We start from the raw sequence: 60,948 nt of genomic DNA, 5'->3' as shown, positions 1-60,948 counted from the left end.
AGGACGAACGTCCACTCGCCGGCTGCCACTTGGATCCCACTAATGTTTTAGAACGCTCCAAAGTGACACTTGTCAGCATGCATGCAGTGTGAGTGTGAGTGCGTTTTAAATGGAAGGGTGTGCGTGTCACGGTGCATTAATGAGAGCACAGTGGTGACTCAGCGGAGTAATTATTGGGGCGTGACAGTAAATAACGTATTTAATTCATATATAAACATATATTAAAGTTACAATGTACTTTGAATCAATATGAAATATATAATTTCAATTTTAAGTAAAATAAATATAAAAGTATTAGATTTTTATGTTTTCCTCGTTTCTAAAAATTAATTACGAGTTTGTTTATGGTATAGTTATTCGCAGAAGATATTTCTTATCTAGTTCTTTTATGGTTAAACTTTTCCTTTACTATTTTTTAGTTTTTTATCTATTTCAACGAGTTTTTATATTTATTTTTTTCTTTTTTTATTTAAGAGATATTATACGAGAGTTTACTAACATAAGGAAGAGGTGATCGTGGATTTGATGGTTTGAAATCCAATCCACACTTAATGAACTTATAATTCGTGTTTATTTTAGGTGCATTATTTTTATTTTGATTTAGTTTTTGAAATTTATTTTAAATTAGATAAAAGCTGTATTAAATTCACTTTGTCAATTAAGTTAAATTCAAGATGGAATCAACTTAATAGATCTAGTGTGAGATCAATTCTACCAAATTTAACATAATTTTAATTATATATCAATTTCAAGTAACTTGACTAGACTTGACTATATTATATTTAATTTAAGGTTCAATTTAATTTAATTTTAACTAAATTCTACTTTACCTTGGCTCAAATAACTCAAATACCTTTAGCTCTTAATAATTTAAGTTATTTTAAACTAGATCAACTCAACTCAACTTTTTACTCAAACTACACTTATTGCATGAAAGGTGTTGTTTTTTTGCCCACATATTCTAATGTGTCCAATTTTCTCGTTTCATTCTTAAGACATTTTAATTTGATATGTCTAAACTCTCACACTGTATCATGGTACATCATTTCACAAACACATAATACTTCAATGAAAGGGCTTAGTGTCATAATTACAATGTTTATGGTTTCAAGTATGTTTCTTCTATCAGGTTTCATGCTCTGCGGTTTATTGAAATTTTTTCTCTTGTGTTGTTTCATAAATTTATTTTAAATTGTGTACAACAATTTGTATGTATTGCAAAAAAATAAATTATTTCTTTATTATAATTTTCTTATTAAAACGAACATTACATTTTTTTTGTTGACATTTTATTTCTTCATTAAACATTAGAAGATTATATGTATAATCAAATAAATGCAAAATGGTATAAGCCATCAAAAAGTACAAATGGTGTCATTAAATACTTCTTGTTGTAGAATTTTATTGATACTATTTGAGAGAATCACTTGTCTTTTTGTAACACCCCGAATTAGGCGTTACAATCATATATAATTTTTTTTTTAACGTTCTTTATTACAATACAAGTCTTCTGAAAATAAAATTTCACAGAGTTCATAAACTTCTGAAATTTACTTGTTTGGTATCAGAGCCTAGCCTCTCCCAGTACGGTGTGGTTCGAGGACGAACCAAGCGGAAGTTGGTGGGCATGTGAGATTCGGACACTGACGAGGGCGGGGAGTGACGCCGGTGCAGGGAGCACGGACAATGAGCGGCTCCTGGCAGGCTTCCAGTGAAAGGGGCACATGGACGAATCGAGCATACACCGGGATGAGAGGGATCTGGAGACTGTATAGGCATAAGACTATACAGTTGAAGGATAACTTAAAGGGATTGATTTGGCTACTCATATCACCAAATGCATTTGCTTTTCCAGAAAATTAATCGAGTATTCAACGTGATAAAATATTAGTGTCTATGATCTTAAATACAGATCATATTACATAAATATAATAAACTATCACAAGATATTATTATGTTCTAATAATAATCAATTATCACAAAATATTATTTATATCTTCTACCTATATTAGATAATTAAGTATTATATAATATGATATCATCTAAATATTTCGACTATATAATATGATTTAATAATATATTACATATTATAATATATTATTTATAAACAAACATATTAAAGCTATAACAGAATCTAAAATTAATTATTAATAGATATCGTAAAAATATTTTATAATATCTTCTAGGTAGTACACTATTTGTGAATATTTTATAACAGAAGCTAAAGTGTATTTCTTTTGTGAATATTTGTTTTTTTTATAAGCCGAGTTGGTTTTTATTTGTTAGATTGCGCGTAGTCGCTGGCCCAGCAGTGTTTTTTTATCACCCTCGTCTCTGTTTCTTCCCCTTCTTCGACGAAACCCTAATCCTCCCATCTCGCCCTCTTTCTTTCAACAACCTACTTAAATCCCAAATCACATTGAATCTGATAATCTATTCTCTCAGATCCAATATCCGATTCCGTTCCTCGTCTTTCTCTCACAACCAAAAATGTCTGCTGCTCTGGATATGACGCTCGACGATATTATCAAGAACAACAAGAAGTCAGCCTCCGCCAACACCAGGGGCCGAGGCCGAGCTTCGGGACCCGGACCTGCTCGCCGTCTCCCCAACCGGGCCGCAAATCGCGCCGCGCCTTACGCCACCGCTAAGGTATTCGTTTTCATCCCATTAGGTTTTCTGTTTCGAAGATTCCCTTTCCGATCGTAGATTCGCGCTGTGCCCTAATTCGTCTCACCGTTACGGATCGCCTTGTGTAGGCGCCGGAGTCTGCGTGGCAGCACGATATGTACGCCGATCAGCCAGCCGCCGTGGCTTTCGCAGGTCAAGGTGGTCGGGCGTCTTCCATCGAAACAGGGACGAAGCTTTACATATCTAATCTGGATTATGGCGTTTCCAATGACGATATTAAGGTAAGATCTCTACTGTGTTGGTATTTGGCTACTTTATTGTTTCATATTTCGACTAATTGGATTTGTTTTAGCGTTGCTTGTACTATTTAACCTTATGAGAAAATTGATTTCTATGGAAGACTCTCGATCTCCTCTCCAAAAGTGGCCTCTTGCTCTGACATATCCGCATACGTGTCGTGCTGCCATGCTATCTCCAGGCATGCTAGGTTCCTGCTTCGATGGAGACGTCGTGGCAGCACTACATGTATGCAAATCGGCCAACAAAGTGTCTTTTACCGAAAAAAGGACCTAGCGTCTTCCAATCTATTTGTTTTTCATTAATAAATCTGTGTGCGTTTAGTTGTCAAGGTTTAATTGTTAATTTTGACCTTATACTTGTATTTTGCTGTTTGGTGCCTATATTTGCATGTAATTTTGCCGGTTGTCTTCTGTTTTAGTTAACTTTGACCACAATACTGCAACTATATTATCCGGGGATGTAGCAATCCGGGCCAAATATCATTAAATCAAAAGCAGCTTGTCCGTGGACTAAAAACAATTTTTAAAAATAGGACCTGTGCTATTTGAGCACACATGTTTAGAGACCAGTTTAATACTCAAGTGTTAAATCAATTAATTTCACATATTTTGTGTCTTTGTCTTCGTTTACTTTTTTGAATTATGCTTTGTTGTGCGGTGTGTGTAAAACATTTAGTTGTTACAAGGCATTTTCATGTGCGAGGTTGTTAATGTTGTATTTTGTTGTACTTGCAGGAGTTATTTCTTGAAGTTGGTGACCTGAAACGGCATACTGTTCATTACGATAGGAGTGGAAGATCCAAGGTATCTTGTCTATTCGACACAACCAGCACCCTGTGATCAATTCAATGTGTCCTTCTGTAGTTTATAAAAGTTGTTTTTCATATAGGGTACGGCAGAAGTAGTCTTCTCTCGACGTGCTGATGCTGTAGCTGCGGTGAAGAGGTACCACAATGTTCAGCTAGACGGGAAACCAATGAAGGTAGAGATTGTGGGGACAAATATCGCCACACATGCTGCAGCGCCCACTGTTAATGGGACTTTTGGAAATCCTGGTGGACCTCCCAGAAGGTATTGACTTCATAGATAAATTTGTGTGCATAGTTTACTTGATATGATTTTTTGTGGTCTAAACGGTGACCAATCTTGCTCTTAATATTTTTATGTTGGAATATTACTTTTGGGTATGCATATCATGCGTATGATTTGAGGTTTTGCCTTAATATTTTGTCTGTTTTGTGGTTTCTTTGTTGCAAATAATTATTAATTAGGTTTGAGATTAGTTTAAGGGAATTTCATTTTTTACATTAATCACTTTGAATTTGCTATTTCAAATTTCAAACACGCCAATATCTTGTATTTAAGCTGATTGTCTGTATCATGCATTTGACTTTTAAACAGTGGACAAGGGAGAAATGGGCCACTAGGAAGGCTGCGTGGTGCACCTAGAGGGCGAGGTGGCAGTCGGAGGGGTAGAGGACGTGGTAGAGGTCGTGATGAAAAGGTATCTGCTGAAGATCTCGATGCTGAGTTGGAGAAGTATCATGCTGAGGCTATGCAATTGAACTGAAGGAATCACTGATATTCTGTTTTATTGATATTACATTTGCGGTTGTCAAGGGCATGTCAGTGAAACACCGCCCAATTATGTATCTTTATCGAAGTCATGCTTTTACGGAAAGGAAAAGGATAACTTAGAGTGAAAACTTTTACAGTTGATATATGTAGTTTGGGATTCTGTTATCAAATATTTATTTTCCTTGGGTATGACTATGAAATGTGGCTGAAGAAACAGAACTCAGCTTGTATTATTCACTCTGGCTCCTTTCATTGGATTTAATCATTTCTTTATTCGACAAGTGAGTATGGAAGTGGGAATCCTGATCTCATCTATGCATGCACACAGCACAAAGAAAGCATTGGCTGGAATGTAGGAGGCTGCAGAATTCACTCATTGTGTTGCTTTGTGCTTTGGTTAAAACTATTGCAATGGAATCTTCAAATAAGGTAGATTCCTGCCCTAATCCCTCTCCTTCAGCCTTCCTCCCTGAAAGAAAATTGATAATTTAATCTGTTTTGTAGTGTTGTTTGTCTTGTGCTATAATTGTCTCATTTGATTTTGGTCTTTTTTTGATTAAACTTCTTTTCAAGTACTTATCGGAGAAAAGTAGAGAAAGGAAATGAAGTTTCTTTAATAAGCTAAAAGTGACTTGTGCATAAGTTTTTTTTACATTAACTTATGTAAGTTAAAAACCTATTTTTGGAAGAGCTAGAATGTGAGCTTTTTATATTAGCTTATGAAATGGCTAATTTTAACATGTAGAAGAAGTTTATGTATTTATTTATTTTATTTTTCAAGTTCTTGTGGAGATGTTTATCCAAATAGAATCTTAATTTAATGCAATCTTAAGATTTTCTTATCTGTTGTTTTAGGGGAGTAATTTTTCTCTCAACTATTTTGGTAATTTTGGCATATTAGCTAGTGAGATGGAATCTATCATCTTTTCTTCACTGGTTGAGTGCACTGGTCAAGCTAAGAACATTTCGACAGATGAAGAGCCTCCGGGATATGGATGCTGAAGGAGTTAGTATTTTTGGTATGCTCACTCTGGTTGCATTCAGATTAAGTTGTCCCTGTTGTGAATTGTTTTCTTTTGGCCTATTCTGTGATGTGCAATTTTCGGAATTGGCTGAAGTTAAAGTGTTAGTCTTTCTTACAACCCACATTTTCTCCTAGTGGAACTGAGTGGTAACTAGGGAAGGAGGAACTCGAAGTGCTTACTTTATTGGGGGTACTAATCTGAATAGCTTTTGCAGTTACAGTCGAACTTAATTTTCATTGTAGAGCCTGTTGCATATATACCACCTTACCCTGGGATGGTAGGGGATGGTAAAGTATGCTTTTTACAGTGCCTGTTTCTCCTCTGTACTGGAGGTTTTTCAACCGGTCAATATGATAGCAAAATAATGTGTTCAATTATACATGTTCTCACGCAAATAACATAGTTCAGTATAAATGTCGGTTGCTAAGATGATTTTTATAGTAAAACATCCAGTGTGGCGCCCCGCATGCTGAAGTTAGAAGTCGTGGAGTCGTAGTTTTGGAACTCGTTTATTTTTCTGTAACATGTTAGTTTCTATGCATTATAATACATATCTCTATTACGGCTAGTCACGCAGGTCCAAGTTTGAGTTGTCATGTAAATATAACATTTCAATATTATTTGCCTCCATTTTTTCATTACATAATTAACATGATCACATTGTCCTGTAAATATTTTCATTAAATGGTATAGGCGGATTCTTGTGCAAAATTATTTAACCTTTCTAACTATGACCTTTGTTTGACTTATTTTAAAAAAGTTCTTGTAAGATACGTTTTTGCATGCTAATGTGACGATTGGCTTTAAATTTGAGAACTTATTTTTGTAAATTGTCAATAGAACACCTTAATTTAAAGAACATGATAATCTATGTATAGACGTCTCTTGCTAAGAAGTTTACAACTTCAAAACATTCGTCGTTAAATTGTTCTAGTAAAGTAGTAGTCATCGAGAACGAGTCATCAGAAAAATAGATAAATAACCGATGCCTTTCCTTTCTTCCATAAGACAGTAGGGTTTGGATATTTCACAGTTGGTCCATTGACAATATTTTTGCCCCGCAATATACGTACAAGCCTTTTATGCATTTCACGAATAAAGTGTTTTACTCGAATCAATGCATATTTGGGTGATAAGAAAAGTACTTCAAAGTATGATTTCTCGTTAAGCTCAAAGTGTTATTTCTTAGTCTCGAAGGAAAAAAATATTTGTCACTCTCTCTCTAAAGCAATTTGTTGCTCCAACTTCCATATTGAAATTGTTGGGTAAAGATTTCCACACTTAAAAGGATAGTATAACAACTTTTTGAAATAATAGTGTAATAATTAAACTATCAACGAATATATTATTTATGACAAACACATAACAATTAGTAGGTCTAAGCAAAGAAGCGATAACCATCCAAATTCAAAAGATCCAAAAAGAAAAATAAATGCATTGTCAATTATGGAGATTGAATTAAAATTTTGTTAGTACTCAACCCAATTTAATAATAATATTTTAATATTGCATTTTTCTAAGTATAAAAATGAAAGTTTCACAGTTAACTCCGTTTCTATCGTCATATTTCTATTTTTCACAATTACAAACCTAATTTCTCTAGGTTTTTGTTGAAGATTCATGATACGAGATTCATGTATGACTAATATCCTTTATTATCTTTCTAGCTAGAGGTGAAGATGATTTCATCGAACCAACAATTAAAATAAACATCTTGGAGAATCCCTGTATTCTTCCTTGGGATAGTCAATAACATTCCATGGATAAAGGTTGTCCGGAAATGGAAGTAAGGTAACATACTCGAATGCACACACAACTTAGGCTTTGTTAAAAGTTCATAATCAATTAGAGAGTATGATTAAACTTCAAGTCCATGAGATCCATGTTTCATACCACTTTATAATCCAATATTAAACTATTCATTTATTTAAAATTAAAATTAAAGTTTTTTTTGAAGATTGATCCAATAAAATTAAACTTTAACAACTCACTCATATTTAACCGTAATAAGAATTATCCATACTTTAATTTGACAAATTAAATAATTATATATAAATTTTAAAACTTTAAATTCAAGTTAAGTTTGATTTATCAAATTGAGTATGAATATAATATAACTGTATCGTTGCTTAGACCTACACGTTAACTTTCATTTTCTCTGTAAGTTTTAAAAAGAGTTAAAAATTTAGTCTATAATTGAAATCAAGTTACAAAAAGGATAATTAAACTAGAAGTTGATTTATATGAGAATTTTTAAAAAATTTTAAACCTATAAGTACTACTTAATCAAATAATATAGATAAATTAACATTCAATTCATTAAAAGTGTTGAATTGGTAAAACAAAATCAAATTTCAATTCAATATATATTTATATGTTATATTTATTTAAAAGATTCATATTTTTTTAAGAGTCTATTGGATTGACAATTTATTTAAGACAATGACTCGATTATTTTAATATTAAAAGTATAAATAGAGTTTTTATAAATGAGTTTCATTATTTCAAAACACATAATCTCTCTAAAAAACTTTCCTCTAGAACTCCCTCCCTTCTATTTAGGTTTTCTTACCGTTCGTTCATATATTTTAATATTAAAGACCGCTAGAGTGATCCTTGCAGCGAATTCTTCACTTCTGTTTGATTAGTTTCTTCAATAGAGTAAGTTGATTTTCTATCCTTTTATTGGTCATATCATTCTTTCTTTACATGTGACCCTTTTTGATTCACATGTAGTGTTTAGGTTTTTTTGCTAGCCTTTACTGATCAGTTGACCTAATGGTGTGCCTTGATCATGTATATGTTGTTTCTAGGGTCAAATAGAGTTTTTCGTGCGTTTGAAAGTGTTTTCAGGGTTCTTAATCAATTTAGAATCTCTCTCATGTAAAGGAAGCTATTGCATAGTTTTCATGTGATTGATACATTGTAACGGTTAATTGTATGCTTGTATGATGTTTTTCTTGTATGCTTGTATAATGTATTTCTTGTATGATTGAGTTGTGTGAATAAGAATTGGTGAATGAAGTTGAAATTAGGGTTATGAATTAATTCACTTGAATTGCATGATGAAAACGAGGATGTTGTCTGATTGGCATTGCAGGTAATGTTGTTTGAATCATTTAATGTAGTGAAATTTGAATTGAACATTTGTGTTGGCTATTAGAAAGAACTTCCTAGATAGACTAACATAAATTTTAAAAATTATGTTTTGCATAATTATGCAGACTCGTTGGATGAGAATATACTCGTTGGACGAAGTCAAAGTAAAATAGCTACTGACTTGGTGGTCACTAGGTAACAATAATCTCATTGGACAAATTCAAAGTCAAAGAACTTACTGGCTTAACATACATTGGGTGAGAATATAATCACTAGACGAAGTCAAAGCCAAATAGTTACTGACTTGGTGGTCGTTGGACAAAACCAAAGTTAGAGAACTCATTAACTAGATAATGGTTGGGCAAGAGTCTCACTAGGTAACTTTGAGGGAATTTAAGTCTGTGAGTTATAGTGATATTCTTGTGAGGGAGCTAATTGGTTGTTGGACGAGTGTGATTTTAGATATGTTTCATAAGCAAATTTATATTGTTGTTGAGCAAGATTAACAAAGTTTATCTCTATTTTCAAATGTTTTTTTCTGATGTGTTTTAATGTTTGATTTTGTAAATGTTAAATGTTAAAATGATTATTGGTTGGTGATGTTTATCCGATAATGGTTGGAACCAATCCAAGGAGAATTGGTCTCTGGTTTTGTTAGTTTTTCGATTGACATATATGGGGGGTGTTAAAAAGAAGTTATCTTGAACTTTAATAATTACTCACACTCAAATAAAGTAGAACGAGTTATGTGGTGAAACCATGGTAAAGACATATATCCAGATAATTCAATCCGGTGTTAAATGCTCGTATTAAATCATATTCTAGGACTCAACCTCAAGGGATTAAAGGGTTTCCTTCTCAATAACAATATCATTTTTTTAGGTCCACGTGCTTTCGGTATGGACAAACACGTCTAAGGAATATTTGTCCGCAGTTGGTTAGTGCTAAAAGATGCTTTAATTGTGGAAAAGAAGGGCACATTTTTAAAGGTTGTCCTTCTAACAGGAACACAATGACGAGACCCTTACCCCTACCCAAATCTTAGTTTCAGAAAGAGAAGACAAACCTCAACCTTTTAGGAGAGTTTATACTATGACAAGATAGAGGCACCCAAATCCATGTAACCTTATAGTTGGGTGTTGTGTGATAGTTGGTAAAAGTTTATAAGTACAGTTTGATTCTGGAGCGAAACTCCCTTTGTGTAAGAGTCTTGTGTTCAAAAGTTGAGTTTTCTTGTGAAAGAGTTATGGTCTGATTTAGTGGTATTTACACCAACTTGGGGTTTAGTCAAGACATCTCTAGTTTGTGCTAGATGTTTAGTGTTAGTAAAGAGACGTACGTTCAAAGTCAATCATATATATTTACCTCTATAAGGTTTGGATGTAATCTTAGAGTGAATTAGTTAACCGCCAATTGCATTTTTATTAATTGAATAAAAATAGATCGTTGTTTTTAAGTTTCATTATATCAAATACACAATTTCTCTAAAACCTTTCCTCTGTAATTCTCTATTCTCTTTAGGTAATGATATGATAGAACAATTCTATAATATTTTTTAGTAGTTTCCTATAAGAGTTTTTTTTTTTTTAAATTGATGTAGTTTTCGGTTGACATTGATAATTCTATTAATATCATATATATTTTTTATTATCGGTTCTAGTTTTTATCAATTTTATAATATTTTTTTAACTATTAAATAAGTTATTACATTTTTAATGTTTAAATATTTATTTTTTATTTTTATTTTATTTATTGTACGAAGAAAATTAATTATATTAGTTTATCAAATAACAACTAGGAGAAACATTTTTAATTATTCGAATACTATTAGTTTTTAATATTTACTTTTGATTGTCCTATAGATTACAAATGCAACCATCTTTTGATTTTTTTTTTCATTAAGTTAAAATCAGACTATCATTTCCTTTGGTAAGAGCTTTTGTTTGTAATTTTCACGTAATCTTAGTTTCCTACACGCGGTGTATACATATTTTAAACATTTTCAGGAGTTTTTGTTTTATAAATCATTTAAAAAATAACTGCAACCCTAACGTTAAACTTCGTATAGAATGTATTCGTGTTTATTTCCTATACCGGTGCATTTTAAAAGTGATAACAAATAAAAAATGGTACATGCTGGCAAAACAGTAGCTGATTGGTCATTTAGAAAAACACGGATCGCCAAATAGAGAAACATGAAGCGTCGATTAAATCCAATCCAACGGCGGATACGTGCGTGAAAACGGTATTCCTTTAATGAGAACGTGAGCGCGGAAAACTATATGTATAACACGGTGTCAACGCATCTTCTTCACAACGCACTCTTGATCTTTCTCATACCTCTCTCCCCTCTTATTGTTCAAGCGGAGTTAATTTGTAGGGTTCCGACATGGACGCCGGTGGAAAGATCAAGAAGGGTGCCGGAGGAAGAAAGGGTGGTGGGCCAAAGAAGAAGCCGGTCACTAGGTCCGTCAGGGCTGGTCTCCAATTCCCCGTTGGAAGAATTGGGCGTTACTTGAAAAAGGGAAGATACGCTCAGCGTGTGGGAACCGGTGCTCCTGTTTATTTGGCTGCTGTTCTTGAATACCTAGCTGCTGAGGTAACTTTACATTACCTACATCCTTCAGTTCCTGTTAAGTGTGGTTGGATTTGTGACGTGGCAATTAATTGTGTTTTGGTGTGAATTTGGTTGTGTAGGTTCTTGAATTGGCCGGAAATGCTGCACGGGACAACAAGAAAAACAGAATTATTCCCAGACATGTGCTTTTGGCTGTGAGGAACGACGAGGAATTGGGGAAATTGCTTGCCGGAGTCACAATTGCTCACGGTGGTGTGCTGCCTAACATAAACCCTGTTTTGTTGCCTAAGAAGACTGAGAAGGCTTCCAAGGAACCAAAATCTCCATCCAAGGCCACCAAGTCTCCCAAGAAGGCTTAGACTATATTTTAATTTAGTTCTGTAAATCAGTGTTTAGGGTACTCTGGTTGTTTCAAGAAAGGAATTTGTTGTTTAAAACACTGAAGTTTGGTCTAGTTGTGTACTTGAAGAAGTTTGTTCATTACATGAAAACCATCTTGTTTTCGCCCAATTTTCCCTCATCGTAACTGTTTATTTATTTATGCTATTCTTTACCTTTTCGATACAGGGGAATTAATTCCTGGGGTAGTGAGTGGGGAAGTCATTAAAGATTATAGAATGTTGTTTGCCATTTTCCTTGCGCAATTAATTGTTTAATCTGATTTTTAGTGGGCTCTGTTTTTTATTTGATTCAAGTAATTGTCATTCGAAGATTTTAATTTCTTATAAATACATAAACTGACTGCATTGCTCTGAAATGTAATCTTAAAAACGACTCATGGGCTGCTTGTTATGTTGAGACTTGACCAGTACTTGGTTATTGTTGGTTTTGAGCAAATATTTTGTTTATTGCTGGCGATCTGGAACCTGGTACAAATTGATGTATTATGTGTGAATTGTATCTAATGGGTGACGTATGTTTTGCAGCGTTCAGAGGTTACATTTTTCTTTGTAATGCGATAAATGTGGCTGTGAACTATATGGTGCATCATAGTAGGCACTAAGTACCACAATTTGAAAGTTTTCGTGCATTTTATTTCCTTTAAGGATTTAGAACCAAAGATTGAAAATGGGCAAGTGGAATTACAGAGCGAACACCTGGTGACCATATAAGTAATGATCAGAAAACACTAGATGGTTCATGGCGCATGTTGCCAAACGTATAATTTGTATACGTATTGTGGTGAAAAGATGCTGCTTTCCAACCCATTAATGTTCTTCTAAGCTATTCAGAATCTTATTTCTAGCAGCATTACCTGTTAACTGAAACTTTCAGTTATTATCCAAGAGAGATCTGTACGCCTCCCATTCATGAGAATGCAAGATGAGAAGACAACCAACTTGAATGAGTGGTTTTATGAGGGAAAATATTCAACAAATTGTCATGTTTATTACAAACGATTCAACTTTTAGATAAGATTTAAGGTTTTAAAGGTAGAATTTGTGAAAGTATGTTAATAATTTGACATATGTAATAGTTAAAAAACAAGTTCTAATGGATTAAAATGTAAGATTTTAAATAGTTAAAATCAATATAAAATAAAATTTGTTTTTGTTATGGGGTTGATGTTTGTTGTGTTATGTATGTGTTAAGCTCTAAATATTCGTTAAAGTTAGTAAACATTTTATAGTTATAGCAGTTAATTGTATTAATTATAATTACTTATCTTTTTATTTGAGTTTATATTTATAATTTTTGAAGTGAGTTTTTGATTAACACAAATAACTGTCTGATTTATTGTGTAAACCTGATTATATGACAAAAAAAACTACTTAAAAGATTAATTGAATTCTTATAAGAAAAAAAGATGGTTGTGAAATGAGTATATAAGTTAAAAACAAATAAAAATGATGCTGAAGAATAATATAAAACAAGCCTAATTAAAAAAATATATATAAAAAATCCAATAAAAAGTATTGAGTTTTTTGTGTTTGTTACACATGAAAGCAAGATGTTTCATGATTTTACTTATTGCTAAAACTAAATATTAACTCTACCTTATTCCTAGATAATTTAATTAATATATTTTCACTAATCAACCACTTGCATCAAATAGAATGTTTATAAGCTAAACAATATGCTTTATATGGATTGAAGTAGATATCATGAATCAAATATAGTCCTATAAATTATTTATTTGATTAAGAAGATTTCAACGTGTTGAAGTAGAAAATAGAGGTAAAATGTTGGCTGTGTGTTTGTATCTTAATGATCTTGGTTTTAATCACAAAAATGAGAAGATGGTCGAAGAACTTAAATGTTTTATGTTGCATGAATTTGATAAGATAAAACTTGAACAATTAAAATATTTTCTTGACTTAAAAGTTTTGTGAAGTTGAGGATAATTTATAAAAGTTTAATAAGGACGAATGTAATAAAATTCATTATCCAATTATTCATTATTTCAAACTCACATAAAATAAGAATTAAGTTAAAATCTACCACAGTCATTACAAGCAAGATAATTTGACATTGTAATTATTAGTTTGTTATTTAAGTATTATCAATTTTCAGTACATATGTTTAAATATTTTCGGGAGTCTTTTTTTTTTTTTTAGAAATCATTTAAAAAGTAACTACATCCATAACATAAAAAGAACCGCTTATATAGAATGTATTTGTATTTATTTTTTCCATATGATTTCATTTTAAAAGGGAATAATAGAAACACGTATACTTTTATCATAGATAATTTATTTAATTAAAAAAAAATAATTTAAATAAATATTAAGTTAAAAAGATAAAATAGTAAAATAATAATTTTATTTTACAAATAATTAAATTTAAGTTAATATTTATTTAAAAGATAAAAGTAAAAATACAATTATTTTAATTTAAAATAATAATTACTTAAAAGGATAAAATTAAAAAAATGTCTACCAATCCTTTACATATAAATAATAAATAAAAGAAATAGACATATATAAATAATAAAGAAAAGAAATAGACATATATAAATAACAAAGAAAAGAAATAGACATATATAAATATTAAAGAAAAGAAATAGACAGATATAAATATTAAAGAAAAGAAATAGACGCTGACAAAGCAGAACTTGATTGGTCACCTAGAAAAACACGGATCGCCAGATATAGAGAAACTTTAAGCGTGGATTAAATCCAATCCAACGGCAGAGACGTGCGCGAAAACGATATCCTTTTAATGAGAACTTGCGCGAGGAAAACTATATCTATAACAGGTGTCAACGCAACTTCTTCAGAACACACTCCCAACCTTTCTGATTTCTTGCTCCGTCTTTCTATTTTCAAGCGCATCTAATATCTAGGGTTTCGACATGGACGGCGGTGGAAAGATTAAGAAGGGTGCCGGAGGAAGAAAGGGTGGTGGGCCAAAGAAGAAGCCGGTCACAAGGTCTGTGAGGGCTGGTCTCCAATTCCCCGTTGGAAGAATTGGGCGTTACTTGAAAAAGGGAAGATACGCTCAGCGTGTGGGAACCGGTGCTCCTGTTTATCTGGCTGCTGTTCTGGAATACCTAGCCGCTGAGGTAGCTTTGCATTATTTGTATGAATCAATTGTTTGAGGTTATTTTTTGTGTTGTGGTAATTGACTATGTTCTGTTGTGGATTCGATTTTGTAGGTTCTTGAATTGGCTGGAAATGCTGCACGGGACAACAAGAAGAACAGGATTATTCCCAGACATGTGCTTTTGGCTGTGAGGAACGACGAGGAATTGGGGAAATTACTTGCCGGAGTCACAATTGCTCACGGTGGTGTGCTACCTAACATAAACCCTGTTTTGTTGCCTAAGAAGACCGAGAAGGCTTCTAAGGAACCAAAATCTCCTTCCAAGGCTACCAAGTCTCCGAAAAAGGCTTAGACTATGTTTCGATTTAGTTATGTATATCAGTGTTTAGGGCTCTTTGGTTGCGGCAAGAAGGGAATTTGATGTTTTAGCTATACGTTTCGTCTAATTGTGTTTTGTGAATTTTGTTCATTAATGTGAAAACCCTCTTGTTTTCGACCAATCTTATTCTATATTCACTCTCGTATTTTATCTTTTTGATACAGTGAAACGAATTCCAAGTATTATGTGTGGGTAAGTAAATAATGTTACGAATGATTTATGCCAAATTTCGTGGTGCAATTAATGGGTTAATCTGATTCCTAATCTGTTAATATGTTTAAGCTTCTAATTATTCTTCTCTTTAAGCTAACGGCAACAGAAACATTAGGAGCAAATATTTGCTTACTTCAAATGCTGTTGAACCTGCTGCAAGTTGATGTTTTATGCGTGAGTTTTGTCTAATGATTGACATTGAATTATCTCGTGCCAGACTCATCTCACTTATCCCATGGTAATTTGTAATTTCTACATGCCAAGCTCATTGGGCCTATGGTAACCAAACATCAAAGTTTCAGCCACCCATTTCGCCTAATCATATCAACTTCCGACTCTTGATATTATCATATATTTAGAGTTCAGGTTCATCAACAGAAATGGTTCCATTTATGAAGCTCTTTGCATGATGAGAATGAAATAAAGGAACCTACCTCTGAAGTTGATGTAAGCAAATCCTTTCAGTAATGAAATTGAAGTCTTACTGAAATGACCCCATAAATATGAAATTATTGTTATATCAAGCTCTGCCACATATGCTATAGAGTCCCAGAAGGCTATTTATTCAGGGATATATTGAGAAATTGCAGTCATTAAAATAAAAATGAAAGTCTTGTCAAACGTATTCAAAGAATTTTGCAAAGCAAATATTTTTACTCCCTCCTCAATCACATATTGGTTAGAGGATAACAACATTACATTGTGTCCTAATTCAGTGTAGTGACCTTAACTAAATATATGACCTTGATTTTTGAAGTGGTTTGTCTTTTATGCATTCTAGTCATTTATTTTTTCCACCCAGAGGTTATTTTCTTTTTCAAGTGTCTTCTTTTATTGCATAGATATGTTGTATTACTTCTTGTTTTCGATTAAAATAGTATTCACCTTGTCCAATTCACAAGGAGGTATCCAACACTCTTTTTGGATGATGCTCTAATAAAACGCTTTATCCTAATGGATTTTAGGTGAGTTTTTTTTCTTCTTTAAATATTTTTGACAATTTTTAATAAATTCAAACATAATAAAATAATAACTATTTTAATAATCATATTACCTTGTTTAACAGAAAAATTTAACAATAAAGATTCAATTAAAAAAATAAATTTATTAAAAACTTAAAATATAATTAAATCATTATAAAATATTAAAAGAATAAATGTTTTATTGACAGTACTTTGAATCATAAATCAGACTAATATATAGCCTTACATCTATAAAATTTATGCGCTATATAAGGGTTTGTTTCCTACTAATACGGTGGACTTGTTTAAAAGAAAAAACATAATTGCTACTAAAAATATATAATCAGATCACTCACTAAGAAAGATAAATCTACACATTACCGAGCCTTGTCTATTCTGATTAAGTGGAAGATCATAAAAGTAGGAAAAAACAACCACATATATCAAAGTCATCGCAATGATTACAAGAAAGGCCTAAACACATATTTTCTATCTTTTCTACGTAATTTATTGTATGAAAATAATTAATTATATATTTTATCAAAGAATAAGTATGAAAAACATTTTTCATCACTCTAATACTTTATGTTTTTAATATTTCCCTATATATTGCAAGTGTAACTAGCGTTTGATCTTATTTTAGTAAGTTAAAAAGCTAAGTTATCATTTCCTTTAAATAGCAGGAAACGCTTTTGCAAGAGATTTTGTTTTTAATTTTCATATAAATCTTACTTTTTACACGCAGTGTACATATATTTAATTATTTTCAAGAGTTTTTGTTCGTAGAAATCATTTAAAAGATAACTACATCAATAAGGATGCATTTTAAAAGTGATAATAAAGAAAAAACAAAAACGCAGACAAAACAGCATCTGATTGGTCAATTGGAAACACACGGATCGCCATAGAGAGAAATATGAAACGTAGATTACATCAAATCCAACGGCGGATATTTGCGTGAAAACCGTATATCCGTGCAATCTGAACTTGAGCGCGGAAAACTATATCTATAGCTGTCTGAGCTCTTTCTTCTCATTACACTCTTAACCTTTCTAATTTCTCATTCCCCCACCTATTTTCCAAGCGCATCTAATTTCTAGGGTTCCGACATGGACGCCGGTGGAAAGATTAAGAAGGGCGCCGGAGGAAGAAAGGGCGGTGGCCCAAAGAAGAAGCCGGTGGCAAAGTCCGTCAGGGCCGGTCTCCAATTCCCCGTTGGAAGAATTGGGCGTTACTTGAAGAAAGGAAGGTACTCGCAGCGTGTTGGAACCGGTGCACCAGTATATTTGGCTGCTGTACTTGAATACCTAGCTGCTGAGGTAACCTAACATTAATTACATTAACCAGTGATTCTTAACTGCGGTTATTTTTTCGATTGTGGCGATTGATTGGTTCTGGTGTGCATTGGATTGAGTAGGTGCTTGAATTGGCTGGTAATGCTGCTCGTGACAACAAGAAGAACAGGATTATTCCTAGACATGTGCTTCTGGCTGTGAGGAACGATGAAGAATTGGGGAAATTGCTTGCTGGAGTCACAATTGCTCACGGTGGTGTGCTGCCCAACATTAACCCTGTTTTGTTGCCTAAGAAGAATGAGAAGGCTTCCAAGGAACCCAAATCTCCATCCAAGGCCACCAAGTCCCCCAAGAAGGCTTAGACTATATTTTAAGTAGTTATGTATACTAGTGTTTAGGGTTCTTTTGTTGTAAAAGGAATATTTCATGTTTGAAACGCTGTAAGTTTCGTCTAATTGCGTGTGAAGGAGTTTATGATTTAATAGAAAACCCTCTTGTTTTCGGCCAATATTCTTCCTATGCTAACTGTTTATTTATTTTTGGTTTGCTTTATCTTTTGGATACTGAAATTTGAATTCCTATGATTCTGAGTTGGTAAAATAATTGATTATACGATGTTGTGTTTCAATTATAAATGGCGCAATTAATGGGGTAATCTGTTTGGTAACGGGCTCTGTTTTTGCATTTAAAGTCATTGTCTGTCGAAGCTTTTAATTATTCTTCAATTTTGCATTCCTACAAGTACTCTATTAGCTGTTTTGCGCTGAAAGATCAAGGATTTATAAATTCTGAGACTTGACCATGACTTGCTAATTGTGGTCTTTGTTTTCTTTGGTCTGTTGAACTCCGAGTTTGTTGTGAGTTCGGGGTAAAGAGTTTCGAAAATGTTTGATGTAGATGCTGAGATGACGGAAGTAGAAATTGGTGTCTTATCCGTGAATTGTTTCTAATGGTTGACTAATACGATGCATCGTTGAGAGATTGAATTTTATCTTTAATGCGATAAACGTGGAAGGCACCAAGCAACACAATCTGAAACTTCTCGTGCATCGTATTTCATTTAAAGCCATAAAACCAAGAACACAAACATGGGTAGTGGAACTACAGGGTGAAAACCCAGTGACCATTTAAGTACTAATCGTAAGACACTCGATGGTACATGGCTCATAGTGCAACACCCACAATTTGTATACATATTGTGATGAAAAAAATACTACTTAGCAACCCATTAAGGTTCTTCTAACCTTATTTACAATCTTATTTTTAGCAGCAACACCTGTTAATTGAAACTCACAGTTCTCATCCAAGAGAAATCTGTAGACCTCCCATTCACGCTCTGAAGTTGAATGCCTTCCTACTTCAGCCTGTCACAAAACGGAACCAAGTGATTAGTCTTTTTGTTTTTCACTATCTAACGGAAAAATCAGATAAGATTAATGACAGCTCTCTCCAAGCTCCGAGAGTGCAAAACAAATGAACTCCATGCCAAAAAATCAAGGAGTTTAAATTTGATGCAGTGCGATATAATTTTTTTTTTTTCTGTTAACCAGTTAGAAAATCACAGTAGCTATAATTGATAATATTGGTTATTGTTAAGAAATCCAACATATCATATATTATGACTTTTTTTTGGATAATAATATAAAAGCCTTTTACTTTGTCAGTGAATTTGTTGTTTACTCCAAATCAAAACATCCTTACATATGGACCCATTTGTTTTAAAATTGGATAGAATTGTTGAATGTAAATAACTAAATTGGGACGTGTATCCAAATTAATGACAGTGAAATATTTACAGTGAAATTTGCATTTTTTCGAAACAGTGAGAATTGTTTTCCCAATGCCTAAACAAACAGATAGATTATATATGAAAGGAGCTAAGTTACAAACACAACTATATATGCAAGCTTATTTTGAAATGCAGTTATATTTTATATCTACAAAGATATTCCAGACTTGCTATCACATTTCTGAATTTTCTTACCGAGAAAACACAAATTCCAAGTGTTTTGAGAGCCAAGGTGACATCATAAAAAACTCGAGGTCTTCCTTTTCCAGATAGCTCAACTGGATTAGCGACCAACAGTTCGGTATCTGGTCCTCGGTTGGCAATGATTACTCGCAATGGATGAAGCATTTCCAGTTTCAAACGAGAGCATAGTGTACTCTGCTTCTCCAGATCCAAAATCTTTTTTCCTTCTTTCTGCTGAATAAATATATCTAACTCACGATATCCCATGGAATTGGGTGAAAATCGGCCGTATGAAATCTAAGAAGAAAACTTTACAAGTGTCAGAAAACTGCTAAAATGCTTTAGTTGACAGAAAAAACAGAAATTCAAGACATTTTCAATTTTGATTCAAATAGATTTTATCCATGATAAGATGAATGATTACTGATATACGAGAGCCACTTCAGAAGTTTGTACCATCTAATTTCCTCAATCAAAATGTTGTCTCCTAAAAGTAACTAATACGTTCACAAAACAGATAAAAAAGTATGGAAATCAACCCACAGATTTTCGAAATCAGATGCATGATTGTTGTTTTTCTAGCTTTAGAAAAACACGGAACTTAGAGGAAACTAGAGGGAAGTGAGAAGCTAACAAGGAAACCGTGCTACAAATAATCTTGGTAGAGAAAATTATACCTTTATATTCATGTCCTTCAATGTTCTCATAATGTCATAAAGAAGACCCTTGTGATCAGCACATCGTATTTGAACTAGCGTGTGAGCTGGGCTTAAGGAATTGTCTAGTGTTACGATGGTTTTCTTCAACTTCGCCATATCAGGGCTAAGAGCTTGAGAACGAACTTCATTATCTGATAACTCACATCGAAATAACTCCTCAGCTAACGCAGGAGACAGAGAGGAGATACCCTGATTATATTCATACTCTGAACCCGTCAATTGAAGTTCACAGCTGATACACGAGTCTCGCAGAACAGCATTCAGTCTTTCACATGTCTCATCTTGTCGCTTTCTCGTGTGTAAGAGTTCCCTAAAATAAATTTGAAGCAAATGCTGATAACTTATAAGCAGCAGAATTCACTCGAAACATAATTAGCAGTTGATAAGCTACATTAAGATGTTATAACCAAAATATTGGCAATAACTTGGTCAGCCATGTAAGATAAACCTTAATGCATGATAACTTTATAGAGTTTTAAGATTTATCGTATCTTGCCAAGAGTCTTTTATAAGTACTTTTAGAAAGAAAATGATAAGGAGAAATGAAATAAACTTTCTTGTATAAACTTTTGCAAAATTAGATTTTGAATATGCACAAGTTCATTTAACTAAGCAAAAAGACTTATTTCACTTATTTAGTTTAATTTTCTTTTACTTGAAATACTACAGATGTTCAGCCAAAGCAATTCTTAGATAATTACAGAAACTTTACAGAAAATAGGATTATCAACATACTCCATCGAGAACATTACAGAAACTTTACATTCTTGATTTTACGAATCAAATTCTTGACTCACTCACCTGTTATCTGTCACGAAAAACAGGTCCAACACTCTACCATCCGGTGTTGTGGTCACTTTCACCTTTTGAATGGTAAGTTCAAGCTCCGAGAGCACTTTTGTTACATCTACAACCATCCATAAACAACATCAACAAAGAGAATTAGAACAAACAAAACACACCAAACGAAACATGATTTCAAGCGACACTATTTCCATTACCGTGTAACAACCCCTTTCGATCAAGGCAACAGAACTTCAACAGATAGACAGGAGAAGATCTGGAAGGCTGCTGGACGAGATAAAAGGAGGCTAAACAAGGAGGACAAATTCCCTGAAGTCGTTCTTTGAGGATCAGATAAGACGAATTCATGGGAAGCAACAGGGACTGTGGAATAACCCACAACACAACATAACACCAAACACCATCGGTTGAAACATCTAAAGCAAAAATTCAAAAGTGGTCCATTAAAGGCATTAAAATAGAATGAAGAATCAAATGGGATCAAGAAAGTGTTTGGAGACTGAAAAAACCTCCTTTGAAAATGCAGAGACCGAAATCGAGAATGATACTGCAGATATCGCAAGCGAGGCCGGTCTTGTCGGGGCAATTGACGGTGACGATGAAAGGGTCGCCGGTCTTGTTCGGATGCTGGATTTGAACGATGTCGTCATCGGCGCCGGAGACTCCCATCATAGGAGTCACAAAGCACACAAAGCAATGTACAGTTGGCAGGTCAAAGAAAACTATTGTTGGTTAAGGTTAAAGTTAAGTTTTGGGTAATATTATTTTCATGGGAGTATGCCAAATCGAAGACAGGAACCTATGTATGCATGATGACACTAGGAAGTGTTTTTTTTTTCTTTTTTGTAGCGTGATGGTTATTATGTTTGCAAGTTGCAAGTGGTGGTGATTGAAGAAGCACACGTCAGCAATGGCGAAAGCACTGTAGTTGAGGTGGCGGGATATGGTGGTTACTGTGGTTAACTTTTTGATTTCTGCGGCTATGATTTCATCTAATCAGCTTCCATTGTGCTTATCACGTTATGCTCATGAAACAAAAAGGGAAAGGAGTAAATTCTAGCAAAGACTAGGATATTCCGCACAGGGAAAACAAACACAATCCAATGATAAAATCAAATCCATGGTCGGATTTTGATGCACCTGTTGGGGGCTTGTTTTCCAGATAATTGTGAGAAAATGATGATTGGACCAATTCTGGTTTCGTATATGGTTTTACTTTTTACTATTTTTGAATAATTTTTTGTTTATTTGATTAACCTAAGTAACGAAGAATTTTAGTAAAAGTCAATATAAATTATCCAAATAAGATCCTTGTTTTGATCAGAGAAGAATTACAAAACTTATAAAAATGCATCTCAGATTTGTATAAGTTTAATAATCACACACTACACAACTTCTTACACCGTTAATTAATACAAAATATTCTTATACACGATTTTTGAAGAAATTATTATAAAATTAAATATTTGTAAAATACAACTGGATAACAAAAGAAAAAATATGATTGAATAATAATATAGAAAATATTTTTAGTTTCAGTGTATTTTATTCAATTGAGCAATATATTTAATTTTACTTTTTTTGGGGTCTCAAAAACAAATTTCGACTTTTAACTGATCAAGTACTAATCTGTTTATAAATTAGTTTTTGACAAGTTATTCAAAAGAATGTAATTATTTTTTTTCTCGTGATACTCGTACAATTGTTTTTACTGTTTTCAAAATCCTTAAAACTGCAGAAAATAATAATCTAAAAGTAACTGAGATTAGTTCCTTCCAACACCAGACAAGATGATAATGAAGCTTGAACATAACTTTATTACAAAACAATCGTTGTCAATTATACAACATAAAATGAATTTCGATATTGTGAATCAGTTTCACTTCAAAGTAAATGGCATGACTCCACACTAAATAACATCCTAAAGCTCAGTTCTCCAAGACTTTAAAGAAAGAAAAGTTGAAAATATAACCAGAATACAGGAAAAAAAAAGCTCAATTCACTCGTCTTTTAACCCGCAAAATTTGAAGTGACATGATGTAGTCTTTTGCCAAATGAAAACAAAATATAGCAGTGTGATAGCTATAGACTCCAAATTTTAGGTACCCCAACGTTCTCAGTATCATAATACCTATAATGATGAAGGTTTTGAAAACAGCCAGACTCATTTCACTTATTATTTCTACTTTTGACATGCCACCAAAGGAGAGAAATTCAGCTACTTCTTCTTGTCAACTCCAAGCCTCAGACGGAAATTTTCTTCCATAAGAGGAAGACCATCCCTCAACTTCACCTTTGGCTCCCATCCCAACAATTCTTTTGCTTTTGTTATGTCTGGTTTTCTTTGTCTCGGATCATCAGGAGTGTTCTCCACCATCTTGATTTCAACATCAGGATTGATAAGCTGCAACCACTCACAAAGCATTAGATGAAAACTTTTAGCAAATGTTTTCATTCAAACACTGCACATAAATATAGATGATGATGTATTATTGATTTGGTACTATGGACATGCTGTTCTACTCCAGGAAATAGCCAGATATGGGCAACCAAGGATTCCAAGCGACATTTTACTACTCACAGCTTGAACTTGATGAAAGCAAGCGTGTGAATAAAAAAAGGAGAATTGAATGCTGCTTGCAAAGAAAATAAAGGCTTAAAACTTACCTCTTTCACAGTCTGAGCAAGTTCAATCATTGTAAATTCACCTGAAATGTAAATGTACTCTGGTAAGTAACTGGGTGCAGAGAAAGTAAACATACTTTCCCAACTAAGGAACTAAGAAAACTCAAATACAGGTATTACAGTAGAAACTAACCGGGGTTTCCAAGGTTGATTGGCCCGGTGTTTGGCCCTTCCATGAGGCGAATAAGACCATCAACCTGGGACATGTCATAAAAATCATAATCACATTCAGGTAGTAGTAATTCAAAGATACAAAGATTACGGGATATATACCAGGTCAGAGACATAACAGAAACTTCGAGTTTGAGTTCCTGGACTTTGGACTGTCAAGGACTCCCCCCTATAACGAACCATTGATTATATAATGAGATTGAATCAAAATAACAATAAGTCTAAGAAAGAAAAAAAAATTATAGCGAGTCACCAAACTTAAAGTATTAAAATTTAAAACAATTATATTATATCAATGATCGATCTAGAGTTGCAATCAAGCATGATCATTGAACAAATCATGCAATGGTTAAACCATAACAAAACATGCAGAGGTAACAACATTATAGCACGAATTTATACCAGAAAACAGTCAAGTAATTACCGAAGTGCTTGAGCAATGAAATTGCTAACAACACGCCCATCGTCAATATTCATGCGTGGTCCATATGTGTTAAAGATTCTTGCAATGCGTATTTCTATTTTGAAAAGATAAAAACACCGCGAAGAGTTAAAAAACTAAAGGAAACACTTACTGCATACGCCTTAGAAAAAATAAGAAGCTATTATGAGGAAAAGAAGACATGAAAATTACCAATCCCATGCTGCCTATGGTAATCAAACATCAAAGTTTCAGCCACCCGTTTCCCCTCATCATAGCAACTACGGACTCCTGATATCATCATATATTAAAGACCTCAGACTACAGCTTTAAGAATATGCATAAAAGGATACATATATCTCCAGTAATTTAGAGTTCATATTCATCAATGGAAACAGTTCCATTCAAGAAGCTCTTTTATTCAAGATGGGAATGAAATAAAGGAACCTACCAATTGGGTTAACATTTCCCCAATAGCTTTCAGGTTGAGGGTGCACAAGAGGATCTCCATATACCTCAGAAGTTGATGTAAGCAAAATCCTGTCAGTAAAATTCAAACTAATTAAGACCAACTAATGGCAGCGAATTGAGATTATCGTTAAAAAAGAATCATAACCTTGCTCCTACTCTCTTTGCAAGCCCAAGCATATTGAGAGTGCCTATGACATTAGTCTTTATAGTCTGTAAAGCAATCACTCCCTTAAAGTTAGTATGCATGTGAAGTACTAGAAAGGCAAATAGACTCTCAAAATTATACCTTCACTGGATTGTATTTGTAGAATATAGGAGAGGCAGGGCATGCAAGATGGTAGATCTGATCAACCTCTATCAGCAAAGGCTCCGTGACATCTACCAATGTATCAAATTCATAATTAGCATCAACATCATTGGTTTACAAAAATGATCTAGTAATGCTGAACATAGTAATGCAGAATCAGTATCTGACAGCAACCCAAGCCACCCAAAAGGATTAAGTCAATATAGAAAATGGTTTTAACCGGCAAGTAGTGAGTCTTTTATTTATTTGATTCCCTTCTGTTACTCGATTGTAGCCAATTTTTGAAACATGTTTTTTCTTATATATATTTCCTGGATGGATGAAAGAAGGCAGAGAACTATGATTTACTCTTATTTGTATCCCTTTAGTTAGACATAACTAGTCAATAGAATAGTATCCTATCAGCATTAGTTCATTATTGTTCCCTTACAACAGCATGGGATGGTTAACTAACTGGTTATTAAATAAACAGTTTAAAAATAATGATTTCTTTAATTCATGGTGTAACAACTATGAAGCTTACGCTGAATGCAAAAGATCTACAAGCTCAAATATATCAGCTTACTGAGCAAAAAATAAATCAACAAAAATCTTCACTTTATCTTGCTTATGACAATTTCATTGGCATTGATAGTTGACAGTAAAAAAAGATGATACTTTACCATGACGGATAAGCTCAAATCTTGGATGGCCAATCCATTTTTTGAGGTTGTCCTTGGATCCAGTGAAGTAGTTGTCAGCAACAATGACCTGATTAAACACAATGATATTGTCGCATAACTTTATGAAATCAAACTTAGTTCCAGATGCTGTATTTATCAAATATAGGATGATTACAGGTTATGAGCAAAAAATCAACCAGCTGACCTCATTTTTTTCATTTTCCATCAATCTGTCAACTAAGTGAGATCCAATGAATCCAGCTCCTCCAGTGACCAAGATCCTCATGTTGGACTATTATCAAGAATGAAAGAGATACATGTAAACATGGCATCAAAACGAGACAAAATGGCCATCCTCAAAGTAACCATTTTCTAAATTTACTAACACCTCATGATCATTAGTGTACTTTTAGTAAAAAAAATGACACTAAATAACTGAACGAACATGAAATTGGATCAAAGAAGAAACGTAAATGATCTTGTATGGAAAATGATAGTCAAGCTAAAAGGATCAATGCTTCACCTGAAAAAATTTGGAAAAGCGCAGGGGAGATGGTGAAGGAGGTGTCTTTGTTGTTGTTATTGATGTTGTCGTCTGGTGATGTCCATTACCATTGGAAGAATCCGTTGCCATTGTTTGGACCTCAGAAATTAATTCCTACACAAATGTTCGGGTGATCAATGCTTAGCACAGAACATTTAAACTAAATAAGATATAAATTTCCCAACCCAAATCATGTGAACTGATATCTATTTAAAAGGGGTCAATTGGAGCAACAAATAGGGAAAAGAGTGACAAATGCCATTAAAAGCAATCAGAATAAGAAAGTAACAGAGCAAGTCAAGCACCTGATCTCAAAAGAACACCAAGATATATAGCTTCACAAAAGCACCAAACCAAAACCCTAACCACTCTTGTCTTACCACTACTGCAAGATCGCAGACCCATTTATATAGATGAATGACAACCAAGATATGAAAAATTATTCCACCAAACTTCTAAATTCAATTTGGAAGTTTGATAAAAAAAAAATCAAAACTTTAAGCATAGAATAGATAAAATTACCCCCTGAGAAACATAATTCAATTTGGAAAGCTTGAAAGTCACGGAAAGTTGAAGGACATAATGAAAGCTCCTGGACAACGACAATAGTAATGGAAATCACACCAAACTATTATTCTGCAGTAAAGATTCAGAAAAGAAAAACCAAACCAAACCCGACACAACCAAACCAAACCCCACATTGAATTTTGCTTCTATGACTATAATTTACTACCTAACAGAAGATGATGGATCGAATGATAGGAATTATACTTTGATATAAGTGCAATTCAATTCATTTTGAAGAATATCATATCATCTCTGTCATTTTGCGAGACGAAATTGAATTTGGTGAAGTGCATGAGAATGGAAGTTTCTCAGCAGTAACACTAGGTTTGAGGTTACTTACACTTACACAATGCGCAGTGCAACGTGAACTGGCAGGCAGATAAGGTACTAGCTTCCATGTTTTGACGAACTGGTAGGTCCCTCAGTTACGATAAAATGTTGTTTAAAAAATAAACAAGGAAAAATTTTGTTTACTACATTTTTTTATTAGAATAAAAATTCTAGGTAGTTTAATTATTTGGTTACATCTTCATATTAATCTAAAGGAACCAACAACCCTAAAGTATAGATCTATAATTTGAAAAAACAACATTTGCTATAATATTTAAAAAAAAAAAAAATCCTAATTTTGAAATATTTAAATACAATTATGTCATCACTTAAACATATTTACTTTTAAATTATGGCGGAAAATATAACGATAAATATTAAAGAACTAGTCAATGAAAATCAAATAACGATTTTATTAAAAATGAAAAACGTACGAGTCAAATCATACATATTATTTCAGTTTAATATCTAATATATATCTTGTAGTTACACTAAAAGTTATTGTGTAATTATTTTATATTTATTAATAGTTACTTTGACAATTTTTCAAATGCTTTTATTTCAATGGAATTAATTTCCTTTTAACTATTAATTAATAGTATCCAATTCAAAGTTAATCTTTAAGCCTTTAGTTAATTAATTAAATTGTTGTAATAAAAAAAACATTCTACCAACGTCTCAACTATCCGTTTTAGACTATGTGGTAAATAAAGTTTAAATTGTTGAAATATTATAATATGTGTGTGCACACTCTCGGGGAGAAGTGTTAGTCAAATATTCAATTCTATTAAATCTTCAATTCGATTAAGATGCTAGTCACTAGCTAGATTCATCATCATTCAATAACTGTAACCCACTTTGAAGAACTAACAAAAAATTCATGTAAGAATTTCAACTGTAGATGAAGAAAATTTCAACTGCACTGCTTTTGTGTGGAAATTCTCATGTTGCACTCAGTCTAGAAGTGTGTACCTTTTTTTCTCGACCTGTTCATGCTATGAGTTGAATGATGTTAATGATGGCAAGCAGCCACCTTTTTTTCTTCTTCGAATCCGGATACAATATCTACCTTTTCCACTTTCAATAAAGATACATATTTTTCTATGGTAATGTTTTTCTTTATTAATTTATGTTAAAAATATTAAAAATTAATTAAAAGTAAGAAAATTTGTATTCAGAGAATATTAAAAATTTCTTACTAGTAAAACGGAATGGAACAAAATTCACAACCACACTGCAATGCTTATGAAAGAAGATATATGATTGTTTTCATTACTTATTGATAGCACTCATAGCGTTTCTTACAATTCACATTTACTTTATTTTTCTCTTCCGTTTCCTTTGCGCCTGATGAATGTTTGGCCTAAGAAGAACAAAATAAAAACACCACTGATTTCTCATTGTACAATTTCAATAATTGCTTCTTCGATTTCTATTGTTCCTCGTATGCATGAAAACAAACACAACCCTAAAGCACTCAAACTCAGAACAACTTGGCTCTTCACTTCACTTTCATCACCATCTAACTTATCAACAACACTTCTACACTGTTCCAGAAAACATCCAATTCTTTCTTCTATTCCATCTTCTCCTAAACCTAAAACCATGCACCTTGACTTTCCTGATTCAACATCACAAGCCTTTTCATTCTTCTCATCACCTTTCATTCTACAAATCTCTTCAAGATTTTTTATGGATGAGCCAATAAGCTCCCTCACATGTTCGACTTTAGCGTTTAGCATCTTCACACCCTCTTTCTCGTAAGCCCCACATCGTTGGAATTCTTGGTGGAGGAACTTCAAACCACGTTCTCCAAACCACAAGAGCTCCACCATTCTTGACAGTGACCCCAAAACCTTATTATAACAAACACTATTAAACGGTACAAACCAAAAATTAGGTTCCACTTCTGCTTCTACAACAAATTTCTTAAGCTCGTTAACTTGCATTTTCAACCTCCTTAGCTTTTCTTCCAAATCACTTTCACCTGTAAATGGACTCAACAACCCAATGGACTCACCAAGTGTAGCCAAGCATTGAGAAAGCTCCATTTTCGCACACGTGGAAGCTCTTTTAGGCCCCAAAATAAGATCCACAAAAATAGAACACGAGAGCCCAATAAAGGTTTCAACGATTCTGGCGATAGCAAACTCACTGGATGGGCCATAGTTTTTCCTACCAAGAATTAGAACCGCCCCGATAACTGCGGAAATGGATCCAACAGGCCCATACATTTGGCTTCGTTGAAGGAAACTAGTGAAAATGAACCAAGGAAGGAGAGACAAGAATCTTAAGGGCAAGAATCTCTCAAACACGAAGCTGCCCAAAACGCCGTATACAGTTCCCAATACGGTCCCTTGGGCTTTAACATTTGCTGCCCTAAATGTAGCTTCCCTCCCCGAGACATAGCTCACGGCTACTGGGAGCCCAGCCCAGAGCCCGTTTTCCTTGCTATATACTAAGCCCATGAAAACTGTGAGGCCCAAAGATAGAGAGAATTTAATTGCTGGAATAAAATTTGTATTTCTCAATTTTGCTATCGAATCAGCCCACTTTTGTTTACCCCAGTGAGAATTTTCATTTTTGTTATTGTCTTGAGCAGAAGTTGGAGCTAGGGTGAATGGTTTTTTGTGGAGGAGTTGGGTGCAAAATAATAAGAAGAATATGGGTAACTCTTGGTGAGTAGTTGGAATGGTTTGAAGGGATTGGAGAAAAAGTGTTAGGTCTTTTGCATTGGATTCTGGAACAGTTAAGCCCTGTTTAGGTTGTTTTATGGTTAGGCTAATATGTTCCTCAAGGTTATTGAGACCATGTTTAAGGTTTTGGTTGAGAATGTTGATTGTGAATGAATTGGTGCAAGTGAAAGCCAACTCCATCCCTCTGAGATTGTTATCTATCTCTTGAAGTCTCTCTATTTGGCTCAAGCAATGTGATCTGAAAATTTTAAATGGAATTATCTCCCACTGCACGCCCTCCTGTACAAACAAAAAGCCATGATTACTATAATTATAAACAAGTTGTGGCTAATTAATTTCAGTTTAGCAATTAATAAAATAACCTGAAATGAGTTTTCGCGCTTACTTGGTAGAGTGTGATGAGAGAAAGGAGCTTGGTTCGGTTGGTTACCAGACATTTGGCTTGAGAGATGAATCCAATTGCATTAGCTTTGTCCTCCTCACTTATTACTTTTATGAGAAGCTTCAATCTCTTCAACATGTTTTTTGTTAATAGCTTGTAGATTTCATTCATCTGTGCTAATTACCGAACAAAATTTAGATTGTAGATTGTTAAACACGTTATTTATACCTCAACTTACTTTGCTTATTGCTTTAAAATAAAATTGCTACTCTTATAATTTATTATACATCTTAAATTCACTCTTCAGCTTAGTATATTGTTGCTAAAAGAGATGTTTCTATTTTAATGAATATTTCCTTTATATTCCAAGCGATGTTTCGATCATAAGGAACTTGTAAGGTTTTTATATTCAAATAGACTTGAATTTCCATATGAATATGAATATTTTGTGTTGTTTCATAAAAAAAAATTAGTGTGATGGGTAACTTTTACATCTATTTTTACACTCACTTAATTATCCTTATTATTTAATAATGTTTCCCATCGTTTAAGTATATATATATATATATATATATATATATATATATATATATATATATATATATATATATATATATATATATATATATATATATTAAAACAATAAACCTGCCAACATATATTTTTTTAATTCATAATTAAAGAAAAAAGAAATAACAAATACTGTCTACAACTATATTTGTGTGTAAAAACAAATAGACTTAAGAAAAATAATAATAACAAAGTATTAAATGAATGTAAAAAATCTGTATAGATCAAAATATTATTATTTTTGAAATTAAGTTTTATCTAGTTGTTTGACAACAGAAATAAATATTAAATTAATGAAAAATATTTGTGTGTGTAAAATATTATGACTTTTAAAACTAAAATTTAATTTAATTGTTTGGCTGGAAAAACAAATTAGTTAATAAAAAGAAAAATAATATATAAACATATATGTATTTTTTTATTAGATTATTATTTATTTGTTATTATGATCACTTCCTGATTTATTATTTATTTTGTTATTATTTTAATGTATTTTATCTAAAAAATATTGTAAAAGAAATCTGAGTCAATAAAAAATTCTGTCTTTTTTTCTAACGGAAAATGTAATATGGAAGATGATGAAGGATTTGGTTACCTGGGAGCATGCAAAACGCGGGTATGGAAGAAGCAAGGCCAGAACGCAAGCAAGAGCACCTAAGGCGGTGCTAGCTGCCAAGCGTAAAGGGTGCATGAAAGGATCAGTGTGAACACCATTATCGTACGCCACCACGTACACCAGCACTATCTGTCCCAACGCTAAGCGTTTATCTAACAAATGCGCCGCCGAGTGAGGCCAAGGCAGGACGACTACAAATGCGGCCACCGCCACCGCCACGGCGGTCCCCACCTTGGATAGGCGGCCTGGTCCGAGAAGCCACAGGGTGAAGATGGCGGGGCCTATGGTGTGAAGGGTGGCGTAGAGTGCGAGGCAGCATCCGCGCAAGGCGTCTCCGAAAGTGGCGTGGTTGGCGATGAGGAGAATGGCTGTGACGTATGAGAATGCAGGGAAGGATATGAGGGTGGTGATGGAGGGTGGTGCGTAGAGGCTCACACATCGCACTATGGTGCATGCTAGGGCTGTTCGGAACGCTGATGAGAGCCCTTCTCGCCACAACCCTCGCATTGTTTCCATTGCCAACACTTTCTTCATTTCTCCTTCTTCTTACTTCATCCTGCACCATCCATGGCTTCGCCTTTTATAAAAGAACAAGTACCACAAAGCATGAAGACTACAAATATTTTATTTCCACTGACCTGGACGATAATGCAATAGAATTGTCTCCTTCTCTCTTCATTATAGAAAAATTATTATTCAGAAAAAGTGCTTTTAAAGGCCTCCTTCTCTTCTTCTCATGTGATGCATGTATAATTGTTTAAAACTAAAGGGGTTGGATAAAAATATAAGAGAGTTATCAAATTTGATTCCGACAACTGAGCATGCATGCATGAACCAAATTGTGCTAATTTTCTTATTCAAAATGGAGAAAGGTTTCACTTTTAATACAAAGTAATGTTTAGCTTCTATATATGTAGAAATTGTTCCAATAATTATCTCATTAAAGCAATTACCTATGGACCATATTGTAGTAATTATTGTAATAATTATCTTAATAAAGTAATTACGTATGGAACATATTGTAGTAGTTAGTTTTCATATCCCTTTTACAGACAACAGGACAAAAGTCTGCTTAAGATTCCTAAGGTAATTTTTCTTATTTTCCACTCCTTTGTGATCCTAGAAAAAATGTGCATGATGTTCTTTTGTTTGCTAGTGGACATTTTAACATCAGAATATTCAATTAAAATTTTTGTATGGCACTATAATATGCTCTAGATCTTTATGATTTTGACTAAACTAGAACATTGAGAAATATTAGGTATTTTATAATATTCTTTAGATTTAGTTTTGTGAGATTGTAGAACGAGTATTGAGTTCATAAATTTAAGTTGGAAGTTAAACTAGTAAAATATGATGTGTTGAATTTGAGAAGGTTGTTTTAAGTATTTTAGTTGCTGAATTGATCTCTTATATATTTGAGGTGAACAAAATTCTTAGTCACGAAATAACAATAGTCTCAATTTCAATGACTATTTAGTAACTAAATTATCACTAACTATTTTGTGACTAAGATTTTCACTATTATATAATTTTAGTCGTTTTATAAAGTATATTAGATAATTGTTTAGTGATCGAAAAGTATGGTTGCAAAAATATATTTTTTTATCGTGTTAAATTACCATTTCTTTATAACTAAATATTATTTATTATGTTATTTCAAATTTAAATATCTATCATTTTAAAATTAATCCGATATAAAACACCTAACAACATCAAAACCATTTAATGATTTCTCCTAAACAAAAAACACACATCTCTACAAGCATTTAAGTTTATGAACAAAACTAAACAACATCATGTCAATCAACATGAAATTTAAATATATGTATGTGTACAAATCAAATGCCTTCACAAAGATACTCCTCAATCTCCTTGATAAGCACAAATCCCAATTATTCATCGTCTTTACATTCAACAGATAAATTTGTTAACTTAAATGATGTACTTTAAACAAAAACAAATACCTTCGGACGAGTGTTCAAATAAGGATAAGTTCTTTCCCTTTTCCTGTTTTTTAGATTACAATACTGATATGTAGATCAACCAATAGTATAGATACTATTTTAAAAATTCTATATATATTCCTTCTTTATTTAAGGATTATTAAATTAGGTGAGGTATGATAGCTAGAGAAGGTTCCACACCATGACCACTTTGGACAAATATTTTTTTTATCTGTACTTTGCACAAATATAATTTATACTCAAATTGAAATGTGAGCATGTGATCAGATTTTTATATGATATATACAGTCATTTTAACTTAACTGTGTAGATTCACAAAGGAGGGGGAAATTTAAAATAATACAAATACAACACCCATTTAAATAATGTATAAACTTTATCCTTATAAATTTTATTCATTATCTGCTGTACCTGAACCACCATTTTCCTTTGTCTTTTAAATTAAAGTTGAAGAAATCCACAAAGTTGTAATTTTTCATTCAGAGCTAGTAGGATTGCTCTAAAGTTCTTCACGCCTTTTATTCATTTTTATATATAACATAATATTTCAATATCATTGAACACGTGTTCATTATAAGGGTTTGAGTTTAACGCATCATAATGTAAAACTCAAAAATAGTTGGATTGTGTTGTGTTATCATTCTTTGTAAAAAGAAGTTATATTATTATTATTTAATAAGTTTAATTATACAAACTTGATAATATATTAAATGGCAATTTGACTATTGTTTTTGTTTGTCACCAAAAATTCAAAAAATATGAATATGTTTCTATTACACATAGTAATCTCACGTTAAAGTCCAACGCAGTTTAAATATTGATTTCTCTTTCTATTACCAATATGTCTTTTAAGGAAAAAAGGGAGAAAAGCTTAATTCATGTAATGTTTCGTTACTTTTATCTGTTTTACTAAATAAATAAATTTAAATTGCTTTTTAGGGTGTAAAAGAATGAACTTTCTGATTAGTGATATACATAAAAAGTTGTGTGTGTTGTTAGTGTCATTGGGTTCTACGCTACCGAAACTCAGAAGCTAGCATAAGGAATCAACCATGTAAAAGTGGGATTTTCGTAGATCTCCACTTAATGTTCATTATTTACGTTCTCGAACGTTTCCTTTTAGGACAATGAAGGGTCATTTAATTATCAGATCATCAAATAAATAGTCCTACGACTTCCTCCTTAATGTTTACTATTATATTAGTCATTTCTCCCACGATAAAAGTGAAAACCAAATGTGCTTTTGCTAGCTGTAGTTCCAGTCTCAACTTATAAGACTTTCATATTATGTTTCAAGTGCTGATTTATCTGTTTTAAAGATTCACAGAAATTAGAAACATTGGAATTCGACAAAACTTGTAAATTTCTACACCTTATAAAGGTGATATATATGATCAATAGTTGGATAAACATCATCCACATATATATTTTCAACTGTGCATGGTAACGAATTGTCTAGTGAGTTTTGATTAAATGAATAATATTAATGAGTGGAATATATCCATAACTGCAAGAATGATACAATAAGTAGAGATTGTCCCTTAAAATAAAGTGGAAGAGAATGCACGTTTTTCATCCTTCGATCCCAGAGATAAAGAGTGATAATGAAATAAGAATGTCACTTTTTAATCATAGCACCACATTCAAATACTTTATTAAAATTCAAATTTAAAAACGGTAAAGACTTGAAATCCCTTACTTTAAAATTGTCTAATAGACCATATGAACTTCTTGCTCTTCTTGATCCATCTTTCAAGTTATGTTGTTCTCTCTCTTCTCATTGTCCTTGGCGTAGGAATCAGTATATTTCAAAGACATTCCGACATTCAAATCAATTATTTACTCAGTTATTCTGTATGTAATAAAGATGAGTAATCATAATTAAAATTATCTGACCTCCCTTTCAGAAATATATTTATAAATACTATAATGAACTTACCATTAGGTTTGACACATTTGTTACCAATAAATGACATTATTCTTATTAATTGTCAATCAATGACTATTATTCTCTTTAATTGTTCATTAATAATTATTATTGTTCAGATTAATTATCAATTAATGACCAATCCGGACTAGTTTGTCATTTTCTTGCAAGAGGGTCAACCTCTTGATCCTTGACTGACCAGTGGTCATAAAATACCCAAACTAAAAATTTCAATCTCTAAAAGCTAACTTATGGACTTGAAAAATTATCCTTAAATTTATAACTTTTCTACCAATTATTTTAGAAATTATATTTCGGTTCTTTAATAAAAACATATTCAGGTGGGATATAAAATGTCGAACCTTAGACTTAGTTTAATCGAAACCTATTTCTATATTTTATTTTTAAAAAATATTATTTTAATTTTTCCATTCTCATATTTTCTATCTAAAACTATTGTAAAATCAATGTGCTCTCCACCAACAAACAGCCATCACCATTTTTCTCACCCACAAATTGAATAAAAGATGTTAAAAATTACTTGTATTAGGAAGAAAAATATTATGAAATTGAAAATAAAATGCAAAACAAGAAAACAAACTTCTAGTCGCTTTTGAAATGGGAAGATAATGAAGGCTTGTAGAGATGACATGACGACACACGCACCATACTTTGTTGGGGTGGGATGACGCTGCAAAAACTTGTTGGGTCAATAAAGGTTTAGTTTCTTGAAAACTATGATATGCCATATATACGTGTTAGTGGAATCCTGTGTAAGAAAGTAGTGCACCTTTGCTATATATACGTTATAAAATACATACAAGTGTTCTTTCCTAATTCAGTGGTCTACGTAGTTCTTTTCAGAATTTTTAGTCCTAATTTAATTTATTTTGTTTGGCTTTTGAATTAGTTCCTGGTCTTCGGGCTTTGAACTGTTAAAAAATGAATGCTGTCTGCTACAGCTGCTGCTGGTTCCTGAGAATCTGAAATTAGATAAATAGTGAGATCAAGCAACAAAATGGGACTAAACTTTATATTTAATTATTTCATCTGCTGGGTGTTTGTGGAAACCAAATGATCTAGAGCTTTTCACATTTTCCACTTTTCTTTCTTATATAGCTTTACGCATGAAGAAACTGCTGTATGCTGAATATTGATTTTAAATTTGATAGTTGAGGTGGAGCTTAAAAACACTTGAAATAAAGCCTATTTGAGTAACATGGGGGTGGAAATGAAGCCCATTGTTCCAGCCAACACAAGTGGTGGATAAAATCTGTGCTCAGCATGTGGAAAATTTTACAAGTGTTTTCCATATTCTGTATCAGAAAAACCATTGATACTGATCTGATTATTTGTAACCTAAGAATGCCTTATATAGATTGCTAGGTACACTTATATTAGTGTAAATAAAAATGTAGCCAGGCTGATCTTTTAACAATCAATATGACTCAGCAAACCATGAAGAATGCTATATTTGTTACATATTTGTCATTTTACTAAATATAATAATAATAATAATAATTACTACGTCTATAGTATAAATCTCTCCTAATAATAACAATGATAATAAATACTTTGTCTTCATACATTTTAATAAAACATGTCGATTTTTTTTTCTAAAACAATTTATAAGTTTATATATTTTCCTAATCTACCCCTACTGAAAATATTGAATATTTATGTTTTGTATTAATGAATAGTGAAAAGAAAACCTACAAAAGTATAAATAATGAAAATTAATTTGATACACTAGTAATATTTTTAAAAATCCAACTAAGTTAATTGTTTTTATTATATGATTAAGTTAAGTGTACTATACTACAGAATAGAAAGAATATTATAAAAATAACCGCTATTGAATGTATAGTAAGGGGAGCACCATGGCCAACCCTATAAAAATTGAATGTACAATAACAACTTCACGAAACTAAACGGAGAGATTAAAGCTGTCTGTAAATAACTTAACCTAAATTCTTAGTCATAAACTCCTGGTAAATAACAAGTTGTTTACAAATTTGAATATAAACCTTACTGCAATACTCCAAAAAAAACTTGTTTTGATTACTTCTTCCATAAAGTGTACTTGAAGATGAAAAAACAGATCTATGAAAGGTCATAACCCCTTTTATAAGCCCAAATATAAATTACCTTAACATCTCAACCAAGATTTTCTAAACAGTATTTTAGAGTTAAGCAATGTACTAATCATATGCAATTTTCTGGAGTAAGGTGGAATGACGTGATTTTGTATGTTACACGACAATTAATAAAATCAAAAAGATAAACAATAGTGCAAGTGATAGTATGCTGCAGAATCTGCAATAGTATCCTGTTCCTGTGGATTTGGATTATGCCGCCCTATAGAAATATTTACTCTTCAAGGGATACAAACCACATTTGGCATGCCTTTAATTATCAGGGCAGGTGAAGATTACTGGGTTTCAAATACTACAGCACCAAGGGCTACAAAAGCCCAAAATATAAGAATACCTACGATAGCAGCTCTCAACAACTGATTATATTGACCATATAAGCCGCCTTCTAATTCATTGGAAGGATGCAACATTGGAGGATCCTCATTGTCACTGTCACTGGTGTTCTCCACCCTGTCTCTCCTGCTGCTCCCAACGGTATAGCATTTCACGCAAGTGCAGGAGCCTCCAAGATATGAAGGCAGTGTTGGCAGATATTCAGCAAGAACTTTCTGAAACATTTCCCCTTCTATTTTCATCTTGTTTCTAGTAGCAGGCTTCAAGTCCTGACTCAGATGCACAGATTAGTTTGTTTAGAAAATTGCATTTTATCTTATAGATCTACTGCTCCGGTTATTACTTACTATTATCTAGGTTGTTGTGTTCCAATCCAATGATAAATGAATTGCGTTTAATCAAACAATTTGTTTGATGCCCCGACATGTTTCCTAATCACCAATTCAATGCACTTTCCTAATCATTTTTGGCTGAATAAACTGAAAGGAGAACTTACTTGAATAAAAGACTGCGCAATAACATGAGCACTGGTTGGCAGTCGTATGACAAACATGCAACCAAGACGATTGGGAAAGTGGTCTAGCAAAAGGGAAGAACAAGATCTCGTCATTTGCATGGGAATTCTCACTGGAGATAAACCATCACAATCCACCAACACTGTAATTTGAGGGTTGTCTGCATCAACCAAGTGTAAGACTCCATATTCTACCTGTGATACTGAAATAACGATTATCAAATGTCAAAAAACTACAGAACACAAAAAGTAATACGTCAAGAAAACAAGACTGACTGATGCTCCGTAGAGAAAGGTAGTAAGAAGTGGAGAGCGAAGAAATAATAGTCTCGATTCACAAAAGCAAACATGTGAGGAAATTGACAAGAAAAATAAATACGACATTTAAGAAAGAATAACTTACTTACTGCCTGAGCAAATCGAGGTCTATCTTCCCATTCCAAAGTATTGCAGGCTGACCCTAGCCTTACAATTAGGCAAGGTCTGCGCTCCACGTCACACCCATGCCAAAAGACCAATTTTGTCCACATTTTCTGTTCTTCCCTGGAAAGAATTCTGTAAGTCTCTCGCCATCGTATGGTCTTCTTTATTGAGGTAAGAAAGCTAGAAAAATCATTATTAGAAGCTGCATAAAATCTCCTAAGCTCGTCATCATCGATTCTGCATAAACACCCACTAAATCATGGTCTGTTGTAACAGGAGAACAAACAAATATGGTAGTGGATATGTTATTGCTATCTGAATCGGAAGTACCTGACCCTGATTTTTGTACCAGCTTAGCGTTTGAAAAATATTTTAATATAAAACGAGTTCAAAATTCAGTAGGTGATGTGATCAATTCAAATTTTACTCAAAATCTCAGCAAATCCAACTCCAAGAGATAGACAATTGTGAATAAATTATTAAAGTTGCGCTTCTCATTCTGTTAATAGAAAAAAGTTGTATGTCTACGACATTAATATAAATCACGGAATCATAACATGTAGCGTTGTTTGAAACAAAATATTTGGCGGCATCACACAATGATATTCTTCTAGAATGGCACAATTACATCATGCTTAGGATTCTACATCGTGAATGCATAGGAACCATAAAATACCTTTCAGGTAAACTAAGTCCTTGATTTTCAAGCTCTTGATTGAGTTGAGTCAACCACTTCTCAGATTCTAAATTATTATGATTTGTCAAACACTGGCTGTAAAATGTAAGAAAGTGAAGAAGCTTAAATGTAGAGAAAAATTATCAAGATAGTAAAAACCCCACAATTAATCTCAAGTTTCTCCTGAAGGATAATCTAGTAACACAACATTCAGAAGATGGTTTTCATATACCTTATATTCAAATCAACTTGTAAAGGTGATAACTCAGAGTATACCGCTGCTTCTTCTGAACTACAATCTGACTTTCTATCACTACATTTTGATTTCATAGAAAACAACGTTGCAATGGACTGATCAGAAAACAATGTTGCAATTGAAAGGGCTAGCAACGGTCTTGATAGGACCTGACAGAAGAGAGATTTATTAGCTATCTGCTTTAATGATTATAGCTAAACTTGGTACATTTAGAAAATATACAGGACATGGCACAAACATTAACGGGAGAAGTTTTCAATCAATTTGATCTTCAACCAAGATAAATAAAAGGGAGCACGGAGTATAGTAGTATTTTCATCAATATTATTCAAACATCAATATCTTCATTCGCTTCTTCATTAAATACGTAAACTGGAAAGACATATTGGCCTTTTCCTTTTCACTCTCACCAATTTCTAAGATATCACAAAGATTTTCCCAACTAAAAACATTTTTCAGGTCAGTATGGTACATGCATCCTGAGATATTGCGGAGAAAATTTGGTATACTCGCTTAGATCGATATGAAATAAACGTTCCTAAATTTTGTAATGGTGATACCTAACCGAGTGTAATTGAAAGTGACTTTTAAGAAATATTGTGCCGTGTCCAATAAAATGTTATTCAGATATACTTTGATAAAAAGTTCACAAATTTATATAACGAACCTGCATGTTGTCAACCAAACCCTTGAAGGGTGCCCACCTCTGAATCCATTTAAAAGGTGAATAACAAAGGATTTGTAGAGCCTGAAGGCCTCGCCATACGCATGGACATCTGCTCTTGGAGAACCTCCTTATGATCTCTAAAGCAGCAACTTTAAGTAAGAAAATTGTGATACGACCCACAACACTTCTTCCAAAGCGGCCACGGAGCAGCAAAGTGAGATATTCATTGTTTCTCTTGACAAAAATTTTAGGATGAAATTCAATTAGCAGATTTCTGTATGCTCTATTTTCAGTCATGACACTGCCAGGTCTATGGATCTTACTCTGTCAGAATAATCCACCGGGTCTCCTATGTAAACTGATGGCAGCCAAGTTTATCTGGTACAAGAAATGAATTGTTTAACATAAAAGAATCAGTATGAAATGAAAACGTTTTCTGTATGTATCATGGATTAGTCTAATAAAAAAAATCGAAGCCCACATTGGCTGTGGAAGTAACTAAATAACAACTTCAACAATAATAACCACTAGTAAGCGATTAAAACAATTTCAAGACAGCAAATATTTAAACACCAAATACTTGGTGTTTATATTAACTTATTACGACTTATTTTAGTGTTCATAGTAGCTTGTAATCAATATCTAGAGGAGAGGGGTTCTCCTAAGTGAACAATTAATTCCTAAAATCTAAGCAAATCCAGCACATGAAAAGAGTATGCAAGCAGAAATGTTTTACTTCTATTTAGTTCGAATACAGTATGTACAACAAGTACACCGTCTTCCGGAGAGTTAATACAGTGATCAAAAGAGATAATACTGTCACCATCAACTTCTTCCTATGTATACTATGTCAAGAGTCAAGAGTAAGATAACAATGATGCCAATATCTTATGCAACTCAAACAATATCGGGAATAAAGAGCAATTGAAACATATTCAATTCAGTATTTTCCCCAAACAATTATCAAACTCTACAAGGACAAAGTGCACTAAATTTATACAAATAAATTGAAGCGGTAACATAATATTTAAAGAAATAAGTAGGAAAACTTGACCTGAGATAGAATTGCAGGTTGAGAGCATCCATGGTTCTCGACCAGTCTTCCTTGGTCACCGAAAGTCAATGAAGCCAGAGAGAATGGAGGTTTAGAAATGAAGGACCTTTCTAATTTTTTTTTTCCATTTGGCAATTGGGACTTTTTAGGGGCTTGACATGGGGCATTGGGCCTCATTGCCACTTAATAATTAGCTGTTACTTCTTCCAGCCCATCAAATTTCTTCCTGCACCTTATTATTCTGGATTTTATTTTTCAAAACACATTAAATCATTTTCGGACAGATTTTTTCTGAAGACACTTACACATTTTTCCAAAAAATACTCTCCCACTCTTATTCCAGAAAAGAATTTCCAAAAGTTTTGAAGGAGTGCAGGAAGAAAATTGATAGGATGCGCACACCCTTCATAATTTCTTCTTGGATCTTAATGGAATGTTAGAAGACTTTAAGGCTACTTTTTCCTGCTTTTCTATAATTTCTTCCTTTGGTTTCATTCACTTTAAAATTCCAATTTCATAGGAAGTTATACAATTTTGAGTAAATGAAATAAAAAATAAATTTATAGATAGAATAAAGTAGGGAGATAGACAATTCCGACTAAAAAACAAAATAAAATTTATAATGAACTTCAAGAAAAAAAAGTAATGTATTTTCAACATTTTCTAACTGTCAAAATAAATAAGTCCGAAATTCTTTAAAGTAGCAACAAGTGATGAATGGTGCGAGAATTTGTCTTCTAATTTTTACCTTTTCTTTATAAGGTCATTTAAAGTGATTACATGAATAACATATTTTCATCTCGTACAAGATAATATAATTATTATAAGGAATTAATTATTAAATATACATGTTTGAGTTTGTACAAAATAGTGTTAAAATATGGGCATCGTATTTCATGGAGAATAAAAAGTATTTGACATTAAAAGTTTTAAAACGTCCAGCAGATAAAATGGGTATCTTCATTATGTATTTATGTGTTCGAAATTATAGGTTTATCGAGATGAACTTAAAAATGATTCTGATGATTTTTGTGCAATTTTTATGGAACAATTATCATAGTTATAATAAAAAGGTAAGAAGAATATAACAGAAAGCAAAGACAAAAGTCAGAATATAGGAGCAGGTACATCAACACTCAGAAAATTAAGCAGAAGGCAAAACTTGGCACCTAATGATAATTTGAACAATAAGGTCATGCAAATGAACAAACTAAATTTCTCATAAAACTAGTGACAAAGCACTTAGAATACAGTTTGTTTTTCCAAGACATGGCAGTCTCTACTGGGACCAACAGTAACATGTGAACCACTGCATACATTAGTTCACAGAAGCAGAATGAGAATTCAGCTGTAAATCACAACATTTCTTGTGACTTCCGCACGCAACGGCTAACTTTTTTCTTGAATTCATCTCTCCTGTCTCTCCACTCTTTCTGCAACATAACATCATCACATCATCTTTAATTAATCAGTAAAACATCTTAGGAATGCAATATGTATTTCTAATGCCAAATTCTCAATTCAAAGTACTCAAACAAATGATACTAAAATGGATTTATCAAGGGAAGAATTGACCAGAAAAATAAATACAAAAGAGACCAGAGTTCAATCCACACAAAAGATTGATACTATTTTCAATCCAAAACCTTAAGATTAGAGGTTTACGGATCTTATATGTTTCTCACTTTCTCACAAGACAATGGATTTTGAGTTTTCTACTTTCAACTTTCTTATTTTTATCTTATTTCTATCTAATCCAATGTAAAACTTAGACTTACACTTGGATTTTCTACAGATACCACATAATTAATTGGAAAATTAATATTACAAAATATAACTCATAACTCAGCACATGTTAGTGAAAGGAATATCCAACTAACAGAAGAAATAAGAACTCATCCTCAATGTAGAAAAACAGGACAGTATCCACACATACACAACAACTTACTAAAGCCAACCCTCACACTTTACAACCCAGCAACATCAGACATTGATAATTCTAAATGCTTTTATTGAGTCAAACGGGACACATCAAGAAAGTCAACCAGGTACTAGTTTTCGTGTCAGACATAATGTCATGAGGCAGTATGGCACAGGGTAAATTAGTGCCAAAGGTCAAGAAGACAAGGGCAGCCCTAGTGAGTGTTCCCCACCCCCTCCAGCTATGCAAAAATTAGTATCATGCCTAGTTATGGTACTTCTGCAGACATTGTTAATTTATACTAAGCAACATGTTCCTGCAAAACATACTTTTACTAGTACAACACGTATCTCAAACATAGCTACTAAACTGTACAAGATGTTGGATTAATTATTTTGTATATTTAAATATTCTTCCAGGAATTTCTTCATAATATCCGTAAATGTGAGGTAGGAAGGGTGGAGCTATACGGTGCAGGTTTCAATACTTTCTTGTGGGGCTGGTCCAGATTCACCTTTAAAGTTGATGGACCCATAGGGTATTGAATGTATCTTGAAAGATGGGACAGGGTTAAGTTGAGAAAAAACCTACCAATACTAGCTACATTGCCAAGCCTGGTGAAATAATACTAAAAGAAGCACTCTTGTGCTTCTTTTGTTTGTTTCTGTGCTTCATAACTCTAATTAAAAAAGTTCCAGGTTTTGCTTAAATCAGCAATTTGAGTACGACTACTTCCATCATAACCCAAGTCCGAATTAAACCATCCCATTTAAATTATTTTTCCACCGTATTTAATCACTCGTGAAATCCATCCATACTAAATATTGAAATTATCTCACTTTGTCATCTATCGCTAATAGGAGAAGAATTACATTATCTACAGTCCCCCATCTCACCATTCATACAAACTAGCTATCTGCTCAAGTACCACGGCCATAAGTCAGAATTTCTCCACCACACATTAAATACATAACCTTGAGAAAATAACCGCTGAAATAGTTAAAATAATTGTAAGTTTACCTTTTCTTCTCTAGGATGCAAATAAGTGCCAAAGTATGACAGAGGGAAACAATGCAGATATAAAATAAAATAAAAAAGAAGCTAAAACTTACCGCGGCTTCAACATTTGCAGGAGATTCATCATTAGGACTAGAAAGCATCGATATGATACTTAATACTATACTTTCTACCTGCGAGTTGGAATACGTAATATTAATTCATAAGCACGTTTCAATGATATTTACAAGTACTATGTCAAACCACCAGTGCTAGACCAGAAGTGGCATACATTTAGCAAGAAGCAAGAAAAACCAGCAAAATTATCAAGAAAACCTTGAAATTTTCAACACACCAAATTAGTAGTAGACTAATAGTTTCCTTCTCATTCAAAGTGCACGGAATGGAGAGCTCTATCCTATGATTACTATGTGAACTACCATTGATGCAATGCTGACAGTACAAGACAGTATCACAACAAGAGGATCTAATTATGCATATAAAGAGAACAGAGGAACCGCCAGAAGATGAAGCCTAGTATATATAACTGAGACAGATAGTTTCTGCCACATACGAATGCATTATATCAGTGTTTTGGGGCGTTTAGAATGCTGTTCCCGTAAATTTTAATGTCAAGTTCAACAAAGCTACAGTATGGCATCACAGTAGATATAGATCACACAGCAGGTAGATACGCAGCTAAACATGCTATATATCTTGCCAAAGGCTCACACAGAAGCAACTAACGTTAAACTACACTAATCTACAACATTAAGGACACTGAATTGCACTTATTAATATACATAGATACATACATATATATATATATATATATATATATATATATATATATATATATATATATATATAAGTCTATATCCACTCATGAAATGAAAAGATTGAAAATCTATCTTCTTCTATTTGTTAAGTATGTCTTGCAGCTAAAAATTTGATGGAATGACTTCAGATTAAGCACATCATGCATATAGCCAAACTGCAGGGGGAATATTATACAACAAGTGCATCATATGATTATCAAACAAAAGCATGAGGAAGGGATACTAAACAACAATAATCTCACATTTCTAGCACTAAATCAATTTACCCAGCAACTCAAAGCAGAGTCACCAGTTGAGTATAAGGCATAGTTCTCATTATTAAAATTAATTAATTAATTAAATTTATTGCTTTTTATTTGTACATACTGTATGAACAGGTGTCCAGCGCTCACTTGCAAGCTCGTAACCATTCGGATCGTCACCAGGAGGGTGAAGAATTGATATGCAAACTCGCCCATCAGGATAAACTGCAATTTGAACATCTTTATATTTCATGCATTAAAGAAAGCAAGATAAAAATGAGTCAAACTAACCATTGGGATGCCATATCTCAGAGGTAAATTTCACTGATGGCGGACTATTTGGGTAGTTGGGTGGAAAGCTCATAATGGCATTAAAAAATCCCCCCTCACTACACAAAAATTAAAAAAAAAATTGACAAAACAAGGAAACAAAGTAGTCAGTAAAACAAAGAACTCGAGTGCTATAAAAGACCATAGAAACAAAATGAAATAATAACTAGAGAAGACAATCCAATAAGGGAAAGTAAAGTATTGACTTAAATCATTTCTTAAAACAAGTACAATCAAATGAACCCAGCCAAGAACAAACCAAATCAGGAAAGTGTCGTCGTTTGCAGAAACCGCAACAAATATAAATAGAAATACATATTATTTTCATCAAGCCTACGAATATCAACAATAATCTCGAGAATTAAAAAAAGTAACAAGAAGGGTCCATGCAAGAACCGCCTGAATGGATTGGATTCGACACGAATAGGACAGAAAAAGAAAACTTCTAGAAAATTCTGAAGAACACCTCCCCCCAAATAAGCAATTAAAGAGGCCATCTTTAGGGGGAAACCCAAAACCCCAGAAAGCAAAAAGCAAAGAAATCATCACTGCACAAGCAAAGGGAATCTAAAATCCATAAAAAACAACTGAAAATCGCAAAAATTAGTGTGAAAGAAAAGGTTATTATTTACTAAACAGAGCTTACTAGAGAGTGTCAGGAGGCCCAATTACAGTGACGCTCCATTCAAAAATGTTGGTTTCGTCGACCAAACCGGCGGAAAATCCATCAACGGGGTTCTTGCAGAGATCTGCAAGCAAAAGAGAGAACGATCAGAAGACAGCGGAGAATCCACGCAAGAAAATCAAACAGGCACCAGAGGAAGGAAGAAGAAGGGATTGGGTGAGGGAGGAGGCAGCGAAAGACACCTTTGAGCTGCTTCTGAAGGAGGAGGCTTGCTTGGGACGCCATCAACGAAAGGGAGGTGAGAGAGCGTTGAAGGGATGGGTTGCGTTGTGAGATTGAGAAGAAAAAAAAACAAGACAGAGAAGAGAGAACTTCAAAAGATGAAAGATAGTTGAATTGTATTTATAGTATGGGATTTCTGTAACGTAGATATGATAGATGGAAACCTTATTATATATATATATATACATATATATATATATATATATATATATATATATATATATATATATATATGTAGTGAGAGAAAGACAATAATTATATAACAAAAAAATAAAGAGACAAAAGAAAAGAAAATGATTCCAATTTTTAATTCATACATCCATTGAGGTTGTTTAGACTTCCCTCTTTTAAAATTATAATTAGTTTAATCTTGTAAAAAAAATTACAATAAATAAGAAAAAGTGTTTATTACACCCCACCAATATATTATTTCCAATTTTTTAAAAAAAATCGATAATGTTATTTCCAAATTCAACCATTGTAAAAGGTATAATGGGAGAATGTCATCTTCAAGTTTTCTCAATTTAAAAATAACATTATTGTCATTTTCATTAGTAAATGAAAAACATAAACTAATGTAAACAAATGTAGATTCTTACTTTTCCTTTTGATTTATGTAAAAACAAGCAATTTTTTTCTCATAATTTGACAACCTCATCATCGATTTACACGAACTTCGTACATTTTTTCACCGTATACGATTTGCGTAATTTTGTGATCGATGCACCTTGATCGAATCAAAAAATCAAATAAATATAATTGTTATAGTTATCAATCACCTTAATATACTTTATTTGTTTGATTTTAGATCATTGCTACTAAACCAGTCTACACTGATTCTTTTTCAAAACTAGTTTTGAGGGTTCACAAAAATCGAAATCCAATTGGACTGATTAGATCAATCAGTTTTTTATACTCAAAAGTATTTAATGAAATTAACTGTTTGAAAACTGATAAATATAAAATTCGTAATAAATATATACTCTTATACATTCAAATAACATTATATTATTTTTTAGATACTCACAATTTATACATGTTTACCTTTTTAAATCGCTATTAGTTTTAAAATATAATTAATAACGTTATATTAAAAATAAATAAAAAATTGGTAGAAAAAAAATCCTGGAAATTTCGGAAGAAGAAAGAAAGATAACGTCAGAATAATAATGAGCTTATTGAAATAACAAAATATGCTTATTTATTGGACATTTAATATAATTAAACAAATTTATAAGTTTATTAGTAAAAGTTGATTTAGTGTCTTTGACACATAAAGGTAGGTAAAGTCTTGAGATTTAGGTTTAACAAAATAAATATCTTGATCTGATATGAAAAGAATTCATAATTTAAAATTTTCGATATTAAGAATAAATGATTTTTTTTAATTTTAATTTAAGCTATAAAAAACTAAAATGCAAATAAAATTATAAAAATCTGAGTTTTACAAAATAATCTTTGAAACAAATCATGCAAAAATATTTAAAAGGAAAAACAACATATGACAAGATAGAATGTACTTAAGTAAAATAAGAATTCTGGGAAGAGTGTATGTTAACTTTTGTGTAAGGGATGCTTTAATTAGATTTGTGAATCTAACGTGGGACCATTTTGTTTTTCATTGCTTAGAGGCACACCAAAATAATAGTCTCCTCATAATGGACTACACTATTGGTGGAATAACAATAGACTATTATTACATTTATGAAGATATGTTTGGAGATGAAGAAACCAAACATAGAAGAGGAAATTTTCAAACAATGGTTTTTTTCATTGGAAAGAAAGTAGAAAAATGAGATAAAATACTTTTCTAAAAATAAATTTCAAATGTTTGTTAAGTATTTTAATGAAGTTTTTTACTTTTTAGTTTTTTTGGTAAATACATTTATATTAAATATATGAATGACATTTTCTTTGGAAAGAATTTGTCAATTTTATGTCTATATCGATAAGATTAAAGGTAAAGAATGTTTATTATATGAAACTAAATATTCAACTGATTAGATTGAAATATTGTTATATTTTTTATTTTATTATTTTTAATATTGTTTTATTAATTGTATTACTTTTATTGAAGATATTGGTAAGTTTTACAATAATATATTTTAATATTTTTTATAACTGTGTTTCATTTTGTATTTTGTATTTTGTATTTATATTTGTTAATTTATGGTGTTTTTTTTAATTATACTAATTTTGCTTGGTTTACATTGAGAAAAGTTATAAATGAGGAGTATTTTTTTTTAATATAAAATCAACTAATATTGAGTAATTTACATAAAAGATTAAGTGATGGTTTAAAGGTGTAAAAAGTTTAAAGCAAATTTAAGAGTGATGATAAGAGAACATGATTCTTCTTAAAAGGATGTTATTCTGAATACACATATAGAACAATAAGACTAATGTCATAAGTGAGCACAATTAATTTAAATAACTATTTACAAATACACCTAGAAAACAATTAGACTGAAGTCATAAGTCAACACAATTTACTTTAAATAACTATTTAAAAGAAAAGAATCAGGTATTTACAAAAAGAATAAAGTCTAAATAGGTCAAAAACCCCCACAATAGTCTAATATTGACCACGAGTCTCTGACAATGGCGTTAAAAACTTGTTTGCTCCTCGACAAATGTACCAAATCGCTTAAGTAATATAAAATAGTAAGTCCAAATATCGTTTCTCAATAGACTCGTGTAATACTAAATAATTGTATGATCAACAACTCATTTAGATTAAAGAATAGTACATGAATCTACACTAGATAAATTTACAAAAAATAAAGGGTAGACTTTGGTAATTAAAGATACTTATGAGTGGGAAAATGTCAGAAATGGTATGGAATGACATTGCTAAGGGTAGATTTCACTGGCTTCACTTTCATGCACACACAAAATCTCCTCTTTATCAAGGGTTAATCCTTTGATTACTCAACAAGAAAACTCACATTAAGACCTAGGAAATGGCTACAATTGCCCCTAACAAGATGGGTTTGACTCTCCATTTCCATGGAGAGCCTCAAGCTTACAAAATGAAAGATGAAAGAAGAAATAAACACAAGGAGGAAGAAGAGGATGTTCCCATAAGTCCCAAATAGCCTCCATGAGCTCCATACAATGTGGTTGTGCCTCTAAGCCACCAAAGACCCTTCCCCCCTCGTGAAACCAGAAGAAATAGGGCAAAACTTCTCATGTTAGCTTCTCATTGTAACGCTCCAAATTTCGAGTGTCATGAATTATTACAAAACTGAACATTTAAAAATAATTCTTAATTTGCGGAAACGTATTTTTCAAAAACTCATTATTAAAACATGCATAATTAAATCCATTTGTAATAATTCAAAAAATAATGTCCAATTAACATTGTTCAAAAGTAATTAAAATAACCAAGGAAATAAAAATAACTTCAAATTACATTGTCTCAAATGTCTAAACCAAATAAATTTAATAAAACCCAAATCTTTTCCACGTTATTTCACGAATATATCATGCTTGTGGAACATTTGTAAAACCCCATTCACATCAAATATACTGCATATAATTATCATACAATCTTATACAACACATACCTGCATTTCCCACTCTTTCAACCTACATGTATCTCATTTACCCAATCATCACATACATACAATTAACACAACCCTTAATGAAACCCTATTATCATAGAAAACCCCCTAACCATCATGGTATGCACCATATCATAATGCAGAAACACATTTTCATGCATATCCCATATCATTCAAGATAATCAAGAACATAACCACATACAACATACATGAAAAAAAAAATGTAAGTTTTCTCATACCTTGACAAATACTAGGATTTGATCTACACCCCAAAACACATCAAATCTAATCCTTTCTTCCCCTTCCAATCCACACAGGTTTCCTATTCTCTAATGTGCAGCCTCTTTCCTTCTCCTAAAGAAATGTCCCCCCCTCTCTCTATCTTTTTCTCACGTTAGGTTTAGGGTTTCAAAAGTTCAGACCCTCTTTCCTATCTCTTTTTTGTTTTCCAGCTCTATCTCTTAGTTTTAAAAATTCGCTTCAAAAGCCTTAAACCACCTATCTTTTTCTTTATGTCATATTTCAACTAATTTTCAAACATACAACTACCCAATCCTCTAATACTCATGTTGCTCTCCTTTTAAATTTTTGAGTTGTTTTTTAATTTTCATGCTTTTACTATTTACACCCTCTATTTTTAATTTTTGCCCTAATTAATAAAGGAAAAAGATCATTTTTCCCTTAAGCAAAAATATAAATAAAATCTAAGGTTTTCCTTAATCTTTCTCCTTAGAAATTGAATCCACATTTATTCAATCGAACCATCATCTCTATCAACAAGCCAACACATCTGATTGATAATAACACACATCAATCTAACAAACATACCAAAACATGTGTTGCACTTTATAAAAATAAAATCAACTAAATAACATAACATTTATGTTCATACAAATAATAGAAAAACATCTAGTAATAGTGAGAGGTGAAAGAAAAATGAAAGTGTGAACAGAACAAGTAACATGATAAAAAAACAGGCTCATGATATGTTTACATTATATTTTCTTATACTTCTATACACTCCTAAACAATATTGTTTTATTTTGAAATTTTATGTTTACTAATTAAATAAAATATTTTATTATTAAAAAGGGTTATACAATAGAAATAAGAGGAATAAAAAATTCTGAAAGATAATTTTCCTAAAAGAAAAAATATTGATGATATGAAAATTAAAAAGAAGAGTATGAAAAGTTGGGCCATAACTGAGCGAATGCCAAAAGTTTTTTCGGACTCATGCTTTTGTTTTCATTTTAAACATTGGGTAGCTGTTGCTTTCTACACCGATCAAATTTCTTCATCCACCCATCAAATGGTTTTAATTTTTTTTCTTATTAGGAGGGATAATTGCTTTCCCAAAAAAAAATATAAACCCTTACTTTAAAAACATATAAATTTGTATTTACATTTTGAATCTTCATACATACCCTTACTTTAGAAACATATAAATTTGTATTTACATTTTGAATCTTCATACATGATTCAATTCAAACCATTTGCTAAAATTGGTCGGTTAGCTGATCTAGTTTTTTACTTTATGGCCATGGTTTTTTTAAAATACATGGTTCTGTTGCCTATTCCATTGAAACAAATTTACTTATGCATATGCTCTTCCCATCCAACAGTTGAAATAATAATACCATTTTATGTGGTTAAATCTTCTTTCCATTATCTTAAATTTACCGTTTTTCATTTTAATGGTTTACCATTTTAGCATAAGAGGTCTTTACATATTTGAAAAACAATATGTTTGAGTAATTGGAACATTTAGTCTCGACAATTGATGTAATGAAGAAATTGGATTGGACACTATCGGTGCAAGTCTTTAGACAATTCTTTAGAATAGAGATAAATAAAATATAGGGAAAAGGTAGAGAAAGTCTCCAGGAAGAGAGATATCCTCAAATATCAGAGACTTTGAAGAAACAAAGGAATCTCATGAAAAAAAATTCCAACAAAAAAGAGGATAGATTATCTAACCAACTAAAGAAAAAAACAGAATACCTCATAAAACAGATATAAAACTGATTAATTATTTATAATGTTAAACATAAAAAAATAAAATTAGTATATTTAATATTTAGTTTTTCTGTTACAATAAAATTAAATCACGTAATTATAAAATCAAAATGTTATACTTACAGTTTTTGGTCTTAAATAAAATAAAAGAAAATTTTTATTTATTATACTGAGATTATAAATTAAATTAAATTACTATTATTAAAAAAATCAAAAAAATATATTATGCATCATATAAAATATATCCTAGTTCTTTATACTTTCTTTTTTTCTATGGTGAAATATATGCAATTAATCAAAACACTTTGATAAGAACTTAAATCAGGCAATTTCTAAAAATCATTTTAGACTTAAAAAACCTGATTTTTTCATAAGAACTTAAATCATTCTCCTGCAATTTCTAAAAATCATTTTAGACTTAAAACCTGATTTTCTTTTTAATATTTGTTTCATGGTTGATCATTGATGTGCTGGACTCCAGACAAAAATATTAAAAATAAAAATTATACATTTTTCTATTCAATTGTAAACAAAATACAAATAATAAAAAAACATGTAATAATAGTGAGAGGTGAAAGAAAGGAACAAGTAGCATGATAAGAAAAAAAGGCTCATGATATGTTACATTATATTTTTTTTATACTTCCATCTCACACTCCTAAACAATAATATTATTTTATTTTAAAATTTTATGTTTACTAATTAAATATGATATTTTATTATTAAAACGGGTTATACAATAGGAATAAGAGGAATGAAAGGTGTGAAAAGATAATTTTCCTAAAAGAAAAAAATATCGATCATATGAAGATTAAAAAGAAGGGTATGAAAAGTTGGGCCATAACCGAAAGCTTTTTTGGACTTATGCTTTTGTTTTCATTTTAAACATTACATTGGCCTGACTGTTGCTCTCTATCAAATTTCTTCCTCCATGACCAAAAAAATATATAAACTCTTACTTTAGAAACATATAAATTTGTGTTGTACTAATCTGCATATATGATCCAATTCAAACCCTAGCAAAGAGTTAACTAAACCGTTCAGCTTCTTCTTATCACACTTCAATTCCCAAAGCATGGCGTAGCTAATCCTTACCTGCACCTTGCAGCTCAATCAATATGGTTTTCCTTCCCTTTCAAGCTGCAATACTTCTCTCTGTTGTTCCCAAGACCATGTAAGCCACCATGGCTTCGGAAATATACAGAAAAATCAATGTTAATCTTAATCACTCCCACATTTGCACCAAATCCAAAGAAAACATGATTGTTTTCTCGAATAAGAGAAACCTGCATCTCTCTCAGCCGCCACAAACCATGTTTTCAGAGATGTTTTGCACAAAAAAACAAGACAATACCTATCTTCCAACTATTTTCTTTGACTTGATCATATCTTTTATTAGTCTTATCTCCATAAAATGAATGCCAGCTAGCTTCAGAACCTATCCATGCAAAGAGTCGTAGAAATAATTAATAAACAATTCTTATATTAGGAATGCTATAAGTAGTATATATATCGCATACATTTTGTATTTGTGTATCACAACAAAGAAAGAAAAAGAAGAAAAAGATGGGAAGTCGCTCTGCAATGAGAAGAGAACCAAGTAGAACTCATTCAGTTTCTCGGTGGAGTCCTACAAGAGAGCAAATAGCAATGTTGGAGGACCTTTACAGACAGGGAATGAGAACTCCAAATGCTGAGCAGATACAAGAGGTTACCTCCAGATTAAGGGCTTATGGTCACATCCAAGGAAAAAATGTCTTTTACTGGTTTCAGAATCACAAAGCACGTCAAAGACAGAAGCAGAAGCTAGAAAGCATTGCATATTCCAATAGCTTTCTTCAAGCCTCACATCCTATTTGCCAAAATGGTCTGTTAGCTGATATAATTTTTTACTTTATTGTCATGCTTTTTTAAATACACATTTCTGTTGTCTATTCATTAAAACAAATTTACTTGCATTCATATGCTCCTGTGATTATCCATCCATCAATTGAAATAATAATATTCAAATTTTGTGGTGTGGAGGGTAGTCTGTAAGTGCTACCATCTTATGTGGTTAAATCTTCTTTCCATTGTATTTTTGTATACAGAAACAATGAACAGTGTTAAATGAAAGTGCATATAACCTAACCAATTTTCCTATTCATACAAATGCATTAGCTAAGTAGGTACATGCACTTATTTAACCCAACCCAAAAGTCACCTTAAAGTGTTCATGTTTCTATAGTTTGTTTATCTTTCACATTAATTTTATCAAGAGTCTGAAATCAAAGATTTCTTTCATTGTTTTCAGTTGTCTGTGCTCCCTTTTATCCTCAACAAAGTGGAATGAACTTTTATCCTCAACCAGAAAAGGTTGTTGCAACTGGAGGTATTGTTGGGACAGTTGTACCATTTGGGATGCTAAAAATTTGTGATGGCCAGCAGATATACCAACAATTGCGACAGAGGGTACAACCTGATTATAACTATAGCATCAATGACAAAAAAACTTTAAACCTCTTTCCTCTTCATCCAACAGGCATTTTGAAAGAAAAAACTGTTAATCAGGGGTCTTCACACGCTTCAGCTTCTGGTTGTCACTGATATATGATATGGTTCTCTTAGTGCTGCAGAAATCACCAACTGTTCTTGGATTTTTTCACTTCCCAACCATGTTCTCCCGAGAGATTAAATGTATTCACCAAAGCAACCAACTAGTACGTTTTTTCTGGATTGTTGATATCTGAAATCAGTTTTTTTATCTTAGATATTTAGTTTATGATTTGTGATGGAACAATTATGGAGTCACCAAAAAAAGTATTGACACTGTTGGTTAATTATAGATGGTGAATTTACATGTAGGAACTTTTTTATCTGATATGGGTGTAACAAAATTGAGAAGAGACTAGCAGTGTTTGCATTGTGTTTAGAAAGACACTGAACTTTGCCCTACTTGAATAGTGTGTTACTATGATTTTTATAAGGAGAAGGTATAGTTCTCTTCCCTCCACTTTTGAAAGTTTAATTTTAAAATCAATATTTAGTCTTAATTATAAAATAAAAACATTTTTTAATTAAGAATGATTATTAACTTGTTCAACATATTACATTGCAAAAGTGTTTCTTTATTATAAAATTATATAAATGACCTGAAAAAATATTCATTTGTTTAGAAAAAATTTAATCAAAAGTAATTATGGCATATGTTTTTTCCAACTTAATTAATCACATAATGTATATCCTCTAGAAAATTCTAATACCTAGTAAAGGATAATCGTACATTATATTTTAAATTAAATAAAACATTATAGATTTAATTGTTCTTTGAAATTGATCCTGTAAGTATATAATTAATACTATAATTAAAAAGTTACTATGATAGTTCTTGTCCAACAAAGATATAATTTACATAAAAAATTTGGACAAAAAATGAAAATTTATTATTTTACCAACATTAAAAACTAACACGGTAATTTAAGGTAAAAAAAATTCTTCTTCTTCATATTTATTCAAAGTAAAAATGGTAATAATAACTTAAGAATAAAAAGAAAAGTATTCTTAGAAATAATACTAGGTAGTATTTATATTTAAATACATAAAATAAATGTATATAAATTCTAAAAATTTTTTCAATTGGATTAAAATCACAAACGAAACGGATGTCTAATTACTATACAATAATATATTGAAAATTTTATTTAAAATTAACCCACAAAAATACGGAGAGAATTGGAAAAGAACATAAATAAAAGAATGGTAAAAGAACAAATTCAAACACAAACATATACAACTATAAGTGGTATACAAGTTTTCATACACACTTTCCATTTACTATTATATTCTTTAATTTGTCTCTTTCTTTACAAGTATAAAATCTATTTTTTTTTAATATCAAAATATACTCAATATTTTTTAGTTGTCTTTTCCTTCTTCTGTCAATATTTCAGTATTATTAACATAATTTACAAACCCAACTTCTTTGTAAATTTAACAGTAAACCTGGCATGGAGTTTTGCTACTTATGCTTAGATGTGTTTTCCTTTTTGTTTCCTTTCTCTCTCAACCTCTGCTTATACCTTCTTCAAGTTCCTCATCTCTTCCTCCGTTACTGTTTTATCTTGTTTCTGCCTCTTCTTTTGTTTTAGTAACTATGCATCTTCGCCAAAGGGAAGATCAAATGGGAATTCAATCAACCATTTTCCATCCAAGATCAGTTAATCCCTCCGCATTGTTAGGGGCACTCAACACCCATATTTGGTACGCCGAACATTCCATTGAGATTGAAATCAATTTAATCAGTGTCAATACATTGTGATTGTCAATTGAGCTATAATTAAAAATAAAAATTACAACGAAAAGAACAAACATATACAATTGGCATACAAATTGGTGAAGTAGTTGTTAAAAGAGAAGAGCTATTTCTATTGATTATGTGAAGTCAGAACAGAATTTAGCAAATTCTCTGACTAAACCCTTGGAAAAAGATATGATCTTAGAAATATCGAGGGAAATGAGACTTAAATCACTTGCAAATAAACAAAGTGATGATAACTCAACCTTTGTGATTAAATATCTCATGAATAAGGTTAATACAGGTAAAAACAATAGCACTAAATTGATTTTAATGAATTATGTCTATTTGTGTGTGAAAATGTTAGAGATTGCATTATGAGAAGTTAAACTTTGTCATTAAAATTATATATTGCGAAAGAATTTTAGCTTAAACAAAGTTTTTAATGATTTTTATATCCTTTACAGGTGGTGTATAATTTGCAACATATGATGAAATTACCTATATGAGTGTTAAGTGAGGCCGCTTGCACGAGATCTTAGGATGATCTCTAGAGCACTCATGAATATTGATCACTCATGGCCTAGTAAGCGCAACAAAGTAATAACAACAAGGATTGTGGGTGATTGATAAATCTCTAACACATGTCAAGTGTCTTTGATTCATATGGTTTATTATACCAATTACATTGTGTGTCAAGCTTTTATCTACTTTTTATACTAGGGCTGATATAGTTATTTGCCCCTTAGCTCTTGTATTTGAACTTTAGGAATGAATCTATGCATTACTTTGCCTTTTCTTGTTCATTCTTTATCTTTCACGTTCCTTCCCGAACGATGGACTCTAGGAGTTCACTTGGAACGTTCCCTAGGTCAAAAATGCTAAGGTGAGAGTGATAACTCTCAGATTTTGCACCTTTATTTGTGTTTAGAAGTATAGGTTAGTGTATTTTAGTCTTTAATTGTTTAGAATTAAAATAGATTTAGGTTTTTCTTTAAATTTTTTAGTTTTATAGAATTGTAGTTAAAATTAGGTTTTTAGGAGTAATTTTTAGTGTTTGTAAATAATTAGGAAATTAATTCTTGTTCAAAATTCTTTTACTAAAAATCTTTTTCTTTATTTTGGTTAAATAGTTTTTAATTGCTGAATTACCCTTTTCATATTTGCTGATTGGTTCTTCTTTCTTACTTTTTGAAGTTGTAGAAAGGTCCTAGGATAATTGGGCCTGACCTTGGTCAAAAGGAAGCATACTGGGTTAAAAAGTCAACAGAAAAATACATTGGGTCGTGGGGCTGGATTTATTGAAATGAAACTGCCTAGAAGCCACTACTGGTCTGCTGCACCTGCACTTAATAATTGGGCTTATTTCAAGATTGGGTCACTGCTTTTGAGAGACTGGGTTGGCAGATTTGAAGTGCATAGGCCAAACGCTGCTCTAGGCTGATTTGAAAAGTGCACTGGACGTTGGCTGCTGCTATGTTGGAATTGGGCCGCTTACAAGCACTTGCCTGCGGGCTGAAAATGAACCGAGGCTGCACTATCTGGGCCTAAGTGGAACGACAATGTTTTGGTGAGGAAGGAAGCTGTTGTTTTGGGGGTCATAGTTGGAGACTTCATTTGGCAGAAGAAATTTCCTCGTGCGAAAGTTGAGCAAATGAGAAAGAGAGCTCCTTCAAAGTTAGGACTGTTGGGTACAAACAAAGTCCCACATTGGATAAAATAAGAGATAAATATGGGTTTATGTACACATAAGATACCTCCATTGGTAAGAGGCCTTTTGGAGTGGTACCAAAAGCAAATCCGTGAGGGTTTGGCCCAAAGCGGACAATATCTTATCAGTGTGGAGATATCTATGTGTATGTGTGTGTGTTGAACCTCCCTACAAATGGTATCAAAGCCCTCGGTTCAGGTCTGGTGATCGGGCTTAGACGAGTACGTCCCTCCATGATCAGGTGAAGCCCTGACAGGTGGCCAGTGGCAGATAAGCTGGAAGTGAATCATGAGAGGTGGAGAGCAAGAGATGCTCACTGTTTTGACCATGTATAGTGAAAAGAGAGTGTTGACCATGGTGTACTCGAGGATAAGATAAGAAAAGACTTCCGTTATAGGGGAGGTGGAGGTGATAGTCCTTTATTTGAGGGGAGGATGTTGGGTACAAACAAAGTCCCACGTCGGATAAAATAACAGATAGATATGGGTTTATATACACATAAGATACCTCCATTGGTAAGAGGCCTTTTGGAGTGCTACCAAAAGCAAATCCGTGAGGGCTTGGCCCAAAGCGGACAATATCTTAACAATGTGGAGATATCTATGTGTATGTGTGTGTGTTGAACCTCCCTACAATGGCTTGGTTCGAAAGCGAGAGAATGAAGGAGGAAGAGAAGCTTACCTCATGCCACTTACCCAGAGGATTAGAAGGTTCTGATCTATGGAGCACGAGGAGCAGCTGATGACCGTCCGATTGGGAAGCTCAAAACGTCGCATGCAAGTTTCCTTCTTTCTCTTTTCCCTTTTTCATTTTTTTGTCTTTCTTCAAACACTATATAAAGGGGTTCTTTTCCCATGTAAATGACAGACCAAATAGACACTTTTCAGATACAGTTTTAGATAGTTAGGGTTTTCATTTTCCTTGCTTTTGGAGCAAACACCCACGGTGGTGACAACTCGTGGTGGCTCCGATTGCGCGTTTCGTTCGGTACATTTTTTGTAATTTTCGTTTCTCCTTAATAAAATGTTCTTTTCTTTGATGTGTTCTTTGTTTTGTGTGCTTTAGGATTCATTTATTCTGTGCTTGATTTTTCGTGCAATGTTTCTGAGTTTTAGTTTGATTATATGTGTTTTGATTTGAAAACGAGTTGAACTTGTAACTCTGCACATCTGTAATTCCATTTTGGAATTAAGCGACCCCGAGGTGGTCGTGCATGACCGAGATGTCTTCTCAAGTCAGAGTTGAGTTCAACGAGGAAAAAGATATTGTTTTTTTGCTTCTGTTAATTGTTTTGTTTTGTATAAAATCTTATTTGGACTTTGTGACTCCACATAGTTAAAATTCCTTAGGGAATTACATGACTCCACAGTGAGCATGACATAACGAGATGTCTTCTCGAGATGGAGATGAGTCTAATGAAAAAAAAAATATTGTAATTCATGTTTTGTTTCTGTCATTTCATTTTAATTAGGATTTTATATGTTTTAGAGTAGATTGTATGTGTTAGTAAGTTTCTATCTTTGATATTGATTAGAAGCATGAATTAGATTTAGGTTCATTGTGAATTTGATGAACTGAGTGATGATTATTGACTTTTAAGTTCTGGAAATGAACTTTGAGACCCTGTGATGGGCTTTCCTTAACAGGATGTCTTCCTGATATATGATCAACCACTCTGTGCATTAATTTCATATGAATTTGATTCTAACCAATTCTCCTTGCTGATTCTTTGATTTTTCATATTTCTTTTGATTGTAATATCTATGGTAGTTGATTTGCATATATGATAGTTTGATTTGGTACTGTTTTAAATTTGTATAGTTCATTTAGTTGTTGATTTCAGTTTTAATTGATAGTACTGACATGATTGTTTCTTATTACTTCTGTTTAGATTGTATAGTGTATGTTTCCATATCAGTTTTAGGTAGTTATAATAATTAGATTTTATTTCTGTTTTAGGCAGTATAGACATTTATTTTCTTTTCTTTTATCTCATTTCATACTTCATTCTTTCATTCAAACAGAGTTTAGATTTTATCTTTTTAGTTTCATTCTTTCATTTTTAATTTCCCCACCTTGCATTAGTAGTTAGTAAATAATTAAATAAAATCAAGACTAAACTTTACACTTTAAACTTAACTATACCGAGTTGCTGGATTGATACCTAGGTTGTCCCTTTACAACATTAGTGAGAAAACTTAGTTTGTTCTGATTTTAGACGACAAAAATCAGTTTAACAGAGAGTTACAAGAACGTTTCTCACTGATCGTTAGACTCTAGGAGTTCACTTGAAACGTTCCCTAGGTCGAAAATGTTAAGGTGAGAGTTACAAGAACGTTCCTCACCCATCGTTAGACTATAGGAGTTCACTTGGAACGTTCATTAGGCGAAAATCCTAAGGTAAGAGTTACAAGAACGTTCCTCACCGATCGTTAGACTCTAGGAGCTCACTTGTAACGTTCCCTAGGTCGAAAATGCTAAGGTGAGAGTTACAAGAATGTTCTTCACCAATTGTTAAACTCTAGGAGTTCACTTGGAACGTTCCCTAGGTTGAAATACAATAATGTTTTTCACCGATCGTTAGACTCTAGGAGTTTACTTGGAACATTCCCTAGGTCGAAAATGCTAAGGTGAGAGTTACAAGAAAGTTCATCATCGATCGTTAGACTCTAGGAGTTCACTTGGAACGTTCCCTACGGCGAAGATTCT

General features: G+C 32.4%; 10 protein-coding genes across 18 annotated transcripts; 5 read left to right on the top strand and 5 right to left on the bottom strand.

The window, feature by feature from the left end:
* The first annotated feature begins 2,264 nt into the window (after positions 1 to 2,264).
* LOC108334220 (THO complex subunit 4A) lies at positions 2,265 to 4,745 on the top strand. The gene is made up of 5 exons (XM_017569945.2): positions 2,265 to 2,652; positions 2,760 to 2,912; positions 3,666 to 3,734; positions 3,820 to 4,001; positions 4,332 to 4,745. The coding sequence occupies exons 1-5, from the start codon at positions 2,491 to 2,493 to the stop codon at positions 4,498 to 4,500; spliced, it is 735 nt and encodes a 244-aa protein (XP_017425434.1). The 5' UTR covers positions 2,265 to 2,490; the 3' UTR covers positions 4,501 to 4,745.
* A 6,184-nt stretch (positions 4,746 to 10,929) lies between these two features.
* LOC108333056 (histone H2A) lies at positions 10,930 to 11,720 on the top strand. The gene is made up of 2 exons (XM_017568383.2): positions 10,930 to 11,231; positions 11,330 to 11,720. The coding sequence occupies exons 1-2, from the start codon at positions 11,022 to 11,024 to the stop codon at positions 11,567 to 11,569; spliced, it is 450 nt and encodes a 149-aa protein (XP_017423872.1). The 5' UTR covers positions 10,930 to 11,021; the 3' UTR covers positions 11,570 to 11,720.
* A 2,682-nt stretch (positions 11,721 to 14,402) lies between these two features.
* LOC108333132 (histone H2A) lies at positions 14,403 to 15,196 on the top strand. Its single transcript, XM_017568475.2, has 2 exons — positions 14,403 to 14,715; positions 14,809 to 15,196. The coding sequence occupies exons 1-2, from the start codon at positions 14,506 to 14,508 to the stop codon at positions 15,046 to 15,048; spliced, it is 450 nt and encodes a 149-aa protein (XP_017423964.1). The 5' UTR covers positions 14,403 to 14,505; the 3' UTR covers positions 15,049 to 15,196.
* Positions 15,197 to 17,258: 2,062 nt separating this feature from the next.
* Positions 17,259 to 18,053, top strand: LOC108334181 (histone H2A). Its single transcript, XM_017569875.2, has 2 exons — positions 17,259 to 17,569; positions 17,668 to 18,053. The coding sequence occupies exons 1-2, from the start codon at positions 17,360 to 17,362 to the stop codon at positions 17,905 to 17,907; spliced, it is 450 nt and encodes a 149-aa protein (XP_017425364.1). The 5' UTR covers positions 17,259 to 17,359; the 3' UTR covers positions 17,908 to 18,053.
* Positions 18,054 to 18,573: 520 nt separating this feature from the next.
* On the bottom strand, positions 18,574 to 22,146 carry LOC108334180 (ACT domain-containing protein ACR9). The gene is made up of 6 exons (XM_017569874.2): positions 21,550 to 22,146; positions 21,238 to 21,456; positions 21,038 to 21,143; positions 20,195 to 20,546; positions 19,530 to 19,814; positions 18,574 to 18,909 (listed from the first exon to the last, which is right to left on the bottom strand). The coding sequence occupies exons 1-6, from the start codon at positions 21,710 to 21,712 to the stop codon at positions 18,763 to 18,765; spliced, it is 1,272 nt and encodes a 423-aa protein (XP_017425363.1). The 5' UTR covers positions 21,713 to 22,146; the 3' UTR covers positions 18,574 to 18,762.
* A 691-nt stretch (positions 22,147 to 22,837) lies between these two features.
* On the bottom strand, positions 22,838 to 27,233 carry LOC108334393 (UDP-glucuronic acid decarboxylase 6). Of its 6 annotated transcripts, XM_017570215.1 has the most exons (14): positions 27,035 to 27,202; positions 26,824 to 26,893; positions 26,281 to 26,415; positions 25,963 to 26,049; positions 25,758 to 25,845; positions 25,075 to 25,166; positions 24,934 to 24,998; positions 24,769 to 24,857; positions 24,531 to 24,608; positions 24,321 to 24,414; positions 23,999 to 24,065; positions 23,859 to 23,922; positions 23,708 to 23,748; positions 22,838 to 23,444 (listed from the first exon to the last, which is right to left on the bottom strand). In XM_017570215.1, the coding sequence occupies exons 3-14, from the start codon at positions 26,389 to 26,391 to the stop codon at positions 23,259 to 23,261; spliced, it is 1,062 nt and encodes a 353-aa protein (XP_017425704.1). In that variant the 5' UTR covers positions 26,392 to 26,415; positions 26,824 to 26,893; positions 27,035 to 27,202; the 3' UTR covers positions 22,838 to 23,258. The 6 variants fall into 6 exon arrangements, with proteins under 6 accessions (XP_017425704.1, XP_017425706.1, XP_017425705.1 ...); XM_017570217.2 differs by lacking the exons at positions 26,824 to 26,893; positions 27,035 to 27,202 and adding an exon at positions 27,209 to 27,233; XM_017570216.2 differs by lacking the exon at positions 26,824 to 26,893 and having other exon boundaries at positions 27,073 to 27,210.
* Positions 27,234 to 28,441: 1,208 nt separating this feature from the next.
* On the bottom strand, positions 28,442 to 32,186 carry LOC108333123 (uncharacterized). 2 transcript variants are annotated; one of them, XM_017568463.2, is made up of 4 exons: positions 32,101 to 32,186; positions 31,442 to 32,018; positions 30,280 to 30,447; positions 28,442 to 30,173 (listed from the first exon to the last, which is right to left on the bottom strand). In XM_017568463.2, exons 2-4 carry the CDS (start codon positions 31,994 to 31,996, stop codon positions 28,596 to 28,598), a joined length of 2,301 nt encoding a protein of 766 aa, XP_017423952.1. In that variant the 5' UTR covers positions 31,997 to 32,018; positions 32,101 to 32,186; the 3' UTR covers positions 28,442 to 28,595. The 2 variants fall into 2 exon arrangements, with proteins under 2 accessions (XP_017423952.1, XP_052726767.1); XM_052870807.1 differs by having other exon boundaries at positions 30,280 to 30,405; positions 31,442 to 32,183.
* A 5,395-nt stretch (positions 32,187 to 37,581) lies between these two features.
* Positions 37,582 to 41,580, bottom strand: LOC108332471 (sec14 cytosolic factor). Of its 3 annotated transcripts, XM_052870977.1 has the most exons (8): positions 41,436 to 41,580; positions 40,705 to 40,759; positions 40,382 to 40,615; positions 39,691 to 39,863; positions 39,459 to 39,554; positions 38,763 to 39,019; positions 38,342 to 38,562; positions 37,660 to 38,114 (listed from the first exon to the last, which is right to left on the bottom strand). In XM_052870977.1, exons 3-8 carry the CDS (start codon positions 40,385 to 40,387, stop codon positions 37,788 to 37,790), a joined length of 1,080 nt encoding a protein of 359 aa, XP_052726937.1. In that variant the 5' UTR covers positions 40,388 to 40,615; positions 40,705 to 40,759; positions 41,436 to 41,580; the 3' UTR covers positions 37,660 to 37,787. The 3 variants fall into 3 exon arrangements, with proteins under 3 accessions (XP_017423237.1, XP_052726937.1, XP_017423236.1); XM_017567748.2 differs by having other exon boundaries at positions 37,582 to 38,114; positions 38,763 to 38,902; positions 40,382 to 40,759; XM_017567747.2 differs by having other exon boundaries at positions 40,382 to 40,759.
* A 999-nt stretch (positions 41,581 to 42,579) lies between these two features.
* Positions 42,580 to 46,812, bottom strand: LOC108332305 (ubiquitin-conjugating enzyme E2 7). Its single transcript, XM_017567491.2, has 6 exons — positions 46,631 to 46,812; positions 46,410 to 46,512; positions 45,725 to 45,822; positions 45,558 to 45,658; positions 44,469 to 44,546; positions 42,580 to 42,868 (listed from the first exon to the last, which is right to left on the bottom strand). Exons 1-6 carry the CDS (start codon positions 46,671 to 46,673, stop codon positions 42,791 to 42,793), a joined length of 501 nt encoding a protein of 166 aa, XP_017422980.1. The 5' UTR covers positions 46,674 to 46,812; the 3' UTR covers positions 42,580 to 42,790.
* A 7,009-nt stretch (positions 46,813 to 53,821) lies between these two features.
* LOC108332933 (WUSCHEL-related homeobox 2) lies at positions 53,822 to 54,841 on the top strand. Its single transcript, XM_017568233.1, has 2 exons — positions 53,822 to 54,122; positions 54,549 to 54,841. Exons 1-2 carry the CDS (start codon positions 53,822 to 53,824, stop codon positions 54,839 to 54,841), a joined length of 594 nt encoding a protein of 197 aa, XP_017423722.1.
* Positions 54,842 to 60,948: the final 6,107 nt, after the last annotated feature.

This window comes from Vigna angularis, chromosome 11, assembly GCF_016808095.1.
Source record: "Vigna angularis cultivar LongXiaoDou No.4 chromosome 11, ASM1680809v1, whole genome shotgun sequence".
Lineage (NCBI taxonomy): Eukaryota > Viridiplantae > Streptophyta > Magnoliopsida > Fabales > Fabaceae > Vigna > Vigna angularis.
Note: the sequence above shows the minus strand (reverse complement) of the source record. Positions and strands in the feature narration are given on the sequence as shown.

What these genes read in the sequence shown, in the direction of transcription:
- LOC108334220 (XM_017569945.2), top strand. Translation starts at nt 2,491, where the DNA reads ATGTCTGCTGCTCTGGATATGACGCTCGACGATATTATCAAGAACAAC. An exon ending in ATAGGAGTGGAAGATCCAAG is followed by an intron (nt 3,735 to 3,819) that starts GTATCTTGTCTA and finishes TTTTTCATATAG; the next exon opens with GGTACGGCAGAAGTAGTCTT. An exon ending in CCTGGTGGACCTCCCAGAAG is followed by an intron (nt 4,002 to 4,331) that starts GTATTGACTTCA and finishes ACTTTTAAACAG; the next exon opens with TGGACAAGGGAGAAATGGGC.
- LOC108333056 (XM_017568383.2), top strand. Translation starts at nt 11,022, where the DNA reads ATGGACGCCGGTGGAAAGATCAAGAAGGGTGCCGGAGGAAGAAAGGGT. An exon ending in TTGAATACCTAGCTGCTGAG is followed by an intron (nt 11,232 to 11,329) that starts GTAACTTTACAT and finishes TTGGTTGTGTAG; the next exon opens with GTTCTTGAATTGGCCGGAAA.
- LOC108333132 (XM_017568475.2), top strand. Translation starts at nt 14,506, where the DNA reads ATGGACGGCGGTGGAAAGATTAAGAAGGGTGCCGGAGGAAGAAAGGGT. An exon ending in TGGAATACCTAGCCGCTGAG is followed by an intron (nt 14,716 to 14,808) that starts GTAGCTTTGCAT and finishes TCGATTTTGTAG; the next exon opens with GTTCTTGAATTGGCTGGAAA.
- LOC108334181 (XM_017569875.2), top strand. Translation starts at nt 17,360, where the DNA reads ATGGACGCCGGTGGAAAGATTAAGAAGGGCGCCGGAGGAAGAAAGGGC. An exon ending in TTGAATACCTAGCTGCTGAG is followed by an intron (nt 17,570 to 17,667) that starts GTAACCTAACAT and finishes TGGATTGAGTAG; the next exon opens with GTGCTTGAATTGGCTGGTAA.
- LOC108334180 (XM_017569874.2), bottom strand. Translation starts at nt 21,712, where the DNA reads ATGATGGGAGTCTCCGGCGCCGATGACGACATCGTTCAAATCCAGCAT. An exon ending in TCTCTGCATTTTCAAAGGAG is followed by an intron (nt 21,457 to 21,549) that starts GTTTTTTCAGTC and finishes TTTTTGCTTTAG; the next exon opens with ATGTTTCAACCGATGGTGTT. An exon ending in TTTTTCGTGACAGATAACAG is followed by an intron (nt 20,547 to 21,037) that starts GTGAGTGAGTCA and finishes AATTTATTTTAG; the next exon opens with GGAACTCTTACACACGAGAA.
- LOC108334393 (XM_052870999.1), bottom strand. An exon ending in TTCATTGCTCAAGCACTTCG is followed by an intron (nt 24,066 to 24,320) that starts GTAATTACTTGA and finishes GGTTCGTTATAG; the next exon opens with GGGGGAGTCCTTGACAGTCC. An exon ending in TCTGTTATGTCTCTGACCTG is followed by an intron (nt 23,923 to 23,998) that starts GTATATATCCCG and finishes GACATGTCCCAG; the next exon opens with GTTGATGGTCTTATTCGCCT.
- LOC108333123 (XM_017568463.2), bottom strand. Translation starts at nt 31,996, where the DNA reads ATGAAGAAAGTGTTGGCAATGGAAACAATGCGAGGGTTGTGGCGAGAA. An exon ending in CGCGTTTTGCATGCTCCCAG is followed by an intron (nt 30,448 to 31,441) that starts GTAACCAAATCC and finishes TAATTAGCACAG; the next exon opens with ATGAATGAAATCTACAAGCT. An exon ending in CTCTCATCACACTCTACCAA is followed by an intron (nt 30,174 to 30,279) that starts GTAAGCGCGAAA and finishes TTGTTTGTACAG; the next exon opens with GAGGGCGTGCAGTGGGAGAT.
- LOC108332471 (XM_017567747.2), bottom strand. Translation starts at nt 40,678, where the DNA reads ATGACTGAAAATAGAGCATACAGAAATCTGCTAATTGAATTTCATCCT. An exon ending in GGACTTAGTTTACCTGAAAG is followed by an intron (nt 39,020 to 39,458) that starts GTATTTTATGGT and finishes GTGTTTATGCAG; the next exon opens with AATCGATGATGACGAGCTTA. An exon ending in TCGATTTGCTCAGGCAGTAA is followed by an intron (nt 38,563 to 38,762) that starts GTAAGTTATTCT and finishes TCGTTATTTCAG; the next exon opens with TATCACAGGTAGAATATGGA.
- LOC108332305 (XM_017567491.2), bottom strand. Translation starts at nt 46,673, where the DNA reads ATGGCGTCCCAAGCAAGCCTCCTCCTTCAGAAGCAGCTCAAAG. An exon ending in TGAGATATGGCATCCCAATG is followed by an intron (nt 45,659 to 45,724) that starts GTTAGTTTGACT and finishes TTCAAATTGCAG; the next exon opens with TTTATCCTGATGGGCGAGTT. An exon ending in GCTGGACACCTGTTCATACA is followed by an intron (nt 44,547 to 45,557) that starts GTATGTACAAAT and finishes TCCAACTCGCAG; the next exon opens with GTAGAAAGTATAGTATTAAG.
- LOC108332933 (XM_017568233.1), top strand. Translation starts at nt 53,822, where the DNA reads ATGGGAAGTCGCTCTGCAATGAGAAGAGAACCAAGTAGAACTCATTCA. An exon ending in ACATCCTATTTGCCAAAATG is followed by an intron (nt 54,123 to 54,548) that starts GTCTGTTAGCTG and finishes CATTGTTTTCAG; the next exon opens with TTGTCTGTGCTCCCTTTTAT.